At 42.3% G+C, this 72,089-nt stretch overlaps 1 protein-coding gene and 1 long non-coding RNA gene across 3 annotated transcripts; both read right to left on the reverse strand.

Annotated features, from left to right (window-relative positions):
• Positions 1-12,448: 12,448 nt before the first annotated feature.
• On the reverse strand, positions 12,449-14,454 carry LOC110606288 (zinc finger BED domain-containing protein RICESLEEPER 3-like). Its single transcript, XM_021745036.1, has 4 exons — positions 14,133-14,454; positions 13,502-14,039; positions 12,918-13,340; positions 12,449-12,647 (listed from the first exon to the last, which is right to left on the reverse strand). The coding sequence occupies exons 1-4, from the start codon at positions 14,452-14,454 to the stop codon at positions 12,449-12,451; spliced, it is 1,482 nt and encodes a 493-aa protein (XP_021600728.1).
• A 446-nt stretch (positions 14,455-14,900) lies between these two features.
• Positions 14,901-16,344, reverse strand: LOC122722482. 2 transcript variants are annotated; one of them, XR_006349403.1, is made up of 3 exons: positions 16,140-16,344; positions 15,442-16,068; positions 14,901-14,971 (listed from the first exon to the last, which is right to left on the reverse strand). It is a non-coding gene; the product is annotated as an uncharacterized LOC122722482 (long non-coding RNA). The 2 variants fall into 2 exon arrangements; XR_006349402.1 differs by lacking the exon at positions 14,901-14,971 and having other exon boundaries at positions 15,094-16,068.
• Positions 16,345-72,089: the final 55,745 nt, after the last annotated feature.

A 72,089-nucleotide genomic window follows, 5' to 3' on the forward strand; every position in this document is an offset into this window, starting at 1 on the left:
AGTTAAATGCGAGATCATCACCGATCATAAGAGTTTACAGTACATCTTAAGTCAAAGAGAGCTGAATTTGAGGCAGAGAAGATGGGTTGAATTGCTCAATGATTATGATTGTACGATCCAGTATCACCCGGGTAAGGCGAATGTTGTCGCAGACGCCCTAAGCCGGAAATCACTAGGCAGTTTATCCCATATAGCAGCAGAGCGGAGACCAGTTGTGATGGAGCTTTATAAGCTCTTTGACGAGGGATTACAGCTAGAGTTGTCTGGTACAGGTGCGTTGATAGCACAGATGAGAGTGACACCTGTGTTTCTGGAGCAGATAGCTCAGAGACAGCATGAGGACCCTGAGTTGATGAAAATTGCCAGGACTGTTCAGTCAGGCAATAGTGCAGAGTTCAGATTTGACAGTAAAGGGATCCTACGCTATGGGAGTCGACTTTGTGTACCAGATAGGGGCAATGTGAAGGAAGACATTATGAGGGAAGCTCATAATGCGAGGTATAGTGTTCACCCAGGAGCTACCAAGATGTATCAGGATCTGAAAAGGGTCTATTGGTGGCCAGCCATGAAGAAAGAAGTGGCGCAATTTGTGACAGCCTGTGAGGTTTGTCAGAGGGTGAAATTAGAGCATCAGAAACCAGCAGGAATGCTTAACCCATTACCGATTCCAGAGTGGAAATGGGAGAACATAGCCATGGATTTTGTAGTGGGTTTACCAGTAGCGTCCAACAGGATAGACTCGATATGGGTGATTGTGGACAGACTCACGAAATCTGCTCATTTTCTTCCAGTACGGAGTAACTATTCTGTGGATAAGTTGGCACAGGTCTATCTGGATGAGATAGTGAGGTTACATGGAGTTCCAGTGTCTATAGTTTCAGACAGAGGACCTCAGTTTACTTCTCGCTTTTGGCGGAGTCTGCAAAGTGCGATGGGCACGAGATTAGAGTTTAGTACTGCTTTCCACCCACAGACTGATGGACAGTCAGAAAGGACCATCCAGACCATAGAGGATATGCTTCGACTATGTGTGTTAGATTTTGGCGGTTCTTGGAAGCAGCATCTACCATTGGTGGAGTTTGCCTACAATAACAGTCATCATGCTAGCATTGGGATGGCTCCTTATGAAGCATTATATGGGAGGAAGTGCAGATCCCCTATTTGTTGGGAAGAGGTAGGAGAGAAGGCTCTTGCAGGGCCAGAGTTAGTAGACATTACCAGTAGAATGGTGCCCATGATCAGAGAGAGAATCAGAACAGCTCAGAGTAGACAGAAAAGTTATGCAGACGTTCGCAGAAAGCAGTTAGAATTTCAAGAGGGTAATTGGGTATTGCTGAAAGTGTCTCCAATGAAAGGAGTGGTTCGTTTTGGGAAGAAAGGTAAATTAGCTCCACGGTACATTGGACCCTTTGAGGTGTTACAGAGGATCGGAAATGTGTCGTATAAGCTGGATTTACCTGCTTCTATGGAGAGAATTCACCCGGTATTTCATGTTTCTATGCTACGACAGTTTGTGTCAGATCCGAATCAGGTTCTGAGTGAGCCTGAAGTGGAGATTCATACAGATCTCACCTATATAGAGCAGCCAGTGCGGATTCTTGACACGCAGATCAGACAGCTAAGGAACAAGGAGATTCCGATGGTGAAAGTTTTATGGAACCACCATAATTTAGAAGAGTGCACCTGGGAGACGCGAGAATCGATGCTCCAGCAGTATCCCTATTTGTTTTGAGGTTAGTTTCCTCCTTGTGTTTTGTTTTGTGTTTTAGGAACATCCGAGGACGAATGTTCTTAAGGAGGGGAGAATGTAATACCCGACTAGAATCCGGCACCGGAATTCCTGTTGTCTGGTGAAATCCGGGGTGTCGGAATTCTAAAAAGGGTAGGATTTATGTTTTACTAGGTGTTATGATGTGTTTAAATGTTTGAAGGTTAAGGGAAGTGAGTTTTGAGTTGCAATGACCTAAGGCAGTTGAGCCAAGTTCGGCCGCCGAAAGTAAGTTCGGCCGCCGAAAGTGTTTGGCTTCCGAAGGGAAGTTCGGCCCCCGAATGTTGCATGGTCTTGCATGTGATTGGGCAGCCGACAATGAGTTGGCTGGTGAGCTAAGTCATGGTTTTTGACAAGTGTTGGCCTCAGATTCTTGCCATGGAATGGCCACGTCTCTATGACTCACCTGTACATGTTTTGGGTGATCATACAGAAGCTTGAGGTGCTTGCAAAGGTGTTGAGAGTTGAGAGAAACAAAAGTTACGCGTTTGAGAGTTTGAGAGTGTGAGAGGAGGTGATCCATTTTAGAGTGTGTAGCTTCTTACTACAGGAGGTAAGTGATGTTCTTGAATATGTTTTCTGAAGGTTTTAGGGGGATGTATGGAAGGAAAGGCATGTTTAGGTTCTTAATGATAGGTTTGATGAGTTATGCATGTATACATGTTTATATGTTATGTTTGTTTTGTTGATTGGGGTTATTAGATAGTTTTGGACCCCTGTGATCATATACTTATGTATATGTGTGTTGAGAAGTTGGTATATGCATGTATGGAGAGCTTGAAGGGAAGGAGGAGATGTTTTGCCGTTGAAGCTGAGTTCGGGATGAACTCAGGTTCGGCAGCCGAAAGTTCATTCGGCCGCCGAACCTCTTGCATGGTAGCGTAGGCTGCCACAGCTTGCCCCCGAGTGTTTTTGCATGTTCGGCTCTGTTTGGGGGATTCGGCCGCCGAAGGTGCCGCCGAAGGTGCTTGAGTTTCGTCTCTGGAGAGGACATTCGGCCGCCGAACCTGCCGCCGAAAGTGTCCTGTCCAGCTTTCTTTTGCATGCTTTGCATGGATAGTTAAGTGAGTTTCAGGGGATTCTTGGAGAGTTTAATAGAGGTATTGATAAGTTAGTTTGGTCCCTCATTTGAGTCCATCTGTATAGGTACAGACCAGAGGAACCAGAGAGAGCAGCAGTGAGTACTGCTCCAGAGTTTCAGAGCCTGCAGAGTCAGTCAGTCCAGATAGCCAGAGGTGAGTGGAACTAAACTTATGACTTTTAATTGAATCACAAACTGCTTTTAGCATATCTCATGCATCATGTTTATGCCATAGGTTGATTGCATTAGTATTCACGAAAATGTTGCATTGCATTGTTATTTGATGATGTGAGTAAATGCTGAATGATCCAATAGTCACAGACAGGAAGACCAGGAGCCTTTGACTACGCCCTGGCACGTATAGCAAAGACCAGGAGCCTTTGACTACGCCCTGGCAGGTATATAGCAAAGTCCAGGAGCCTTTGACTACGCCCTGGCAATGGTAAGTTCACAGGTGTTATATACACATATACATATATGACAGGAAGACCAGGTGCTCGATTCTACGCCCTGGCACAGAGTTACTGGGACTATGTGGTGACAGGTTTACTCTTGGTGTGGCTTGTCTGTGATATGATGCATTTCATGAGATCATATTTTACTGAGATGTTTTACTGTTCTACTCACTGGGCTATAGAGCTCATCCCACTCCCTTAACCCCAGTTTTGCAGGTTCAGTATTCAGTGTACAGGGTATAGGAAGGGACAGTCCAGCAGAGTACAGAAAAAGTAAAGAGATCTGTAATAGCTTAGAATGGACATGTAATATTAAAGAGATGTAATAGTTGTTGCTTGACCTAGTGATGTATGTGTTGTACATGATCTGTATATGTATATATGTTTTCCTGCATGTGAAAACCAGGCTTAACAGGTATAATAAATCCATCTAGAGCAAGCTCTAGTCAGGGATACAGAGTACAGAGTACATGAGTACAGAGTACAGAGATAGTGCATGCACAGGTTAAGCCTTGGTTCAGAAAAGAGTTTTATTTTCAAATATATGATCATGTATGAGGTTTACAGGTACACAGAGAGTATAGCAGGCTTGCTACGGGTTCTGGCGGCCTTAAGCCGACCTGAATCCTAGCGCCGGTGACGGTCCTTTTTGGGGTCGTTACAGGTATACTCGATCCTCAGAAAGACGTGAGCTTAGTTTTCTCTGTAAATAAAAAGAGTATGGTTTATCCTTTCCCTTATCTCCTTTCTTCCACGGGGTTTTCTAGTATTTTGATATTGCTTCTCGAATGCTGACCCCTAATTTCATTCTCTTCATGTCTTCTTTCGAATCTGTCTGTCTGAGCGGGGGTTTTACATCCACAGGATGTCTGTTCGATACCTTCTTCGGGCTGGTCAAGGCGAGCTAAAAATTTTATTACTTTGTCTCTCATGGAGGTCTGTTTTAATCTTGCTTTTGTGATTTTTACTGAGAATCGTTCTGACTTGCCCCGATTTTGGATTTTTTGCAGCTTCTGAGATGAAGATGGATCAGATTAAGCCCCTTAAGATTCTTACGCTGCCCAGGGGGAGCCTGAATGTTGCCTCGGACGCCCTCCTAGTAGGGCGATCGGCGGGGGTTACCCAACAAGTGGCCGAAGTCATATCGTCCAGGTCGTCCGGCCGGCCTCCTCCCCCTGCTTCTGCCCGAGCTCTGAAGTCGAGCTCTCGAGGTGCCGAATCTTTAAGGCCGCCAAGCAGCGGCAGGTCGGTCTCAGCCGCTTTAGTTGTTCAAGCTCTCAGGTCCCCTCGGACTTCAAGGCCAAGCGAGGACTCTGGGTTGACAGGGGCGAAGCCTGCCCCGCCTTCTGGCGATGCTTCTGGAGAGAGGCTTGAGGCCTCCATAGCTGAGATGGGGGTCCTTGCAAGAAGGATTGAGATCGCCTCTGTGGGGAATGTTCATGGGGCCCTTTCCGAGGTCAGCCCAGGTACCGAGGAGAGGGAACTCAGTTTTGTAGATGATGGGGGTGTAGCAGAGAAGGTCGGGGACAAGCGTCCCGTCCCCACCGAAGTGCCTGTCCTGGTTCGCATTCCAAAGAAGTCTTGGGCTTCTAGAAGACCGGCTCCTGCCTTTCTTCCTCTCGGGAAGAAGGAGAAGGTTCCCGTGGTGCCCCTGATGTCTGCTCCTGACTTAAACTCATGGAATAATATGATTTCTGAGATTTATTGTGGAACACAAGATGCAGTTCACATATGCAACATAAAGCAGCTCATGGTGGGTTCGTGTCAGGATTTTGATATAGAGCACTTGTGCTATGAGAAACAGAGATTTGCTGCACTCAATCGAGCTTCTGTTGATGCTTTCAAACATGTGTTTTGTGATATTCAAAGTTTAGCTTACAAATATGCAAGTAAGGACAATGCATTAATGACTATGTTTAAATCAGGAAGCAAAGGTAATCTGCTAAAATTAGTCCAACATAGTATGTGTGTAGGTTTGCAACATTCACTTGTTCCATTGCCCTTCAGAATGCCTCACCAATTTTCTTGTGCTGCTTTGAATAAGCAAAAGGGTGACAATGCAACTGAATTTGCCAAGTGTTATATCCCATCTGCTATCGTTGAAGGTTCTTTTTTAACCAGCTTGAATCCCGTGGAATGTTTTGTTCATTCAGTAACCAGTCGAGATAGTTTTTTCAGTGACAATGCTGATATTCCTGGGACTTTAACTTGAAGACTTATATTTTTCATGTGTGATATACACACAGCGTATGATGGAACAGTGAGAGATGCTTATGGGTATCAACTTGTTCAGTTCTCCTATAATAACGAGACAGAGTTCAGCTGGAGTGTAAGGAGCGTCTAAGGGAGTATAGGGAGTCCACCGAGCTAAAAAGGGGGGAATCCAACAGACTCGTGAAGCTCATCTTCCGAACTGTAAGGATTCTCCTGAATTGAAAGCTAAGATAATAGTGTAGGTGATAGTGATATAAATGTAGATGATAATGCACCTAGACATGTAAGTCCTTTGAGGGCAGTTTTTCCTTCAGTAGAGGGGGTGATTAGACTGTAAATCTTCTTTTTCTTTGAATGAAATTTCATTTTCATTTACTTTGCTTGTTTTTTCCTTTTTGCCTTCAAGCCCATCAGAACTAAAATTCTATCAATTGACTGAACTTTTGACTTATAAGTTTATCTATTTCACTAAGGCATTCTTATCTGTAAGCTCTTTCCGAGCTGGACTAGCCGTACCCGTGAGCTCTATTTTTAACAGTGGGCTGAACTCTCGACCTACGAGTTTTTATGATTCTTGTAAGGACATCCTCATTTTTCTCTTATTACTTCATTACTATGAGCTCAGGCACACAGCCTTTGCTTAAACAATAAGTCAGATCATGTACCTTTAAAGGTGATGAGCAGGGCTGGCCTTTTTGCTTTTAGCTCTGATTTGACAGGAACTGAAGCTGGGGTCTCATCTGCTCACGCCATTGGATTTCTCCTCGGGTTGCCCCTTTACCTCCTCAGCATTTATTACATGAGTGGTGAGGGGGTAAATCCCTAGACTTTATTTGTAACTGCGCGGCTTCATTTTAGACGATTTTACCTTTCTTTCTGGTTATGAGCTCGGATATCTGGTCCCTTTTGAAGTGACCTTTTGTCAGTCGGTGCGGTCCGGGCTGTATGCTCCACTGGGATGGGGAGTTCAGCTTTTTTGTCGTTTTCCTCTTCCAGGGTCATTTCTGCTAAGTGTTTGTTTACTGTGAGTTAATCCGAGCTGTGGGCAGGGTCTCTTGCTTTTGTCGTGAGTCCGTCCATTCAGCGGATTAAGGAGCTCGGATTTTTGTTCTTTGCTTAGGCTTTTGCGCTACAGCTTTCGTACTATCTATGTGACGGGCTCAGGAGTTCGGAATTTCGTCTTCCTCACTGTGAAGTCAATACTTAATTTCTTGTTTCCTTGACGAGCCTTATACAGGCTGTGTTTCAGGGATCCTGGCCATTTTTGCTCCGGGGAGATCTCGAAGATCCCGCCGGCCGTTTTTGCTCCGAGGAGATCTTGGAGATCCTGCCGGCCATTTTTGCTCTAGGAGATCTTACGAGATCCTGGCCATTTTTGCTCCAGGAGATCTTACGGGATCCTGGCCGTTTTTGCTCCGGGGAGATCTTGGAGATCCTGCCGGCCGTTTTTACTCCAGGAGATCTTACGGGATCCTGGCCGTTTTTGCTCCGGGGAGATCTTGGAGATCCCGCCGGCCGTTTTTGCTCCAGGAGATCTTACGGGATCCTGACCTTGTACCTCTTTGAGGTCTTGCGCAAGATTCGGGCTCATTGGCCTTACTGTCGCTTCGTCATCTCAGCCGGTTTTGTGGTGTCGGGGGCCTTTTGGGAGCTCGGCCACCTACCTAACTGAGGTCTTGGGCATTTATGCCTGTTTCATTTTTCTTTTTTGTTTCTTTCATGAAAGCAATGTGAGTAGAGACAAATAATGAATAGGGACGATAATCAACGTCTATTTTATTATCATGCTTGAAGATACAATAGGTCTTTTACATTTAACGATATCTCAGAGGAAGTACCTTTTCAAGTGCTGGATATTCCAGGCATGGGACTCAGGGTTTCCCTGCATATCTTCAATTCGGTATACTCCTGGCTTGACCACTTTTGCTATTCTGAAGGGGCCCTCCTAGGTCGGTGCCAACTTGCCTACTGCCGCTCTTTTTCCCTTAGCCTCCAGGTTTCTTAGGGCCAGGTCTCCCACCTTTAGGCTTCTTTCCCTGACCCTTTGGTTGCAATAACGGGCTGCCCGTTGTTGATAAGCGGCAGTTCGGACTTGAGCTTCCTCCCTAACCTCTTCGAGAGCATCCAGGTTGCTCCTTAACTTGTCATCGTTAGTGCTCTCATTAGCAAATTGGACTCGATGAGTGGGGATTTGTAGCTTGACTGGGACTACGGCCTCTGTGCCAAAAGCAAGTGCAAAGGGTGTTTCTTTAGTGGACGTTCTGGGGGTAGTCCGGAGTGCCCACAGGATGCTGTTAAGCTCTTCCGCCCAGTTCGCCTTGGCCCCATCTAGCCGTTTCTTCAATCCTTGGAGGATAGCTCTGTTGGTGACCTCTGTTTGACCGTTGGTCTGAGGATGGGCCACTGAGGAGAACTTGTTCCATATGCCCATGTTTGCCGTAAACGCTCTGAAGGCGCTGCAGTCAAATTGCCTGCCGTTGTCTGAGATGAGCACCCTGGGTATGCCAAATCTGCAGATGATGTGCCCCCATACAAAATCTATCATCTGACGGGCTGTGATTATGGGAATTGCCTCCGCCTCTGGCCATTTTGAGAAGTACTCTACAGCCACTACTACAAACTTTTTCTGCCTCGTGGTTTTAGGAAAGGGTCCCAGGATGTCTATTCCCCATTGTGATAACGGCCACGGGATGGATATGCTGGACTGAGGAGTGGCTGGGACATTGATGGCGTTGGCAAACCTCTGGCATACATCGCATTTCCGGACGAACTCTTCTGCCTCTTTTTTAACAGTGGGCCAGTAGTACCCTTGCCTAAATACTTTATTGGCCAGTGTTCCTGCTCTTTCGTGAGCTCCGCATATTCCCCTGTGTATCTCTTCCATCACCTTTATTGCCTCCTCCGGGTTCACACACCGGAGCCATAGGCTGGACTTCCCCCTTCTGTACAAGGTCCCTCTTACTGCTTGGTAATTAGCAGCACGAGCTGCTATCTTTCTTGCTTCATCCTTGTCTTCAGGGAGCTTTCCTTTTTCCAGATATTCTAGGTACGGGGTCATCCAGGTCTGGCTTTATTCTACCTGCAACACAGTGGCTGTTTTATTAAAAGTAGGTGTGCTGACATGCTGTATGTACACTTCATCAGGGAGCTGTTCTAGTTCTTCCTTGGACAACCGACTAAGTAGGTCTGCTTCTTCATTTTCTTCTAGAGGTATTCTTTGGTATTTGATGATGGCTCCCCGACCCTTGAGCTCGGCTTCTATGGCTTTTACCTTTGCTAGGTAATTCTGCATGGTTGGGTCTCTGGCCTGATATGCCCCAGTTATCTGATTGATCACCAGTTGGGAGTCACTATTCACTTCGAGGTCGGTTGCCCCTACCTCCATTGCCACCAGCATCCCATTTATTAGGGCTTCATACTCTGCCACGTTATTGGAGGCCTTGAATTCCAGGCGTAGGGCATAACAGACCTTAAATTCTCCAGGTCCCTTAAGCATTATTTCAGCGCCACTGCCCCCGACGCCTGATGCCCCGTCTACATACAACTTCCAGTTGAATTCTTGGAAAGGCTCTCCTTCTCTCCCATTCCCCGATGCTTCGGAAGATGACTCTCCCCGCTCTTCATTGAATGAGCACTCTGCTATGAAGTCAGCAAGGGCTTGAGATTTTATAGCGGTCCGAGGTCGATACTCTAGGCAGTAAAGGCTAATCTCAATGGACCAAGCAAGCATCCGACCTGATGTTTCCGACCTGTGCAGAATCTTCTTCAGAGGTTGGTCTGTCATCACTACACCTTGATGGCTTTCCAGATAGATCCTAAACTTCCGGACTGCTAGCAACAGAGCGTACGCCATCTTTTCAATGTTCAGATATCTGACCTCGGCATTCTTAAGCACCTTGCTGACGTAAAATACTGGCTTTTGTTCTCCCTCATCTACTCTTACCAATACTGCACTGATTTCTTGCTCAGAGGCTGCCAAGTATATCAGAAGTTCTTCTCCTTCCAAGGGGCTGCTGAGCACATGGGGCGAGCTGAGGTAGCCTTTGAGCTCTTTGAAAGCTTCTCGGCAGTCTTCTGTCCATTCGAAGTTCGGCACTTTCCTCAACTTCTTGAAGAATGGCAAGCATTTCTCTGCCGACCTTGACATAAAGTGATTTAACGCCACTACTCTCCCAGTCAGTCTCTGGACATCCCTTACACAGGTCAGCTCTAGCATACTCAGTATAGCTTCTACTTTCTCCGGATTGGGCTCGATGCCTTTCCCACTCACCATGTATCCCAGGAACTTTCCTCCCCTGATGAAGAAGGCACACTTCGCTGGGTTCAGCCTCATTCTGTACTGTTCTAACACCCCAAATACCTCCCTCAGATCTACCATGTGTTGCTGAAAAGTTAGGCTTTTGACCACCATATCATCTACATAAACTTCTACGTTCCTGCCAATCTGATTTTTGAAGATTTTGTTCATCAGTCTTTGGTATGTTGCCTCGGCGTTTTTTAGCCCGAAGGGCATGGCTTTATAGCAGTAGGTCCCATCTTCTATTATGAATGAGGTCTTTTCTTCATCCGACCTGTCCATTGGGATTTGATGATAGCCAGACATAGCATCCAAAGAAGACATGTAATCGAAATCGGCCGTAGAGTCGACCATTTTATTAATATCAGGGAGGGGATAACAATCTTTAGGACAGGCCTAATTTAGGTCGGTAAAATCTATGCACATCCTATATTTGCCATTTGCTTTTTTGACTAATACAGGATTTGCTAACCACTGCGGGTACATGACTTCCCTAATGAAGCTTGCCTCTTCTAACTTCCGTACTTCCTCCCTGGTGGCCTGTTGCTTCTCCCTTCCTACCACCCTCTTCTTCTGCTTCACCGGCCTGGCTTCGGGGAGGACGTTCAGCTTATGGGTCATCACCTCGGGATCAATTCTGGGCATGTCTGAAGGCTTCCAGGCGAAGCTCGATGAGTGGCCTCGGATCAGGGCCATCACTTCAGTTTTTTGTTCTTCAGTGAGGCCGGCATTGAGACTGAAGACCTTATCTGTCTCTGTTTTTGATAAAGGAAAAGTCTCCAGCTCTCCGACCGGCTCTGTTCTGGCCTCTTTCTTCTCATCCCTGACCTCTAGCACCTCTGAGTCGAGCCTCACCGCTGCTGAGCTCGGCTCTGCCATTGTGGCTAAGTACACTGCTCTCGCCTCTTCCTAGCTTCCCCGGACTACTCCCACTCCTATCTATGTTGGGAACTTCAACGCCAGATATCTGATACTGGTGACGGCCTCGAAGTCAAACAGCGCAGGTCTCTCCAGGATTGCGTTGTAGCTCAATGGGAGTTTGACCACTAAGAACACCGCATAATGGGTACGAGCTCTTGGCGCTTCGCCTAAGGTGAGAGCCAGCTTCACCTTCCCCTCTACGGGCACTGGTACTCCTCCGATCCCCTTGACCGGTGCCTGATCCCGGACTAGCTGTTCCTCGGGGATTCCCATCTGCTGGAAAACCCGGTAGGGCAACAGGTTCACCTTGCTCCCATCATCCACTAAGATCTTCTTGACCCGGTAGTTGTGAATGACGGCTTCAATGACAAGGGCGTCATCATGGGGCATCTGAACACCCTGAGCATCCTCCGGAGAAAAAGTGATGGCCACTGGAGAGTGCTCGATGACCTGCATGACCTCGGCGCTGCTGCTTTCCCCCTCTCGACTCCTCTTCTTCCCCCTACGGCTCATCCGACCTCCTGTCCCCCCAACAATCATGTTGATGGTCCCACTGGACCTGTAACGATCCAGAAACAGGACCACTACCGGCACTAGGATCCAGATCGACTTAAGGTCGCCGGGATCCGTAGCAAGCCTAACATAGATCCTGTGCAACTGGTATAATCCCATACATAATCAAACATATACATAAAAATTTTAACTTTTCTCTTATCAAACTTGACCTGTGCATGCACTATACTTGTAATCATAAAACCCCCTTACTGGAGCCCTCATCAAATGCTCTAGTTGGGTCAACATAATATATATCAAGCTTGGGTCATCATTTCTCAATATAAAAACACTACATACAGATAGGGGTGTGCATCGGTCGGTTCGGTTTGGTACCGAATCGAACCGGCCAAAACCGAATTAACCGAATTGTTTCAAAATGTAAACCGAACCGAACTAAATAAGATAGAAAATTGAACCGAATCGAACCGAACCGGTTCGAAACTGATTTTTGAACTTTTTTTTCTAATTTCATTGAATTATATTATAATTTGGGCCTAATAAAAATTGATTTAAACCTAATATATTTAATTAATCATAAAATTCAATCAATTAATCATAAAATCCAAATTAATCAACAACTTCTAACCTAATATACTTAATCAAATATAATAGTTAAATTATAAAACAATTCAAACATCAAAACAATATCAAAACAACATCATCAGAATATAATAATAAGTAGTCCATACTTCATATAATCCACTAACAACCAAACCAACCATAAATCCATATTCAGATATCCTCCATTTAATAAACATAAAACATAATAAAATAGTTAATTCCAAAATATCCATCAACAGTTATGTCACCAACAATCAACCCTCTATTCTTCAATTTCTCCATTCTTCAAATGCCAATTAATTTCTATAAAAACATGAAAAAAAATATTAGAATTATTAAACTAAATGAACAAATATATATATATATATATATATATATATATATATATATATATATAATTACCTAATTTACCTTCAACTATCCAAATTTATTGTATTTTCAGTTGTACTACTGCTTATGTCCACATTTGCAAATGCTGAAAAATTAAAAAAAAATTAAGTAAAATTGATACTTTAAAATAAAAATAAATAAAACATAAAAAAGCAAATTAAATAAGATTAATACATACATTCTTCAAGTCTTTCAAGGTCTGCAATTTATTCTTCAATCGATTTGTGATGTTGGGATTTTCGCAACCAATCTTGTGTGCATATTAAGGCTTCCACTATTTTAGGAGTTAAAGAACTCCTAAAACAATCAAGCACTCTACCTCCAGTGCTAAATGCTGATTCTGAAGCAACTGTGGATATAGGAACCGCTAATATATCTTTCATCATGTGTGATAAGATAGGAAACCTATTAGCATTCATTTTCCACCATTTTAATAAGTCAAAATCTTCTTTCTCATCCAAAACTAAAATGTCCTCATTCAGATAAGAATCTAAGTCAGACTTGCTCTTTGCTTCACCAATCTCTATTTTATGTTGCATGAATTGATGTCCCAATCTCATTCTAGGTTTCTTTTTTGTTCCTTCTTCGATGCTCTCACTTACATTTCCAATGTGTTCATTTGCATTTTCAGATTAAAATATTCTCTTGTAGTCATCAAATAATTCATACACAAACAATTTAACCTTCTTTGCCAATTCTGTACCTTTTTCTTTTCCATACACAGTTGAAAGAGCAAAATGCATAAATTCTAACTTATATCGAGGGTCAACCACCACTGCAATGTAAATAATTTTATTCATCTTATCAGGATCCCCCCAATATTTATCAAATTTAAGCTTCATCTTCTCTCCCATACATGACAATTCCAAGTCATTACTTGATTTCCACTCTTGCAACAAACAGTCAACAGAACTAATCTCATCAAAAAATATATTGGAAGTAACATATCTAGATCCAGAAATTCTCAAAGTAAGTTCATAAAAATGTCCCAAAAATTCAACAATTTTTCCAATATATTCCCATTCTAGACTATCTGGCACGCCATTACCTTCAGATGATTGAAGATCAATTTTAAAATATGGATCTACAGTTGCATATCTGTCAAATGCATTTTCAAACTTCAGTGCAGAACTTAACATCGGATAAGTAGAATTCCACCTAGTGGACACATCTAAGCATAAAGAACTCTTACTTTGAATCCCTTCCATCTCACAACATGCCTTAAACCTTTGCAACCTCGCAGGAGATTGCCTATATACCTAACTGCATCTCTAACCTTTTTAATTGGAGTAAGACCATCCTTCATTCCATCAACAACAACTAAGTTGATTATGTGGGCAATGCATCTCATATGAAGATATTTGCAATTTAAAATGCTAAACCCCCAAGCATTGATTTTCTTTTTCAAATAGGAAATTGCAACATCATTTGAACTGGCATTATCAACAGTTACAATAAAGACTCTCTTAATTCCCCAATTAAGCAAGCAACTTTCAATTGCCATCCCTATGTCATCACCTTTATGACTTGTAATAGGACAAAAATTAATAATTTTCTTCTGCAGTGTCCAATTATCATCAATAAAATGTGCAGTGACACACATATAGTTGATTCTTTGCAATGAGGTCCATGTATCTGTAGTAATACAAACCCTTTGACTAGTCTTTTGAAAAAAAATTTTTAATTTCTTCCTTTCTTCTAAATACAAGTCATAACAATCCCTAGACACTGTCCAACGAGATGGTATTCGAAACCTAGGCTGTGTATATTCAACCCATTCTCTAAACCCTTCCCCTTCTACAAACATAAATGGAAGCTCATCAACAATAATCATCTTAGCTAGTTTCTGCCTCGAAACATTCTAATCAAAATGCCATGAACTTAATGTACCTATCCGTGTTCCCCCTCCTCCCTCTTGTGTACTACAAGTAGGTTGCAAAGACAGTTGAGATTGTCTTGTAGTCATACTATGAGGGTTCTTTATGCATGCAAACATATGATTTCTAAGTGAAGTAGTACCATTCTTTTTCGGATCACAAAAAAATTCCTTATCACAATAATTGCACTTGCCTTTTTGCGTACCAGTATTATCGACAAACTTGGTGAAGTGATCCCAAACAGATGATCTTGGCTTCATACTCTTTCTTTTTGTTTTGGAAGTAGCTTCTTCTACTTCAGTTTGGCTTGAAGTAATTGGAGGTTGATTAGACATTATCAAAAGAGGATTACTTGATACTCCTTATTGTGACTCTGTCATCTTCAAATAAAAATTGATCTGTATAAATTGAAAATATAAATAGTTACACACAAATTTAAAGTATTATAAAGCACAAAAAATAAAAAAATAATGCACCTAAAACTAGATTAAACTTGACAAGATGAAATCATAAATGAAATCATAAATAATTTATTCTAGCAGAATTTACAAGATGAAATCATAAATGAAATACACCTGAATAAATAAATAAACTTTCCTTAAACTCCCAGATTCTTAACATACAGCAGCTAAAAATATAAAAGCAATCATACCAGACATTTGAAGATTGTGAAAAAAAAAAAAAGGAATCTAAGGAATCAAGATATCTAACCAATTGAACACTCCAAAATCTGAAACTGTTACTGCTCACCCTCTATTTCTTTTTTTTTTTTTAATTTTCTAATTGGAAGAAGAAAAAGAAGACTTCTCTATGTAGTTGAAGAGTTGTGAATTTTGCAAAGCTGTTAATGAGCTATCCCTATTTATAATGTGGAAATGAGAAAAACTATAAGCTATCCCTATTTAGGTTTAATCATTTTGATTTGTCTGCATGAATAAGTGCATTAGGCTTTAGGCAAAATGCAGAAGTGCAAAAAGAAAAAGGTAAATATTTGAACAAGCAAATCATTATCATGAAACATAACTGGACAACCTGAAGGCTAAAATATATAGAAGCAATAAAACAAGAAATCTTTCTGTCTCTTCCGTGCATGTTTTACTAAGACCACTTCTGACTAAATGGCCTATTTCTAGGGAATACTAACACATAATGAGATATGGCTCATCAGATTTCTTATTATGATTGAATAACGTAAAGCTTCACTTTTTGCCCAAATAAATTGGTCGTGATTGTATGGCTCCAAATAAAATTCAAATGATTAAACCTAAGAGGTTCCAGTTTTACATTCTGCAAAAAAACACAAACATCTAGACAATTTTGACCTAGCCTATTAATGTGTTATGCACTTGCATGGGCACCAAACTTTTCCAAGTTCTGGTACAACCTGACAATTATGATAGAAAAGAAAAATATAATTACAAGAAACTCGGAAACAGAAGCTCCCAAAACTAAGAGCAGATCTCTAAAATAATTCTTGGCACCACTCGTTTAGCATAAAAAATCAAATAACATAAACAAGATGGAGTTCCACAAGCAGTAAATCCATCAAATGAACTGTAGCACTAAAACTAAAGGAAAAAAGAAATCAGCAAAACACTAACAGATCAAAGTAGCAACAAAATTTACCAGAAACACAATACCAAAACACTCGAAACAAAACCCAAAAAAGCATAATTCAAACACTTACAGCAACCAAATTTCATCCTAGAAAGAACCCAGAAATTACTCACCAAAAAATTTTCTTAAAAAAAAAAAAACCTGAGCTCTACCAACACGGTGAGACTGAGCAACTGAACCTTCTTTGAGTATTTAGAGTGTTGTGAATCACCTGTGCTAGGTTTGTCTGTATCTCCTTCTGTGAATCTGTGCTAGGTGTTGTGAATCACCTTCTGTGTTTGTATCTCCTTACACTGTCCAACGAGATGACGATTCAAGTTTTGTTCTACAGCCTGTGAGAGAGACGGCTGTGAAACACTGAAACTTACAAGCTAAACTTACAAGCTAAGTTCATGAAACTTACAGTGAAAAGAGTCTCGCGAGCGACGGCTATGAGAGAGAGAGACGCGAGCGATGGCCGTGAGAGAGAGACGCGAAGGGTGGCAGGGTGGGTGGCCGGTGGGTGGCTGTGGGACTAGCGACTGGGGTGGGTGGCTGTGGCTACGGATTGAAGACGCGAAGGATGGAGATTAGGGATTTGGTTTGAGAGAGACGAAGGTATGCGCCGCGTGAAGAATGACGAGGGATAGGAAGTGAATTGATATAACCCTATAATAAAACGTTGCGTTTAAAATTAAATTCGGTCGGTTCGGTTCGACCGAATTATTTTGACTCCAAAACCGAACCGAACCGACCAACCCGAAATTCTTAAAAATTAAAACTGAACCGAACCGATTTTATTTTAAAACCGAACCAAATTATTAAATTAAATCGGTTCGGTCGGTTTATTCGGTTCAAACCGAACAGTGCTCACCCCTACATACAGATCATGTGACAAAGGAATTAACCAAACACTCGGGCCAAGCACAACTCTATCCATTAAATTACATTATAACATTTTACATTTTATTACACATCTTTACATTGCATCATGTCCACTACTATTCTATTACAAAACATAACCATAGCCATAACCTGCTGACCTCCTGAATTATCTCTATCCCTGCAAACCTGGGGGTTAAGGGAAAGGGATGAGCTATAAAGTCCAGTGAGCAGAACAGTAAAAACAATTCATAAAAACATGCCATCATAAAATGCATCACATCACAAGTAAATCACCTTAAGATGGTATTATCACCAATAGCCCTCTACATATCCAGTAAATGCCCGGCCCTCGACGGAGCTCCTCAGGTCTTCCTCTTAACATAACATAACATGTCCAACTATGCCAGGGGCGATTAGGCCACACCTGATCTTCTCTTAGTCTGTGCCAGGGGCGATTAGGCCACACCTGGTCTTCTCTTACTCTGTGCCAGGGGCGATTAGGCCACACCTGGTCTTTTCATCTCATATCATATCATATCATATCATCTCAAGACACATGGTATCATATTGAGGGCTAGAGGATCATCCAATATCCATCCACATCATCATCATCAAATTATGCAATGCAACATATTCGTGAATTCTAATGCAAACAACCTATTACATAACATGATATTCGTGATTCATGAACATGCTTAAAACATTTGATTTCTTTAATATAAAAAGAGTTATGTTCTACTCACCTCTGGCTGACGCTTACTAACTCTGGAGCAGCTAACTCACTGCTGATCACCTCGGTTCCTCAGGTCCGATCCTACACAGGTGGACTCAAATGAGGGACCAAACATACTCTAATAGGACTCTGAAGATCTCCCTAAAAATCTCCTAAAATATCATAAAACAATCATAGAAATCATGCAAAAGAAGGCTGAACAGAGCACTTTCGGAGGCAGGTTCGGCGGCCGAAAGTCCCTCTAGAGCCGAAACTCAGCCACTTTCGGCGGCACCTTCGGCGGCCGAAAGTGGTTCCAGAGCCGAAACTCATGCATGTTCGGCGGCACCTTCGGCGGCCGAAACTCCCCTCCAGAGTCGAAAGTCCAACTTTCGGGGGCAGGGTTCGGCAGCCAAAACAAGCCACCACAGGCAGGTTCAGCGGCCGAAAGTGCCTTCGACTGCCGAACTTGAGTTCTTCCAGAAGTGGCAGAACTCAGCCCTTACATGCACAAAAGCCTTCCAAACTTTCCAAACTCAACTACAACACTCACAAGCATGCATAAACATGTACATAAACATATAGGGGTCTCAAACTACCCTAAACCCCAACAAACATCACATTAAACATGCATAACAACACATAATACCTCATAACTCACATAACCCTAACATTTTTACTTCTAGCTTAAACATGCATCTCTACCCCAAAATCCTTCATAAAACTTACTTAAAACATTGCAAAAGATGAGGATCTACACTTACCTCTTGAAGATTGAGGGTTGGTGCGACCCAAACTTGGAGATGTGGAGAAAGAGAGCTCCAAAGGCCTCCAAGCTCCAAAATCATGCTCTAAGCTTAAAACTCTTCAAAACAAGGATAAAACTCATGAAAAATTGAGGGAGTTGAAGAAAAAGCATAAAAACAACCAAAGGAGAGCATGAACTCACCTATGCCCGAAAAGAGAGAGAAAACTCACCCATTTTCCGGACAAAGGGCCTTTTATAGGTGGCCGGCCAAACCTCCTTCAGCGGCCAAAGTTGCTTCCGAAACTTCACCACGTTCGGCGGTCGAACTTGGAGTTCGGTGGCCGAAAGAAAGCCACTTTCGGAAGCCTAACGTGCCTCCTAAACAGCCCCATGTTCGGCGGCCGAACTTGAGGTTCGGCGGCCGAACCTGGGTTCTTCCCTCCTTGGTCTTTTCTTTCAAAACTCAAATCCTTTCTAATCAAAATCATAAAAACATGTAAAAACATTCTAGAAAACCTTTACTTTACCCTTCTAGTGAGCTCCGACATCCGAGATTCCACCGGACGGTAGGAATTCCGATGCCTGAGTCTAGTCGGGTATTACATTCTCCCCCCTTAAGAACATTCGTCCCCGAATGTTCCTCAACTAGCACATGCATACACATAACATAAACATAAATAAAACAGCTAAACTCTAGCCTTAAAAGAAACACGGTACTACTGGAGTACGAACTCCCGGTCTCCCAGGCGCACTTCTCATACTGAGGTGATTCCAAGGGACTTTCACCATCGGGATTTCCTTGTTTTCGTACTTTCTGACTTGTGTGTCTACGATCCGTACTAGCTGCTCAACATAGGTGAGACCCCCCTGAGATCCTCACCTCTGGTCCCTTAAGAACCTCACTCGGATCTGACACGAACTCACATATCATGGAAACATGGAAAACCGGATGGATCTCCTCCATCGAAGTAGGCAAATCTAACTCGTGGGATACATTCCCAATCCTTTGCAGAATTTCAAAGGGTCCGATGTATCTTAGAGTTAGTTTATCCTTTTTCCCATAATGAATCACCCCCTCTTAGTAGACACCTCAAGCAATACCCCAACCTTCTCCTAAGCCTTAACAAGCTTCCGCCGCGCACTCTGATAGAACTCTTCTTCCTTTTGGAACTCTACATAACTCTTCTGCTGACTCACAGCAGTTCTACTTCTTTCTCTAACCACCGGCCTTCTCTCTACTGTAATATGGGATAAACTGCCAAGTGATCTCCGGCTGAGGACATCTAACATAACATTTGCCTCACTCGGATGATATTGGATCTTGCAATTATAGTCACTATGCAGTTCTACCCATCTTCTCTGCCTTAGGTTCAACTCTTACTGACTCAAGATGTACTGTAAACTTTTATGATCTGTAAAGATCTCACATTTTACCCCATGAAGGTATTGCCTCCACATCTTGAGTGCAAAGATTACAACTGCCATCCCTAGATCATGTGTAGGATAATTCAACTCATGCTTCTTCAGCTACCCAAAAACATAAGCAATTACCCTGTCACTTGCATTAACACACAATCTAGCCCCACACGGGACACATCACAGAACACTGTGAAATCTTCATTACTGGTAGGCAGAGCTACCACCAGTGCTGACGTCAACCCTTTCTCCAGCTCTTCAAAGCTTTCCTCACACTGTTATGACCAAACGAACTTCTGATTCTTTTGGTCAGCCTGGTCATAGGAGCTGCAATTCTAGAGAAGTCCTGAACGAACCTCCTGTAGTTAACTCGCCAACCCAAAAAGCTCTTGATCTTTGTCACTATAATGGGCCTGGGCTATTCAACTACAGTTTCAACTTTCTCGGGGTCTACCTCAAATCCCTTTTTCCGACATCTCATGACCCAAGAAAGATATGCTCCTTAACCAGAACTCACATTTGGAGAATTGGGCATCTAAGCCGTTCTCCTAGGGTCTACAACATCGTCCTCAGATAATGGGCGTACTCTTCTATATTTTTGGAATTCACCAAGGCATCGTCAATGAAGACAATAATAAAGTGATCCAAATACTGACTGAAAACTCTGTTCATGAGGTCTATGAATGCTGCAGGGACATTAGTTAACCCGAACGGCATCACAAAGAACTCATAGTGCCCATATCTGGTTCTGAACGCCGTCTTCAGCACATCTTCTTCCTTGATCTTAACTGATGGTACCTGGATTTCAGATCTATCTTTGAAAGACAACCGACTCCTACTAGCTGGTTTAAAATAGATCGTCGATCCAAGGTAACAAATACTTGTTCTGGGTAGTGACTTTGTTCCACTACCTGTAGTCGATACAAAGTCATAGGGATCCATCTTTCATTCTCATAACCAACACTAGAGTACCGCAGGGTGAGGTACTCTGTCGGATGAAACCCTTGTCTACCAACTCTTACAACTGCTCTTCCTACTCCTTTAACTCTGTAGGTGCCATCCTGTAGGGAGGGGTAGAGACGGGTTTGATCCCCATCATCGCTTTAATTTCAAACTCTACCTCCCTAGCAGATGGTAAACCTGGCAGCTCGTCTGGAAAAATATCTAAGAATTCTCTGACTACTGGTACTGAGGCGGGTTCCCTGACCTGACTATTGAGCTCTCTCACAAGAGTTAAAAACCCCTGACAACCTCTCCTGAGTAACCTACGAACCTGAGGGGCTGATATCAAACCTCTAGGCATCCCAACTCTGTCCTCTCTAAGGACTACCTCTGATCCATCCTGAACTCTGAACCTGACTACCTCGTCTCTGCTATCCAAGGTAGCACTACGAGCAGATAGCCAATCCATCCCTAGAATGACATCAGAATCAGTCAAATCTAGAACTACTAGGTCGGCTGGAAGGCATCTACTCACAACATACTCTGAACTATACCGGCAGACTGACTCTGCCGCCGATGGATCACACTTGGGTCCACTCACCCAAAGGGGATACTCTAACCCAGAAGTTACCAAACCCAACCTCTCTACGGCTCTCTAAGCAACCAAAGGAAGAGAAAAGCATCAGGGTTCATTATAGCATACACATCAAACATAAGAGAGTGAGATTACCTGTCACCACCATGTCCGATGTGTTAGCCTCCTGCTGAGCCATGGAGAAGATCTGAGCTGGAACTGATGGACCTTCACCTAGGGAACCTGCTGAAGAAGGGGCCGTCCCCCTTCCTGTGCCTCTACCACTGCCCTGAGACATGGTTGGAGCTACTGGTTGAGCCATACCGTCTAAAGCTGTCCGTTGGGACTGTACCAACAAGGTCGCAGTGGGACACTCACGTGCCATGTGTCCCTCTTGTCCGCACCTATAACATGCTGTTGTCCCAATCCGGCAGACTCCCTTGTGCGGTCTACCGCACCTCGTACATCCGGAGCCATCCAAACCAGAGCTCGAACCATCACCTATTCCCAGACCAGACTTTAACCTGCTCCAGAACTTATTCTTCTTCGATCTTCTGAGGCCTCTGCCTCCCTTCTTACTCTTCGTGACAACCTCGCTCAGGGGGGAGAGATTAATATCACTTGTCCCCGGGATTTTGGAACCCGAAGACTGTGCCACAGACTGCTTAATTGTCCCTTGAATGATGGCACTAGCCTCCATCTTCCGAGCCATATCCACTATAGCATGGAAACTCTCCCTCTCTGCTGATTGGATCAAAGAGGAATACCTGGACTGAAGTCTCATGGTATACCTCCTTGCATTCTTCTGGTCTGTATCATAGGCTTGCCCCACATACGGTAACAACTCCAAAAACTTGTCGGTGAACTCATCTACACTCATCTCTTTCGTCTGCCTCAGCTGCTCAAACTCAATTATCTTCAGCTCTCTGGAACTATCTGAAAAAGCCCATCCTGCAAACTCATTGGCAAACTGCTCCCAGGATAAGCTCTCCAACCTTGGGTCCACATAGTTTTTGAACCATTCCCTTGCCTTCTTACATTTCAATGTGAACCCAGCCATCTGAATGGCTCTACTGTCACTTGCTCCCAACTCATCAGTTATCATCTTTACCGTTCTGAGATACTCAAAGGGGTCATCACCTGTTTCAAACTTGGGGGCATCCAACTTTAGGTAATCCGTCATCTTTACTTTACCCCCAACTGATGAGCTAGGTTTGGGTATTTGGACATCAAGAACTATTGGTTCTGCTGGCGGTGGAGGAGGTGCAACATTCCCTGGGTTAGGGTTTGCTGGACTTAGGTAGAAGGATGAGGGTGGAAACATAGGGTATTGTGGGTACGGTGAGTAAAAGGGAGGATAGGGCATGAAGGTGGGGTATGGGTGGTAACTGGAGTAATCCAATGTACTCCCCATCGGATACCCTGGGCCCTGTGGATAGGGTTGGTACTGGGGTGGGTGAACAAAACCCGAGGCCTGAGCGCCTCCTTGGGACACTTTCATACCCTCTACTGACATACTTATGCCCAGACTACTATCTCTTCTCTGATCATCCTCCTCTGTATCCCTCACCTCATCTGACATTCCGCCCAGAACTGATCTCCGCCTGCTTGCATCAAAAGACCTTCTAGGGTCCCTTGATGTTCCTTCTCTACTTGTCCTACAAGACCTCGCCCATTGCAGAGCAGGGGAATGGGCATCCATGCCCTCATTCTCTGGCGGAGCTCCAGTGTAATACCTGGCAGATTCAGACATCAGAATTTCTACCGTCCGGTGGAATTCGAGGATGTCAGAGGTTTCTAGAAGGGTAAGAGAAAGGTTTTCTAAAATATGTTCAAGTATTTTAAAGGTTTTGAATCAAACCGGATTGAGTTTGGAAGAGAAAGGGCAAAGGAGACATTTGCCAGGTTCGGCCCCCGAATGTTAAAGTTCGGCCGCCGAAAGTGCCCAATGTTCGGCCCCCGAAGGTTAAGTTCGGCCCCCGAAAGTTGCATGGTTTTGCATGCAGTTTCGGCAGCCGAAGCTGAGGAAGTCGGCTAGTTGTGCATGCTCCTCAGTCCGTGATTTGGCCAGGTGTTTGCCTCCAGATCAAGGCTAGAGGATAAGGCCACGTCTCCCATGACTCATCTGCAAGCTTTTATCAGCTTAGGCAGAAGGTTGGTCGTGATTTGAGTGAGTTGAATGTTTTTGAGAGAAAATAAGAGTTGTGAGGGTTTGAAGCTTTAGAGGAGGAGTTGCTGAGTTTGCTTGTTCCTCTTCTGATTTCAGGAGGTAAGGGACGTCTTGAAGTTGTTTTAATGAGTTTTTTTAAGCGGTTATGGGAGTGTATGCATGAGTTGCATGCTTAGGTTAGTTTTGATGTTTTAATGATGAAAGCATGATTATATGTTGTGTTAGTTGTTTTGTTGGAGTTTAAGTTGTTTTAAGCTCCTTTATGCTTGTTAAAGTGTTTATGCACGTTTTAGAGGGGTTAAATGCATGTGTTGAGGGCTGAGCAGGTGATGGAGGGACTGGCAGGCGTCCTTGTGCACGAAACTGAGTTCTGGATGAACTCAGGTTCGGCCGCCGAAAGTCCAAGTTAGGCCGCCGAACATGCCTGACTTTCGTCTCTTGAGGAGACATTCGGCCGCCGAAGGTGCTGCCGAAGGTGCCCTGTCCAGCTTTCCTTTGCTTGTTTTGCATGCATGGTTTGAAGTGTTTTAGAGGGGTTGTGGGAAGTTGTCTAAGAGATGTTTATCTGTTGACTAGAGTATGTTTGGTACCTCATTTAAGTCCTCCATTGTAGGATTGGACCCGAGAAAACGAGGTATTTAGCAGTAGTAGCTGCTTCAGAGTTAGAGTTGGTCCAGAGCTAGTTAGCCCAGAGTTAGCCAAGCAGAGGCTACAGGTGAGTGGAACTAATCTGTATATTTTCAATTCAGAAATGACACGCTTCTAGCATGTTTCATGCATCATAAAATGCCATGTTTTATATTAGGTTGTATTGCATTAGTTTCACGAATTTGATGCATTGCATAAGATGATATTTGTATGGATGAATGTTGGATGATCCTTAGCCCTTGATAGAGCACAGAGTACAGATACAGAGTTATGGCATGAGGTAGCCATACCAGGTCGCTCCTGGATAGTCCAGGTCGCTCCTGGTACTATGAGATAGACAGTTTGACCTGACTCAGATAAAGAAGTCCAGGTGAGGCCTAATCGCCCCTGGCACAGTTGGCCTTGTGATAGAGACAGGGAAGAGAAGTCCAGGTGAGGCCTAATCGCCCCTGGCAAGTTGGACATATTGTTATATGTATACAGTAAAGGGCTATTGGTGACAAGTTCATCCTTGAGGTGATATGTTTGTGATGTGATACATTTCATGAAAGCATGTAATTAATGAACTGTTTTGCCTGTTCCTTCTCACTGGGCTGTAGTAGCTCATCCCACTCCCTTAACCCCAGTTTTGCAGGTTCTGAGATAGCTATGGGAAGTCAAAGTCAGCAAGAGTACAGAGGAAAGTAATGCATGAATGTATGGTTGTAATAGCATAGTGGACATGATGTAATTAAAAGATTAGTTGTCATGTAATGTATCGATATGTACTGTCAGTTACTGGATAGACTTGTGCTTTCTCTAGTGTCTTTGCCATAGTATGATGTATGATTAATCCCTTTGTACATGCATCTTGTTTTACGTTTCTTGATGAGAAATGTGTGAGTTGGGCTTAACGTATGGCTTTGATGAGATACCAATGGGATGTGTTACAGATTAAAAGGGTTTCAATCCCTTGACCCACAGCAGATAGTAGTCCCTGGTATAGGCCCTGAGGGCCATTTCAGATTGACATATCTGAGTAGCAGCAGTTAAGCCTACAGAGTTTTACAGGATTGTTGAGTCGTTTTGTATCATGTATGGGATTTATCAGGTACACAGAGAGTATAGTTGGCTGACTACGGGTCCCGGCGGCCTTAAGCCGATCTGGATCCTAGTGCCAGTGATGGTTCGGACCGTTACTAAGGGGTACCGGTTTCCGGGTCGTTACATCCAGTCACTCTTGCAGATCGACGAGTTCCTCTCATCCTACTCCTGGAAAAGCAACATCACATACACTGAAACATAACATCATACGATCCATGTGGAAACACAAGAATCCCCAACACATACATAACATATCATTAATGCACATGCATAACATCATGGCATTCCATATCATCATGCAAGACAGGACTCCACATCCTATCCTAGTGGACATGATTTTTCCTATTGTGCTTGCCCTTCTATAACCTCTATGAGCCCGACACACTATAGGTCCGACCATATGAACCTAGGGCTCTGATACCAATCTATAACGACCCGGAAATTGGACCGCTACCGGCGCTAGGATCTAGATCGACTTAAGGTCACCGGGACCCATAGCAAGCCTAACATACATCTTGTGCAACTGGTATAATCCCATACATGATCAAACATATACATAAAAATTTTAACTTTTCTCTTATCAAGCTTGACCTGTGCATGCACTATAATTGTAATCATAAAACCCCCTTACTGGAGCCCTCATCAAATGCTCCAATTGGGTCAACATAACATATATCAAGCTTGGGTCATCATTTCTCAATATAAAAACACTACATACAGATCATGTGACAAAGGAATTAACCAAACACTCGGGCCAAGCACAACTCTATCCATTACATTACATTATAACATTTTACATTTTATTACACATCTTTACATTACATCATGTCCACTACTATTCTATTACAAAACATAACCATAGCCATAAACTGCTGACCTCCTAAATTATCTCTGTCCCTGCAAACCTGGGGGTTAAGGGAAAGGAGTGAGCTATAAAGCCCAGTGAGCAGAACAGTAAAAACAATTCATAAAAACATACCATCATGAAATGCATCACATCACAAGTAAATCACCTTAAGATGGTATTGTCACCAATAGCCCTCTACATATCCAGTAAATGCCCGGCCCTCGATGGAGCTCCTCAGGTCTTCCTCTTAACATAACATAACATGTCCAACTATGCCAAGGGCGATTAGGCCACACCTGGTCTTCTCTTAGTCTGTGCCAGGGGCGATTAGGCCACACCTGGTCTTCTCTTAGTCTGTGCCAGGGGCGATTAGGCCACACCTGGTCTTCTCTTACTCTGTGCTAGGGGCGATTAGGCCACACCTGGTCTTTTCATCTCATATCATATCATATCATATCATCTCAAGACACATGGTATCATATTGAGGGCTAGAGGATCATCTAATATCCATCCACATCATCATCATCAAATTATGCAATGCAACATATTCGTGAATTCTAATGCAAACAACCTATTACATAACATGGTATTCGTGATGCATGAACATGCTTAAAACATTTGATTTCTTTAATATAAAAAGAGTTATGTTCTACTCACCTCTGGCTGACGCTTACTAACTCTGGAGCAGCTAACTCACTGCTGATCATCTCTGTAACGACCCCAAAAAGGACCGTCACCGGCGCTAGGATTCAGGTCGGCTTAAGGCCGCCAGAACCCGTAGCAAGCCTGCTATACTCTCTGTGTACCTGTAAACCTCATACATGATCATATATTTGAAAATAAAACTCTTTTCTGAACCAAGGCTTAACCTGTGCATGCACTATCTCTGTACTCTGTACTCATGTACTCTGTACTCTGTATCCCTGACTAGAGCTTGCTCTAGATGGATTTATTATACCTGTTAAGCCTGGTTTTCACATGCAGGAAAACATATATACATATACAGATCATGTACAACACATACATCACTAGGTCAAGCAACAACTATTACATCTCTTTAATATTACATGTCCATTCTAAGCTATTACAGATCTCTTTACTTTTTCTGTACTCTGCTGGACTGTCCCTTCCTATACCCTGTACACTGAATACTGAACCTGCAAAACTGGGGTTAAGGGAGTGGGATGAGCTCTATAGCCCAGTGAGTAGAACAGTAAAACATCTCAGTAAAATATGATCTCATGAAATGCATCATATCACAGACAAGCCACACCAAGAGTAAACCTGTCACCACATAGTCCCAGTAACTCTGTGCCAGGGCGTAGAATCGAGCACCTGGTCTTCCTGTCATATATGTATATGTGTATATAACACCTGTGAACTTACCATTGCCAGGGCGTAGTCAAAGGCTCCTGGACTTTGCTATATACCTGCCAGGGCGTAGTCAAAGGCTCCTGGTCTTTGCTATACGTGCCAGGGCGTAGTCAAAGGCTCCTGGTCTTCCTGTCTGTGACTATTGGATCATTCAGCATTTACTCACATCATCAAATAACAATGCAATGCAACATTTTTGTGAATACTAATGCAATCAACCTATGGCATAAACATGATGCATGAGATATGCTAAAAGCAGTTTGTGATTCAATTAAAAGTCATAAGTTTAGTTCCACTCACCTCTGGCTATCTGGACTGACTGACTCTGCAGGCTCTGAAACTCTGGAGCAGTACTCACTGCTGCTCTCTCTGGTTCCTCTGGTCTGTACCTATACAGATGGACTCAAATGAGGGACCAAACTAACTTATCAATACCTCTATTAAACTCTCCAAGAATCCCCTGAAACTCACTTAACTATCCATGCAAAGCATGCAAAAGAAAGCTGGACAGGACACTTTCGGCGGCAGGTTCGGCGGCCGAATGTCCTCTCCAGAGACGAAACTCAAGCACCTTCGGCGGCACCTTCGGCGGCCGAATCCCCCAAACAGAGCCGAACATGCAAAAACACTCGGGGGCAAGCTGTGGCAGCCTACGCTACCATGCAAGAGGTTCGGCGGCCGAATGAACTTTCGGCTGCCGAACCTGAGTTCATCCCGAACTCAGCTTCAACGGCAAAACATCTCCTCCTTCCCTTCAAGCTCTCCATACATGCATATACCAACTTCTCAACACACATATACATAAGTATATGATCACAGGGGTCCAAAACTATCTAATAACCCCAATCAACAAAACAAACATAACATATAAACATGTATACATGCATAACTCATCAAACCTATCATTAAGAACCTAAACATGCCTTTCCTTCCATACATCCCCCTAAAACCTTCAGAAAACATATTCAAGAACATCACTTACCTCCTGTAGTAAGAAGCTACACACTCTAAAATGGATCACCTCCTCTCACACTCTCAAACTCTCAAACGCGTAACTTTTGTTTCTCTCAACTCTCAACACCTTTGCAAGCACCTCAAGCTTCTGTATGATCACCCAAAACATGTACAGGTGAGTCATAGAGACGTGGCCATTCCATGGCAAGAATCTGAGGCCAACACTTGTCAAAAACCATGACTCAGCTCACCAGCCAACTCATTGTCGGCTGCCCAATCACATGCAAGACCATGCAACATTCGGGGGCCGAACTTCCCTTCGGAAGCCAAACACTTTCGGCGGCCGAACTTACTTTCGGCGGCCGAACTTGGCTCAACTGCCTTAGGTCATTGCAACTCAAAACTCACTTCCCTTAACCTTCAAACATTTAAACACATCATAACACCTAGTAAAACATAAATCCTACCCTTTTTAGAATTCCGACACCCCGGATTTCACCAGACAACAGGAATTCCGGTGCCGGATTCTAGTCGGGTATTACATTCTCCCCTCCTTAAGAACATTCGTCCTCGGATGTTCCTAAAACACAAAACAAAACACAAGGAGGAAACTAACCTCAAAACAAATAGGGATACTGCTGGAGCATCGATTCTCGCGTCTCCCAGGTGCACTCTTCTAAATTATGGTGGTTCCATAAAACTTTCACCATCGGAATCTCCTTGTTCCTTAGCTGTCTGATCTGCGTGTCAAGAATCCGCACTGGCTGCTCTATATAGGTGAGATCTGTATGAATCTCCACTTCAGGCTCACTCAGAACCTGATTCGGATCTGACACAAACTGTCGTAGCATAGAAACATGAAATACCGGGTGAATTCTCTCCATAGAAGCAGGTAAATCCAGCTTATACGACACATTTCCGATCCTCTGTAACACCTCAAAGGGTCCAATGTACCGTGGAGCTAATTTACCTTTCTTCCCAAAACGAACCACTCCTTTCATTGGAGACACTTTCAGCAATACCCAATTACCCTCTTGAAATTCTAACTGCTTTCTGCGAACGTCTGCATAACTTTTCTGTCTACTCTGAGCTGTTCTGATTCTCTCTCTGATCATGGGCACCATTCTACTGGTAATGTCTACTAACTCTGGCCCTGCAAGAGCCTTCTCTCCTACCTCTTCCCAACAAATAGGGGATCTGCACTTCCTCCCATATAATGCTTCATAAGGAGCCATCCCAATGCTAGCATGATGACTGTTATTGTAGGCAAACTCCACCAATGGTAGATGCTGCTTCCAAGAACCGCCAAAATCTAACACACATAGTCGAAGCATATCCTCTATGGTCTGGATGGTCCTTTCTGACTGTCCATCAGTCTGTGGGTGGAAAGCAGTACTAAACTCTAATCTCGTGCCCATCGCACTTTGCAGACTCCGCCAAAAGCGAGAAGTAAACTGAGGTCCTCTGTCTGAAACTATAGACACTGGAACTCCATGTAACCTCACTATCTCATCCAGATAGACCTGTGCCAACTTATCCACAGAATAGTTACTCCGTACTGGAAGAAAATGAGCAGATTTCGTGAGTCTGTCCACAATCACCCATATCGAGTCTATCCTGTTGGACGCTACTGGTAAACCCACTACAAAATCCATGGCTATGTTCTCCCATTTCCACTCTGGAATCGGTAATGGGTTAAGCATTCCTGCTGGTTTCTGATGCTCTAATTTCACCCTCTGACAAACCTCACAGGCTGTCACAAATTGCGCCACTTCTTTCTTCATGGCTGGCCACCAATAGACCCTTTTCAGATCCTGATACATCTTGGTAGCTCCTGGGTGAACACTATACCTCGCATTATGAGCTTCCCTCATAATGTCTTCCTTCACATTGCCCCTATCTGGTACACAAAGTCGACTCCCATAGCGTAGGATCCCTTTACTGTCAAATCTGAACTCTGCACTATTGCCTGACTGAACAGTCCTGGCAATTTTCATCAACTCAGGGTCCTCATGCTGTCTCTGAGCTATCTGCTCCAGAAACACAGGTGTCACTCTCATCTGTGCTATCAACGCACCTGTACCAGACAACTCTAGCTGTAATCCCTCGTCAAAGAGCTTATAAAGCTCCATCACAACTGGTCTCCGCTCTGCTGCTATATGGGATAAACTGCCTAGTGATTTCCGGCTTAGGGCGTCTGCGACAACATTCGCCTTACCCGGGTGATACTGGATCGTACAATCATAATCATTGAGCAATTCAACCCATCTTCTCTGCCTCAAATTCAGCTCTCTTTGACTTAAGATGTACTGTAAACTCTTATGATCGGTGAAGATCTCGCATTTAACTCCGTAGAGGTAATGCCGCCACAATTTAAGTGCAAAGATAACTGCTGCCATCTCTAGGTCATGGGTAGGGTAATTCAACTCGTGCTTCTTCAACTGTCTAGAAGCATAAGCTATTACTCTATCACCCTGCATCAATACACAACCCAATCCCACTCGAGATGCATCACAGAATACTGTGAAGTCCTCATTACTCACAGGCAGAGCTAACACTGGTGCTGTTGTCAATCTCCTCTTGAGCTCCTCAAAGCTCTCTTCACATTGGTCTGACCATATAAACTTCTGGTTCTTCTGAGTCAATTTGGTCATAGGAGCTGCTATCTTTGAGAAGTTCTGAACGAACCTCCTGTAGTAACCTGCCAGTCCCAGAAAGCTTTTAATCTCAGTCACTGTCGTGGGTCTGGGCCAGTTAGCTACAGCCTCTATCTTCTTGGGGTCTACCTCAATACCCTCTGCTGATACCACATGTCCCAAGAAGGCAATGCTCCGTAACCAAAACTCACACTTTGAGAACTTGGCATATAAACCATGCTCTCTCAGTGTCTGCAAAACTATCCTCAGATGCTGGGCATGCTCCTCTGCATCTCTGGAATACACTAAGATATCATCGATAAACACAATGACAAAGTGATCCAGAAACTCACTGAATACCCTGTTCATGAGATCCATAAATGCTGCAGGGGCGTTAGTCAACCCGAACGGCATCACTAAGAACTCATAATGCCCATATCTGGTCCGAAAAGCTGTTTTAGGCACATCTGCCTCTCTGACTCTCAACTGATGATACCCAGATCTCAGATCTATTTTCGAGAAACAACCTGCTCCAGCTAGCTGGTCAAATAGATCATCAATCCGTGGTAAGGGATACCTATTCTTGATAGTGACCTTGTTCAACTGTCTGTAGTCGATACAAAGTCTGAGGGATCCATCCTTCTTTCTGACAAAGAGCACTGGAGCACCCCAAGGTGAGGTACTAGGGCGGATGAAACCCTTATCTACCAAGTCCTGCAACTGTGCTTTCAACTCTGTTAACTCAGCTGGCGCCATCCTGTAGGGAGGTATAGAGATAGGTCTGGTACCTGGCAATAATTCAATTTCAAACCCTATCTCCCTATCAGGTGGTAGTCCTGGCAAATCGTCTGGGAACACATCGAGAAATTCTCGGACTACTGGTACTGTGGCTGGTTCCCTCACCTGACTGTCTAGCTCTCTCACATGAGCTAGAAACCCCTGACAACCCCTCCTAAGCAAACGACGAGCCTGAAGGGCTGAAATCATACCTCTGGGTGTACCTCTCCTGTCTCCTCGGAAGACACACTCTGACCCATCCTGGTCTCTGAGACTCACTAGCTTCTCTCGACAGTCCAATGTAGCACTATATGTAGATAACCAATCCATCCCTAGAATGACATCAAAATCTGTCAAGTCTAGAACCACAAGGTCAGCTGGAAGGCATCTACCCTCTATGAATACTGGACTGAAACGACAGACTGACACTGCCACTGATGGGTCACATCTAGGTCCACTGACCCAGAGAGGATACTCTAACTCAGAACTGATCAAACCCAATCGCTCTATGGCTCTCGAAGCAATAAAGGAATGAGAAGCACCGGGGTCCATCAAAGCATACACATCAGAACACCCAATGATGAGATTACCTGACACCACTGTGTTCGACGTGTTAGCCTCCTCTTGTGTCACTGTGAAAATCCGTGCTGGGGCTACCGGATTTCCACCTCGGGAACCTGCTGCTGAAGTAGAGGCTACCCCTCTCCCTCTACCTCTGCCACTAGTCTGAGGTATGACTGGAGCTACTGGCCGTACAACTGGCTGTACCACACTGCCTGAACTCATCTGCTGGGATGGTATAAAAGTCATCTGCGGACAATCCCGAGCAATATGCCCTTCTTGTCCACATCGAAAACAAGCTGTAGATCCCAACCGACAAACTCCGCCATGTGGTTTTCCGCATCGTCTGCAGACTGAAGCTGTGCCAGAGCTTGAGCCACTACCTATTCCCAGACCTGACTTGACTTTATTCCAGAACCCTTTCCTTGTTCCTCTCGCTCTATCCCATCTCTTACTGCCTGTAGAACCTGAACTGGGGGCCTTAGAACCCGAAGCTTGTGCCTGTGACTGTTTCTGAATATTGGCACTAGCTTCCATTTTTCTGGCTGCGTCTACTATCGTATGGAAACTCTCCTTTTCCGCTGGAAGAATCAAGGAAGCATACCTGGGATGCAGTCTCATAGTATATCTCCTTGCTTTCTTCTGATCAGTATCATAGGCTTGACCCACGTACTGAAGCAGATCCAGGAACTTATCTGTGAATTCATCAACACTCATTTCATCTGTCTGTCGCAACTGTTCAAATTCAATTACTTTCATCTCCCTCGAACTATCAGGAAAAGCCCACCCTGCAAACTCATTGGCGAACTCTCCCCATGACATGCTGTCCATTCTAGGCTCCACATAATTCTTAAACCATTCTCTGGCTTTCTTGCATTTTATTGTGAAACCTGCCATCTCAATGGCTCTCCTATCATCTGCTCCCAATTCACTGGTGATCATCCTAACTGCTCTGAGGTAATCAAATGGATCATCTCCTGTGTTGTATTTAGGAGCATCCAATTTCAAATACTCCGTCATGTGGACTTTACCTCCAGATGAGCTAGGTTCATGTCTGTCAACAGCAGGGGCTACTGGTTCTGGTGGTGGTACTGGGTCATTTGGCTCTAGGTGTGCTGCACTTGGACGGGTAGGGGAAGATGGATACATAGGATATGGTGGATAATAGTGAGGATATGGCATATATGGTATGTATGTAGGATATGGGTCAAAACGAGAGTATTCCGACATACCCTCCATCGGATACTCTGGCTCCTGAAACAAGGATGGATAGCCAAAATCTGAGGCCTGAACACCTCCCTGCGACTCTCCCATACCTTCCTCAAAACTGCCTATACCCATGCTATCATCTCTAGACTGATCAATTTCCATAGCTTCTCTCTCTTCCTCTGATCTACCTCCCCTAGCTGTACCTCTTCTGCTCTCGTCTACAGACCTTCTAGGGTCTATCGACGTACCTTCCCTGCTAGATCTCTGAGACCTTGCCCTTGGCAATGCAGGAGGACGAGCAGCTGGTCTCTCATTCTCTGGTGGGACTCCAGTCAATCGAGCTGACCGACGAGTTCCTCGCATCTTTCCTCTGGAAACACAACATATAACATACCACTTAGCACATAAACATCACATATCACTCATACACATGCAACACTCATGGTATATCATAGCAGATAGGACTCAAGATCCTATCCTAGTGGACATGATTTCCTATTGTGCTTGACCACTTCTAACCTGTCTGAGCCCAACACTGTCTCTATAGGTCCGATCATGTGAACCTAGGGCTCTGATACCAATCTGTAACGACCCCAAAAAGGACCGTCACCGGCGCTAGGATTCAGGTCGGCTTAAGGCCGCCAGAACCCGTAGCAAGCCTGCTATACTCTCTGTGTACCTGTAAACCTCATACATGATCATATATTTGAAAATAAAACTCTTTTCTGAACCAAGGCTTAACCTGTGCATGCACTATCTCTGTACTCTGTACTCATGTACTCTGTACTCTGTATCCCTGACTAGAGCTTGCTCTAGATGGATTTATTATACCTGTTAAGCCTGGTTTTCACATGCAGGAAAACATATATACATATACAGATCATGTACAACACATACATCACTAGGTCAAGCAACAACTATTACATCTCTTTAATATTACATGTCCATTCTAAGCTATTACAGATCTCTTTACTTTTTCTGTACTCTGCTGGACTGTCCCTTCCTATACCCTGTACACTGAATACTGAACCTGCAAAACTGGGGTTAAGGGAGTGGGATGAGCTCTATAGCCCAGTGAGTAGAACAGTAAAACATCTCAGTAAAATATGATCTCATGAAATGCATCATATCACAGACAAGCCACACCAAGAGTAAACCTGTCACCACATAGTCCCAGTAACTCTGTGCCAGGGCGTAGAATCGAGCACCTGGTCTTCCTGTCATATATGTATATGTGTATATAACACCTGTGAACTTACCATTGCCAGGGCGTAGTCAAAGGCTCCTGGACTTTGCTATATACCTGCCAGGGCGTAGTCAAAGGCTCCTGGTCTTTGCTATACGTGCCAGGGCGTAGTCAAAGGCTCCTGGTCTTCCTGTCTGGGACTATTGGATCATTCAGCATTTACTCACATCATCAAATAACAATGCAATGCAACATTTTCGTGAATACTAATGCAATCAACCTATGGCATAAACATGATGCATGAGATATGCTAAAAGCAGTTTGTGATTCAATTAAAAGTCATAAGTTTAGTTCCACTCACCTCTGGCTATCTGGACTGACTGACTCTGCAGGCTCTGAAACTCTGGAGCAGTACTCACTGCTGCTCTCTCTGGTTCCTCTGGTCTGTACCTATACAGATGGACTCAAATGAGGGACCAAACTAACTTATCAATACCTCTATTAAACTCTCCAAGAATCCCCTGAAACTCACTTAACTATCCATGCAAAGCATGCAAAAGAAAGCTGGACAGGACACTTTCGGCGGCAGGTTCGGCGGCCGAATGTCCTCTCCAGAGACGAAACTCAAGCACCTTCGGCGGCACCTTCGGCGGCCGAATCCCCCAAACAGAGCCGAACATGCAAAAACACTCGGGGGCAAGCTGTGGCAGCCTACGCTACCATGCAAGAGGTTCGGCGGCCGAATGAACTTTCGGCTGCCGAACCTGAGTTCATCCCGAACTCAGCTTCAACGGCAAAACATCTCCTCCTTCCCTTCAAGCTCTCCATACATGCATATACCAACTTCTCAACACACATATACATAAGTATATGATCACAGGGGTCCAAAACTATCTAATAACCCCAATCAACAAAACAAACATAACATATAAACATGTATACATGCATAACTCATCAAACCTATCATTAAGAACCTAAACATGCCTTTCCTTCCATACATCCCCCTAAAACCTTCAGAAAACATATTCAAGAACATCACTTACCTCCTGTAGTAAGAAGCTACACACTCTAAAATGGATCACCTCCTCTCACACTCTCAAACTCTCAAACGCGTAACTTTTGTTTCTCTCAACTCTCAACACCTTTGCAAGCACCTCAAGCTTCTGTATGATCACCCAAAACATGTACAGGTGAGTCATAGAGACGTGGCCATTCCATGGCAAGAATCTGAGGCCAACACTTGTCAAAAACCATGACTCAGCTCACCAGCCAACTCATTGTCGGCTGCCCAATCACATGCAAGACCATGCAACATTCGGGGGCCGAACTTCCCTTCGGAAGCCAAACACTTTCGGCGGCCGAACTTACTTTCGGCGGCCGAACTTGGCTCAACTGCCTTAGGTCATTGCAACTCAAAACTCACTTCCCTTAACCTTCAAACATTTAAACACATCATAACACCTAGTAAAACATAAATCCTACCCTTTTTAGAATTCCGACACCCCGGATTTCACCAGACAACAGGAATTCTGGTGCCGGATTCTAGTCGGGTATTACAATCTCGGTTCCTCAGGTCCGATCCTACACAGGTGGACTCAAATGAGGGACTAAACATACTCTAATAGGACTCTAAACATCTCCCTAAAAACCCCCTAAAATATCATAAAACAATCATAGAAATCATGCAAAAGAAGGCTGAACAGAGCACTTTCGGAGGCAGGTTCGGCGGCCGAAAGTCCCTCTAGAGCCGAAACTCAGCCACTTTCGGCGGCACCTTCGGCGGTCGAAAGTGGTTCCAAAGCCAAAACTCATGCATATTCGGCGGCACCTTCGGCGGCCGAAACTCCCCTTCAGAGCTGAAAGTCCAACTTTCGGGGGCAGGGTTCGGCAGCCAAAACAAGCCACCACAGGCAGGTTCGGCGGCCGAAAGTGCCTTCGGCTGTCAAACCTGAGTTCTTCCAGAAGTGGCAGAACTCAGCCCTTACATGCACAAAAGCCTTCCAAACTTTCCAAACTCAACTACAACACTCACAAGCATGCATAAACATGTACATAAACATATAGGGGTCTCAAACTAGCCTAAACCCCAACAAACATCACATTAAACATGCATAACAACACACAATACCTCATAACTCACATAACCCTAACATTTTTACTTCTAGCTTAAACATGCATCTCTACCCCAAAATCCTTCATAAAACTTACTTAAAACATTGCAAAAGATGAGGATCTACACTTACCTCTTGAAGATCGAGGGTTGGTGCGACCCAAACCTGGAGATGTGGAGAAAGAGAGCTCCAAAGGCCTTCAAGCTCCAAAATCTTGCTCTAAGCTTAAAACTCTTCAAAACAAGGATAAAACTCATGAAAACTTGAGGGAGTTGAAGAAAAAGCATGAAAACAACCAAAGGAGAGCATGAACTCACCTATGCCAGAAAAGAGAGAGAAAACTCGCCCATTTTTCGGACAAAGGGCCTTTTATAGGTGGCCGGCCAAACCTCCTTCGGCGGCCAAAGTTGCTTCCGAAACTTCACCACGTTCGGCGGCCGAACTTGGGGTTCGGCGGCCGAAAGAAAGCCACTTTCGGAAGCCTAACGTGCCTCCTAAATTGCCCCATGTTCGGCGACAAAACTTGAGGTTCGGCGGCCGAACCTGGGTTCTTCCCTCCTTGGTTTTTTCTTTCAAAACTCAAATCCTTTCTAATCAAAATCATAAAAACATGTAAAAACATTCTAAAAAACCTTTACTTTACCCTTCTAGAGAGCTCCGACATCCAAGATTCCACCGGACGGTAGGAATGCCGATGCCTGAGTCTAGCCGGGTATTACAGGACCCATTATTCACTGGTCCAGCTCCCGCTCTCCTTGGCACTTGGGCTACCGGATTGGGCTGAGGCCTCTGTCCCTTCGGCTTCTTCACGAAGTTCTTGAGGTGCCCTCTTTTTATCAGCCTCTCGATCTCTGTGATCAACTGGAAGCAGTTATTGGTGTCGTGGCCGTGCGTACGATCGTACTGACAATATTTGTCAGGATCTCGCTGGTTTGCTTCCGTTTTCATAGGCCTGGGCCATTGGAGGAACTCCTTGTCCTGGACGGCCATGAGCACTTCGGCTCTAGAGGCATTGAGTGGGGTCGGCTTCTCTGGAACCCACAGAGGGAGTGGCCTCTGTTCTGAGACCCGAGGAGGGAGAGGTCTTTGGTCCCTTCGCTCCCAGGGTTGTCTATAGGGCTCAGGCCTCTTGCCATGCTTTTTCTCGTGCCTCTCCGGCCTCCCTTCCTCCGGTGCTTTCCGCTTATCTGTCGGTCCCCTGGTGAACCTGCTTGTCACCAAGGCATCATCCTGCCTTATGTATTTTTCAGCCCGCTTCATCAACTCGGCCAGTGAGGTCGGAGGCTTCCTGCTCAATGAGCCAAAGAACTCGGTAGAGGTCGTCCCCTTCTGTATGGCCTCCACCGCCCTTCCCTCATCGAGCTCAGGAATCTGCAGGGCCTCCGTATTAAAGCGAGCGACGTACTCCCTGAGCGATTCGTCTCTCCTCTGCCTGATCGTCTCCAGGTAGCTCGTCTTTCCATCTGCAGGCACCCCGGCGATAAACCGGCTGATGAAGCGAGTGGCCAGATCTCCAAAGCTGCTGATACTCCCGGCCTCAAGGTTATTAAACCACGCCCGTGCTGGCCCCGAGAGCGTTGTTGGGAATACCTTGCACATCAAGGCATCTGACAAAGTCTGTAGCTCTATGAAGGACTTGTAGTTCAAGACGTGCTCCCGGGGGTTCCCAGCTCCATTATATGCGGCCATGGGTGGCATCGTAAATTTCTTTGGGACGGTCTCCTGCTGCACCCACTTTGAGAAGGGTGAAGAGGTAGGTAGAAGAGTTTGGCTGGGGTCCTTCGCCCCTAACTCAGCCAAAAGCTGCTCTCTCATCTTTTGCAGCTTTTGGTCTACACTCTCCGCTTCCTGCCTAGGTTTCTTCTCCTGGCGACACTCCTCCTCCTATGTCTTGCGCCCCATCCTTCCAGTTGTTCCGGCGGAATAACTATCGACTTCATCATTCTCGATCAACTCCCTCGCCCTCCTTCCGTGAACCCTTGCTTCTGGCTCTACTTCTCCGCCAGCTCTCCTGCTTCTCTCTCCTGTTTCTCGACTGGTTGTTTGAGGGGGATTGAGGGTAGGTTGGCGAGGTTCATTGGTTCTAGGTTCTTCTATCACTGGCGACACATTCACCGGGGTGTTAAGGCCCCTTTGTTGCATCATCTGCCCCAACCAGTGAGCGGTATTTTGTAGTTGGAGGGTCATGGTTTGAAGGTCCTGGTTAGATAGAGCGACTCCCGGCACGTTCCCTGCCAAGCTTGGCGAGGGGTTGAAAGGGATTGGTGTTTGGTTGTTTGGTGTTGTGGGACTGGAAAAGGAGAACTGCTGCCCCTCTTGGGCAGAGCTCAGGTCATTTGGAGTGACGTTGTTTTCGTTGTGGTTAGCCATTGTGAATCTCAGTGGGTTTTGTAAGAGTGGAACTTTCGGTGATGAGAAGATCTCCTTTGTTCCCACAAACGACGCCAATTGATGATCTAAGATCCAGAAAAATAGAGTTTTACAAGGGTTCTGTATGCTTGAGAAAAAAAACTTAGACCTAGAGGGGAGTATCTCCCCTTTTATCTGTTTCCTCCGTCTGCTAATGTCGTATAACAAACTGGCTATCACTGGGCCACCTGTCCCTGCCACGTTGATACGGACGTACGAGGAAATTAGATCTCTGCCCCATGCGTAACGGCCCCTGATTCTCCCCGGGCACGCATGCGGAGGGACAAATGGGCTGAATTCCTTCCTGGTTCCGAGTTGGGCCGGAAGATAAGGTTAAGATTAGGCCTAGAGGGGATCTGTTCATTAGGCCAAAAGAGCTCGGCCGGCCTGATTGAAGAATCTGACTGGAGCCCGGTCTTTAAGCTGAGCGGGCTGGACCTGGCTCTTGGAGGAGACTTAGAAACCTTCAGATTATGGGCTGTCCTAATGGGCCTGGCCTTAGATCGAGGTGAAGAAATCTAGCGGTCATCAGTTCTCATTTATTAGTTATTGACCTATTAAATGAAATTTCAAATCTCATTTGCTAATTTTATTCCACCTTGCACAAAGATTTCATGATCAATACTAGTAAAGAACAAATGGAACATTCTCTAATTTAATATAGGGTTATGAATCCTGTCTCAATCATATAAATATCTTTATATAATTTCTAATATATCCAATTCATCCCCATTTGTTACTTATGAATCAAATAATGTGTAAAATTAATCAAATACAAAAGTCCCTATATAAAATTAGTTATTGCTTTGAAGTTAAAGGACCACTTACACAACCATCATTGAGTAATCCATAGACACGGGTTATTTTCCATATGAATTTCTCAGACGAGTCAGTTTAGTGTACTTACTCATAAAATAAGTACTTACGTGTTAGTTCTAAATATCTGAGATCAGTTGCTTCCTTTAAAAGGAAAAAACATAATATGTACTACTCTCAATAACTTTAATCATTATCCAATCATAATAAAAATATTGATAAAAAACATTTAGAGACATTACTTAAATACAATTTGAATCTCACAATTCTAACTACATTATAATTTTATTTGCATAGTAATATAGTTTTATAAACTTCATCTTTACTCAAAATTTTATTAAATTAAATTCAATTAAATTAATACTAAAGATAAATAACTGCCTTGATAAAATTATATTTAAAATATATAAATAATAATATCTAATTACAACCAACAAATTGACTGTCTGCATTCCAAAGGAAAAACTGATGTGAATTCCAATAAACTATAAAGTGAAATATATATGATATGATATATTAACATTATGATATGGTTTGATAATTTATAAGTTTTTATACTTTTTCTATATTTTTTAAAATAAAATATAACATTCATTATATATATATGTGAAGCATAAATATTTCATACTACAAAAATTTTGCACAATAAATTTTTATATAATTAATTTTATCTTTTATTTTTAATGGAAGATGAGGTGAGACTCTAGTATAAACAGGGGTGAGCATTCAGTTGGTTCGGTCGGAAGAACAAGAGTTTTTGGGAGACTGAGGAAATTCAAATTTTGAAACAGTGAAGTGGAGAAGTGACGTTTTAAGAAAAACTGTCATTGGGGCGCACGGTCATAATGAGTTCTCGATATTTACCCCCTCATCATTCATGTAATAATTGATGAGAAGGTAAAGGGGCAATTGATGACAGCTGGGTTTCACCACCCCATTACGAGGTCGGGCTCATGATGACATCACTAATCCGAGGGTCGTTAAGCCTCTTAAATGGGCCGGCCCAAACCATTCGGCCTTAAGACCAGACCTTTCCTGAGCCTCATTCTCTTCAAATCCAGCCCGGTCATGAGGAGGAGGAATAACCAACCCATTTGCCTAGCAGGTCTATCCACATGTGCGCCAGGAGGGAATTAAATGGCCGTTCAACATGGAACAGACATCTGACATTTTAGCACGTACGTATTCGTATGGCAGAGACTGGTGGCCCAATAATGGCGAGGCCTTTAGACATCACTAGCAGACAAAAGAAAAGAATAAAAGGAGGAGAACACCCTCTCCTCAGGACAAGCTTACAAAACCATTGTAAAACCCTATTTTCTAGATCTCAAATCATCAATTGGCGTCGTCTGTGGGAACGAAGGAGATCTTTTCATCGCCGAGTTCCATTCTCAAAAAACACCCACTGAGATCCACAATGGCCAATCATAACAAAAACAATATTCCTAATACCCCCAATGACCTGAGCTCTACCCAGGAGGGGCAACAGTTCTCTTTCTCTAGCCCCACAACCCCCAACAACCAACCACCAACCCCTTTTAATCCCTCGCCGAGCTTGGCGGGTAATGTGTCCATAGCTACCTTATCTAACTAGGACCTACAAGCCATGGCCATCCATTTACAAAACACTGTCCACTGGCTGGGGCAGATAATGCAACAGAGGGGCCTCAGTACCCCAGTGAACGTGTTGCCTATGGTAGAAGAGTCCCGAACCAACAAACCCCAGCCTACCTTAAACCATCTTCAAACAAACAGCAAAGAAACCGGAGAAAGAGGCAGAAGAGCCGGTGAAGAAGAAGAACCGAAAGCTAGAGTTCATGGAAGAAGGGTGAGGGAGTTGATAGAAAATGACGAGGCAGACAATTACTCTGCTAGAACAACCAGGAGAACGGAGGATGATGAATGGAAAGAGGAATGTCGCTGGGGAAGAGACCTAGGCAAGAAGAAGAGAATGTAGATCAAAAGCTGCAGAAGATGAGAGAACAGCTCCTGGTCGAGTTGGGAGCAAAAGATCATAGTCAGACCCTCTTGCCTGCATCCTCGCCCTTCTCAAGATGGCATGTCCTTAACTACAAGACCTTCATGGAGCTATAGACCCTATCGAATGCCTTGATGTGCAAGGTATTCCCTACGACACTCACGAGGCCAGCACGAGCGTGGTTCAACAGCCTGGAAGCCAGAAGTATCAGGAGCTTTGGAGATTTAGCCAACGTCTTCATTAGTCGGTTCATAGCCGGAGTGCTAGCTGACAGGAAAACCAGCTATTTGGAGACAGTCAGGTAGAGAAGAAATGAATCGTTAAGGGAGTATGTAGCCCGTTTCAATACGGAGGCCCTGCAGATTCCCGTGCTGGATGAAAGCAGAGCAGTGGAAGCCGTGCAGAAAGGGACGACCTCCCCAGAGTTTTTTGGCTCGTTAATTAGAAAGGCCCCCACCTTGCTGGCAGAACTGATGAAGAGGGCGGAAAAGTACATAAGGCAGGATGATGCCTTAATGACAAGCAGATTCGCCAAGGAAGTGGCAGACAGGGGGAAAGCTCCAGAGGAAAGGAGGACGGAAAGGCACGAAAAAAGGCAAAATAAAAGGCCTGAGGCGTACAGACAATCTTGGGACCGAAGGGACCAAAGACCACTTCCCCCTCGAATTCCAGACCAAAGATCATTTCCTCCACGAGTTCCAGAGACTCTGACCCCTCTCAACGCCTCCCGAGTCGAAGTACTCATGGCAGTCTAAAACAAAGAATTCCTCCAATGGTCGAAACCAATGAGGGCTGAAGCAAGCCAGCGAGATCCTGACAAATACTGCCAGTACCATTGTACATGTAATAAATACTGAGGAAGTAAATGGGCAATCTGAGGAAAATCTAATGACACGAAGCAGATAAAACCTCAGCTCCAGTCTCTGTCAAGACAGAACTAAAGGTAGAAAGACGAGTCCTGCTCATCATCGAGACAGGTACATGATCTGATTTACTATTACTCAGCAAAGGTTGTGCGCCCGAGCTCACATTAATAAAGTAACAAGACAGAACTCACGAGGGCAGCTAGCCCAGCTCGGAAAGAGCTTACGGATGAGAATGCCTGGTGAGATTAGAAAAGTTTATAAGTTAGAGACTAAGTCCCTGGTTAAAATTTTCAGCCTTGATTAGCTGAGAGAAAAGGAATGAAAAATGATGTAGTCAATTCCTTACAAAGTTTATTAAGCACAACGTAAGTCTTTCTTGTCAAAACTTTAAAAGTTAGACAAGTTAGACTGTTTAACAGAAAAAGTAGTCCAAGTAAAAGAAATTAAAATTTCATTAGAGAAAAAAGATATTACAACCTATTTATCTGATGAGGTCAAAGGAAAAATAGTCCTTAAGGGACTTACATTTCTAAGAATGTCATCGCCTACACTATCTTTATTTACATTTGCATCTGAAGGAGATCTACCACCCTCCAATTCAGATCTCCCAACGCCAACAACAGGCGCATTCTCCAGCCCTGGGCCGGGGTCACCCCCTTCAGGCTCGGGGTCGTCTCCTTCAGTTTCGAGGTCCTCCATATCTGCCCCGTCCAGCTCGAATTCTTCCTCAGAAGACCCAGCTGTAGTGCGAGAGGTTCCTCTAGGCAAGGGGAAATCATCTTCCCCATATAGCACATTCTCACCATCAGAATCCACTTCGGCAACTCGAAGTTCTGCCAGAGGAGTATTAGGAGCATGTCTGGCTTCTCTTAAACCCCGATTGTAGCCAGTCCAGAACATGCGAAAGGCTTTCTGCCAAATAGCAGTCTTCATCTCTGTAGAGGCTTTATACTCCGCAAGTCGTGACTCACAGGCATCAACTATAACTGCCTTCAGCTCAGGGGAATCCTTATAGTCTTGGAGGTGAGCTTCACAGGCCTGCTCAATCTTTCTTTTTAGCTCATCCGACTCCTGATACTCCACCAGACGCTTCTCGCACTCCAGCTGGATCTTGCCCTCAGCATGTCTGGCTACCTCGAGCAGGGCCGAACATTTACGTTCTAAAGTCCTAACCTCATGGCTAAGCTGTTGATTACGAAGTTTGGACTCCTCCGCCGATGAAGCCAGATTTCTGATACGTTCAGAACTCGTGCTTAGCTCCTGCTTAAGGACCTCCACCCGAGCTAAGGCCATCTCTTTTTGGATATCCACCTTACCCAGGTGAACTTGAAGTCTTTCTGAATCAACCTTCAGGGCCTCATACTGGCGCTGGACCTCATCTTTCTGGCTTATAGCCTCATCCCTCTCACGAAGGACCCCCACCATGGAGGACAACTGCTTCAAAACCCCCTCGCAGCGGACCTCAGCAGCAGCTGCCCTCTCGTCTGATTCCTTTAAAATTTCCCGGGTGTGAGACAACTCTGCTTCCAGGGATTTAGCATGTTCATGCGCCTCGGCTGTTCTCACATCAGCCCTTTTGAGAGCCTCCAAGGCTGTATGTAACTCGAGTTGGAGAGACTCGGAGTGCTCTCGAGCAGCTGTGAGATTGCCTATAGCATCACCAGTAGCAGATAAGTTCTCTTCCAGGCGCCCCTCTTCAATTCGGCGATTCACAGATTCCCGAAGAGAATGGTCGCGAGCATCTACCTCCATGAAGAGGCCCGTCACCTAGTACAAAAGAACAACCATCAAAAGAAAGAAATAAAGAGAACCAAAAGAGAAACAGAAAGACAATTTACCATCAGAAGCATCTCCCTAATTATATCCCCGAGCTCCTCTCGAGATCGAGATCGGAACGATGCTTGTTCCCTAGTAGAACTGGCTAGAAGACCAGTGAGAGCAAGCAGGCGTTGATCTGAGGCCTCCGTAATTCCACCAAACATACGTTCTCTAAGGATTTCGGCGACTACACTAGCCGGAGACTGATGGGTGATGTCCTTCGCGTTCAGAATGTCGTTGTCAGGAGCAGACAACAGAGGTACAACGGGAACATCTTTTTCTTTCCCAATAGGAGGGAAGGCTGGAGATGATCCTTTGGAAGCCCTGTGCTTCTTCCAAGCAGGAGCTGGGGCAAATGTTTCAGGAGAAGAGGGACGCTTATCCCCGGTCTTTGCTATGACGCCCCCAGACCCAGATCCAATCCCCACTGGGGCAGGGGCATCTCTGGTAGGAGCCTCCGGGACACTGTCCTCAACAAGAATGACCTCCATTCCCATCCCAGGAGCCTCCTCTTCAATAATGGGGGACTCAAGTCTTCCCCTTGGCGCCTCCTCAAAAGGAAGAGCAGGATCCGACTTTGTCTGTTCAATGTCCCCTGCCTGCTTCACAACAACTAGAGAAGTTTCCTGCGCATCCTCCGTAGAACCCTGATCAGACTTAGACTCCTGAACAGGTTTCAGAGTAGAGGCCGACCTGCCATGGCCAGACGGCCGAGAGGATCTGGCACCACGAGAGCTCAGCTTAGGAGCTCTAGAGGAAGCTCTGGCAAGAGGTCGGCTAATCTTCCTAGAAGACACAATCTGAGCCACCTCTTCAGTGACCTCAGACACGCGACGCCCAGCCCGAAGGGCATCTAGAGCGGCGTTCATGCTTTCCCGAGACAGAACTAAGTTTTTTGGGGGCTTGACCTGGTCCATCTTAACGTCGGAAGCTGCCAAAAAACACAAAACTAGAAAAAATTAGTGTACTTTCTAATATCACTTACAAGGAAAAAGCAGAATTGTTAAACAAGGCACTATACCCGTGTCTCGGATATCCCTAAGGTTAGACACGAACATACACTTCTCGACGTCATACTTCTTGTCAACAGAAGTCAGTCGAAGATACCCTACCTGCTCGGTAAGGCTTAGTTGGGGCAGGTCGTTACAACCTAGGGGGACATTCTCCCAGCCTAATCTCACTCCTCACGATAAGTCGGTCTCTTTTCTCAGCTCTGCCACAAGGAAACGCTCTACCCATCCCTTTATTGAGTCCTTGTAGCCCGTGAAAAGAGATAATCCACTACGGGGAGAAAAATAGTAAAAATTCTGAACCGATCTAACGAGGCGGAAGAAAGTGGCGAATAGACACGCCGTGGGTGTAAAACCCCAACTCAAGCAGATAGATTCAAAACAACACATGAACAAAATGGAATTTGGGGACAACATTCGAGGGGTTATCCCAAAGTATTGGAAAACCTCGATGAAGAAAGGGGTAAAAGGGAAAGTCAGACCGAAGTCCCTCTGCTTAAGGAAGAAGACTATGCAACGACCCCTTTGGGGATCTATCAAACCAGGAGGGGAAGGGTTTGCAAGAACTATCCTTTCATTTCGGAGAGGAGCTCGAATAAGGTAAAGCGGAGTGTCTAAATACCCCCAAGAAATATACTTAGTTATGGAAGAAGGAGTAATGTGCGACTCGAGGTTAGCAACATCGGGAAGCTTAGAACCCTCCATGGAGGAATAAGAGAGCGTACCTGAAATGCAATGAGGTTGAAAAAGCAGAAGAAATCAAAGGAAAACAGAGAGCAGAAGAGAACAAGTTTCCTCAGAAGGCAGAGAGAATTCGCAATGAAAGGCAATAATGAGACGAAGAGTTACTCTGGACGGTTTTGTCTTGGAGCGGCGCGGTCATTATTACTCTCGAAGTTTACCCCCTCATCAGTTGGGCAATAACTGCCAAGAAGGTAAAGGGGCAATTGAGGACCGCTAGACTTCCCCACCCCTGTCAAGGGTCAGGCCCACACGCTATCTGCATAAAACAAACCCAACTCGTCCAGACCTTAAGACCGGGCTCCACCTGGATCTCTCACCCAGGACGGCTCGACAAGTAAGATCTACCTCATCACCACTCATACGATAAATACTGAAGAGGCAAAAGGGCACGTCGTGGAAAGATCCAAGGACGCAAGCAGATGGAAGCATGATAAAGACCAGACCTGCTCATCACCTAAAAAGGTACATGATCTGACTTATCATTATTAAGCAAAGGCTATGAGCCCGAAGTGGTAATAACGAAGTGAGGAGGACGTCGTGGAATCATACAAACCTGTGGGTCAAGACCTCAACTCACTGGTTAAAAACGGAGCTCACGGGTACGGTTAGTCCAGCTCGGAAAGAGTAAACCAAAAGCTCAGTTGGTTAGATGAACTCTAGTTCCGATTGGCTAGGAGGCGAGGAGGAAAAAATGATACAGCGGATCCCTCAGGAAAAATTACGAAGCACGCAGTCTAAATACTTCACTCATGATAAGGAAAGAACAGCTTGAGTATGAACGAAAAATAAAAATTTCATTAAAAGAAAAATACATTACAGCATGTTACAAATACCTACATTACAGGATAAAAAGCTATCCCTAAAGGATTTACATGCCCGGATACATCATCATCTACGTTTACATCACTATCACCTACCCCACCATCTTAGCTTTCGATTCAGAAGAACTCTCATAGTTCGAAAGACGAGCTTCGCAGGCCGGCTGAGCTCTGTCTCGTTATTATAGGGGAACTGAACAAGTTGATCCCCATAAGCATCTCTCACTGTTCCGTCATAGGCAGGCTTCCTGCCGCCCAAGTGTGATGCACGATACACTCGAGCAAGCCGAGGAAAACCGGCGAGGCATTCTGAAGAGCAATGGAACAAGTGAATGTTGCAAACCTACACACATACTATGTTGGACTAATTTTAGCAGATTACCCCTGCTTCCTGATTTAAACGAAGACCTTGATGAATTGTCCTTACTTATATACTTGTAAGCTAAACTTTCAATATCACGAAGCACATGTTGGAAAGCATCGCCAGAAGGCGGGGCAAGCTTCGCTCCCATCGATCTGCAGTCCCCGATTGATCTCGAAGTCCGAGAGGACCCAAGAGCTCGAACAGTTCGAGCAGCCAAGACCGACTTGCCACTGCTATACGGCCTTGAAAATTCGGAACCTCGAGAGCTCGGCATTGAAGCTCGGGCAGGAATAGGGGAAGGAGGCCATCCGGATGACCTGGAAGATATGATTTCGGCAACTTGTCGAGTGACCTCCCCAGCCAATCGCCCCACTAGGAGGATGCCCGAAGCAACGTTCAAGCTCCCCATGGGCAGCGTAAGAATCTTAGGGGGCTTAATCCGCTTCATCTTCATCCCAAAGGCTGCAAAAATCACAAAAGCAAGGTTAAAACAGACCCATGAGAAACAGAGCAGATTCGAAAGAAAACATAAGGAGAGTGAAACCAGGGGCCAGCGTTCGAGAAACAATCCCGAAATGTAGAAAAACCCCGTTGAAAGAAGGAGATAAGGGAAGGGTAAACCATACCTCTTTCGCATGACAAAGAAAACTAAACTTGCATCTTTCGGGAGATCGATTGAACCAGAGGAAGGAGGATCGAAAAAAGAGATCCCGTTGTCCCGATAAGGAGCCCAAGGATGAGAAGGAGGTGTCATTAATATACAGCCAGATGCTGAGATTTCAATGTAAGACAGGGCGACATTATACTCTAGGTTAGCGGCATCAGAATCCTTAAAGGCTATTCACAAGAGAGGAAAGAAAGCGTATCAGGAAGATAAAGGCAGGAAAGTGAAGATAGCAATGTGCACAAAGAGCAGAGGAAAGCTAGAAATAGAAAAAAGACGGAGAAGATTTAAAGCTACAAGTGACAATAAGATGAAAGGGCATTATGGAGCAAGCTGAATTCAAACAGGCGCGGTCATAATGATTCTTGGTGTTTACCCCCTCGACAGTTGGGGCAATAACTGTCGAGAAGGTAAAGGGACAATTGATGACCGCTGGGTTTCTCCATCCCGGTCAAGGGCCAAGCCCGCGGTAAGGGCTCACCATCCGAAAGCCCACACATCCCCTGCACTGACAGGTCAGGCCCATTCGATCCTCGATACTAGGCCCCCTCTGAATTTCTCAACCATGTCGGCCCAGCCTTCATTGCTCCTCGGGCCGACCCCCTTTGGGCCCAGTTTTGTTCCTATCTTCCGGCCCATCCCGGAACCAGGAGGAAGATTCATCCACCTGCCTTATGGGCCCATCTACACACGCACAGGGAGAATCAAAGGCCGTTACGCATGGAGCAGAGATCTGATTCCCTCGTACGTCCGTATCAACGTAGCAGGGATAGGTGGACCAATGATATACGTTCTATTAGCACGTCACTAGCAGACAAAAGGAAACATATAAGAGGAGAAATACTCTCCTCTATGTCTAAGCTTTTTCGATTTTACAGAACCCATTGTAAATTCTATTTTCTGGATCTCAGATCATCAATTCGGTTCAGAAGTTGATGACTAAATTAGTATGTTTAAGTATAATATATATAATAAAATATGTTTTTGTAATAACATAATATGTATTATTCTCAACAGTTCTAATCATTGTCCAATCATAATAAAAATATTGATAAAAAATATTTAGAGACATTACTTAAATACAATTTGAATATCACAATTATAACCACATTATAATTTTATTTGCATAGTAATATAGTTTTATAAATTTAATCTTTACTCGAAATTTAATTAAATTAAATTCAATTAAATTAATATTAAAAATAAATAATTGCCTTGATAAAATTATATTTAAAATATATAAATAATAATATCTAATTACAACCAACAAAAACTCTCTGCATTCCAAAGGAAAAACTGATGTGAATTCTAATAAACTATAAAATGAAATATATATAATATGATATATTAACATTATGATATGGTTTGATAATTTATAAGTTTTTATACTTTTTCTATATTTTTTAAAATAAAATATAACATTCATTATATATATATGTGAAGCATAAATATTTCATACTACAAAAATTTTGCACAATAAATTTTTATATAATTAATTTTATATGAGGTGAGAGTCTAATATAAATAGAGTGAGCATTCGGTCGGTTTGATTTAAAATCAAACCGAACCGAATAAATCAAAAATCAAAATTTTAGTATTTTTAAAATCGAATCGAACTGATTTTGGTCAGAAATCAAATCGAACCGAATTGGTCTGATTCGGTTCGATTCAGTTCGGTTTGGTTGATTTTATTTTTAATAAATTTTTAATTTTTTACACTTTATTTTTAATATTTTAAAATTTAATTAAAATATTTTAATTTTAATATAATTTAATTTCTCTATATTATGGAAAATAACATATTATTATCACTAATCGGTTCAGTTCTTTTTTTATTTTTTTCTGATCAAAATCGAATCGAACTGAAATAATTAAAATTTTTAAAATTAAAAATCGAACCGAATTGAATTAAATAAAAAATCGAACTTAATTTTAAAATTAATTTGATTCGATCGATTTTTTCGATTTGAACTGAATACTGCTCACCACTCAATATAAATTCACCAAAAAATTACATATACTTTAATATCTATATTTAGATAAATAAGGTTTTTTTTTTATTTTTCTATTTCTGTTTTTATATTTATTTTTTTTAATTGAGAATTGAGATTATGGAGTAAAATTGAATTTTCAAATTTACTCAAGCGATATTTTTTCTTTATATTTTAACAATATAAATCTCTTATATTTTATGTTATTTTATATTTTTTTATGAGATAATTCGGATGAGAAGTTGATGACTAAATTAGTATGTTTAAGTATAATATATAATAAAATATGTTTTTGTAATAAAATATATTATGAATAACCAATATATAAATATATTTATTCTAAAAATTATATGATAAGTAATATCATTAAATAAATCATATAATTTTTATAATTATTTATATTATATAATAATAATAATTAATAAAAATTTAACTACCCCGTTCGTGTATCCAGTGGCAATATAAATATTTAAAAAAAATAAAAATTATTTTAACGAGCGACAATCTCTGCCAGAATCCAAAGGCTAATCTTACATTCGGATAATTCCAGAAGAGGAGAGTAAGGATCCTCTAGACTCGGACTCTCATAATCCCAGTAGAGGAGAGTAAGGATCTCTGGCCTGAGTTTCAAACTCTAAAAAAAAATAAATATAAAATAATTTCTATGAGTTCAAAATATAAATTAAAATTTTATTACTAAAAATTGAAATTTGATTATTTTAATTATTTTTGGCATAAAAAAGGATAAATTTATTTGAAATGGGATAAATTTCAATTTTTGACAAATTTAAATCCATCTCATAATTAAGAGACAAAATAAAATTTAATCCATTAAAAGAATCTTCTTAAATTAATCAAGCATCAGAAGACTTTTGGTTCTAATAAAATTACCGCACTTCATTCACTTATCCTTGTTTAAAATAAAAAGTTTTATAAAAATTTAATTTAAATTTTTTATGTTAATTTTATTGTTTTGAATGGAAAATTTTATTTATTTGTTAATTTGTAAAATTTTTATTTAAAAAAAAAAAGAAATTACATATAATTTTATAAAAAATTTATTTTATTTTTTTTACAAAATAAATTGTATTTTAATTTATTTTTTGTCTTTCTTACAAGTTAGTACTGCTTAATTTTGGCAGCTGAACTTGCTCCATTCAAGTTAAATCACTGAATTAATGATGAAATAAGTAAGCGGAAATGGGAAAGGAATGCGTCCATGATAGGATACGAGGTAATTTCGGCTACTAATTTTACAGGAAACATTTCTGAATAAATATTTTTCATAATTTTTTATGTTAATATACTAGAAAGATTAGTACTCAAACAGAAAATTTTTCAAGATTTTGATATTAATTTTTTTAAAGACTATTGAACTTTTTATAAATAAAATTTTACTTATTTTTTAAAAATTTTTCTACAAATTATTTTTTGAAACAAATCGGGTCTATCATATGTATTCCATTTTGTTTGTGCCATAAATTTATAACACTCAGCAGTTGAAACAAAGACATTTCCATTCATATAAAGTTGAAGGAGAAACAAAACAAGAAACACTTTATTCTACTAAATAGAAAAGCCAAACATGATATTGTGATAATTAACTAGTCAAAATACTTCCTTGAAAACTTTTCTCAACTTAATTATCCAAAAAACTCATTCTCCATTACTTTCACCAACTCTTTCCTTGGATTTAATTCTTCGAGTAAGAGTATGGTATTCAGAACTAGCCAACTCGCTTAGCTTCCCAACTGTACTCTCATACTCATTCAGTACCTCAAACCTACAACAAATGCAAAAAGCACAAGTAAAATTAGAAAATTGAAATTGTTCTTCAAAGTAGAATAACTAAATTAACTGCATATACCTGTAAGCCAAGCATTGGTATGGTTCATACTTGCCATAAATTTCTTTGAGATCATTTTCAATGGTCTCGCTGCTACAGTTTTCCCTATCATATTTCTCTCTTATGAATCTGATTGATTCAGTATCTGTTGGAATTTGATGGTAAAATCCAATGCACATCATTATATTCGCACAAGTGACAGGACCAAGCCCATTAATCTTCTTAAGTTGTCTGCTTATATCATCATATGGAAACCATGAAACATCACCATCAATGCTTCCAATAGTTAGAAGAGGACTCTCATACTCTTTAAGATTTAGTTTTCCACTCTCAATAGATATAGCTAAATCAATAATAACTTTTGCTCTGAGGCCGAGATTGCAATGCATGTTCAAATAATCAACGTCCACCATAGCTAATTCTTTGGAGCTTGGAAAATTAGCCATTCCCTCTATTGATGGGTTCAGTTCGAGCTTTGCACGTTTATTAAGAGGCTGGGTTTTACCTTTGAGTATAACTTCTGCATGTGGGATAAATTTTTTGCCTTGTCTTTTAGCTATGTAGGTTTCGTTTTTCAATACATAAGCTAGTGTATGTTGAAGGTTGCAAAGAGATTCAGCCATGCTCAATGTCTTCTTCCACCTATATTTTTATTACACAAAATTATAAACTGAGTTTCAAGTTCCCTTTCAAATAAAGGGCAAAAGAAAAAGAAAGAAAGAAAACTTACGAGCAATTACATAGGAGAATACACTTAACAGCATCTTCAAAAAGAGTAGGTGACCGAAAGAGCCGAAACCCTTTCTCCTTAGCTGCTGGATGTTTTTTATAGAAATCTTCCAATATCTCTGATAGTCTTAGCATTCGATTAACTTGACACTGCCAAACAAGTCGTAAGATAAAAATAAGTAGTGAAATACAAAAACTTTTGACTCTAGAATCAAAAGTAAGTTACCTCTACATAAACCAAACAACTCTCCTCTCCCTGTAAAGTTGGGATTTTATTTTAATTTGGACCTTTAATAGCTTAGCCTAGACTATTTGAAGAGTAATCGCATGGAACCCTTTTTTTTTAAGTAAATGAGTAGTTGTTTTTGGCAGCATCAGAGGAAGTTGAATACTCCAGATAACTAACAAAACGGTATCAATATGTTTACGAGTGCTAAGAAAATGAAAAATGCCTGGTGGGGTTTCAGCAGTTGTTGCATAGTTGCATTATCAGCAAATTCATAAATTTTGCAGCACATTTAATATTGTCCAGCTCTGCTTTCCAAGCAACACCTTCAATGTCAAGCTAACAAACACATGCATACAAAGTTTCACTACGTACTATTAACCCCAACATGTAACATTTTAAACCAATTCCAATCTCTTCTGTTCAAGGAGATTTTCCTGGCATTTTTTTCTCTCATGTACCTAGATCTTGTAATTCTCAATGGAACAAGTGTACTTTGCTAAACATCATTTATACAGTGTTCTCTTGTTGATATATTCTTGCAATAAAAGATAGCTTCTTTAGAATTCATGTCAAACATAACTACTACTAATAGAATTATATATATAACATGTAATTTGTTACCTTAATGAATGCCGTGTCCTTTTCAGAAAGGTGCTTCACGCCAGAGATTTGGACTCTAAGACAAATATCACCGGGAGTATGTGCGATGAAAGCAATCACAGAGGTGGAGCCATCTGCCAATCGAAGAGGACGTTGTAAGGTCTTAGTTTCAGGACACCAACGATTGGGAGCCATCATAAAGAAACCATGGTTACACACGGCCTTCTCAAAATCAAAATCCCAAAAATAGTATTCTATATTAATATGTAAAAAGTGATTAAGGAGGGGGTTCTCTTTGTTTACCACTTGCATTCTGCTTGGAAAAAAAGAAAGGAATTGAGTGCTCGAGTCTTCGTGAGTCGATATATATAGAGAGGATGAAATTGGAGGGAAAAAATTTGTTATTATTTCTTTTTTTATTTTCGGAGGGAAAAAATTAGAGTAATGGTTGCATTATCTCCATTATTCTAAGTAAAAAAAAAAATCAAATTAATTTATTGCCATATAAAATTACTTACCATCAATTATCAAATCAATGGCTGAGATTAATCAAATACCGAGCGTAATATATGAAAATTAATTTGACAGGATCGCATATGAACAAACTTTTATTTGAAATTTATAGTAAATAAATTTATAATTTTATTAAAATAGTTATAAATAATTTAAATGTTATGTTTCACCACTCATAAAATTTAAATGATTACTTTAACTGACTCAATAAAATTAAAGCGATTATTTTAAATGTAGTATTATTAAAAAATTAAGAAAATAAATCCAGTTAAACTTAAATTTTCACTTAAACGTCAAATAAATTTAATTTAAATTTTTTAATCAATTGAGCTCAAAGGTTAAATAAATTCTAACCTAATATAATAGAATTTTTTAATAATAAAATATTTTTCATAATAAAATTTATTGAAAGAGGGAAAAAATTTGTTCTATTATTTTTGTTTAGAAAAAAGAATTAGAATAATTTCCTATTTAGAGAATTTGGAATTTATAGATACGTTGTCTCCTTTATTCCAGATTAAAAAATCAAATGAGTTTATTGCCATATAAACTTACTTGTCAATTCTGAGATTAAAATATTGAGCATAATATATGCAAACTGATTTGACGCCATATTTTCCCCTCCCCTTTTTATGGAATGTAATGTTGACAGGATCTTATATCATCCATTTTTTATTGATTTATTCTTTTTTATTTTTAATTATATATATAGAGTGATCAGTATTCGGTTCAAATTGAAAAAATCGACCGAATTGAATTAGTTTAAAAATTCGGTTCAATTTTTTATTTATTTTAGTTCGGTTCGGTTTTAAATTTGAAAAATTTTAGTTATTTCGATTTGATTCGGTTCGATTTAGTTTTGATAAAAAAATTAAAAAAATCAAACCGAACCGATTAGTGATAATAATATATTATTAATAATATAAAGATATTAGATTATATTAAGGTTAAAATATTAAAAATAAAATGTGAAAAATAAAAAAAATTATTAAAAAGCAAAATCGATCAAATCAAACCGAATCAGACTGATTTGGTTTAATTTAATTTCTGACCCAAATTGATTCAGTTTAATTTTTAAAAATACTTAAATTTTAATTTTCGATTTATTTAATTCAGTTCAATTTTGAATCGAATCAACCGAATGCTCGCACATAATTATACCCACCTTAATTTTTAGATTTTATAGGATCTTCCGGCATCAATATATTAAATGGAGATATTTTAATATATAATAAGAGCATAAAATTATTAAATAACTTGAATTAATTTATTTAAAATTAAATAAAAAAATTAATTAAAAATTATTTAAATTAAAATTATAATAATATTTTAAAATTTATTTTTTATAATAATTTAATTATTTTAATAATTTATAATAATTTAATTTTATCATTTTAATATTTATAACAATTCAATTTGAGTTGATCTTACAAATTTACAATTGAGTAACTGTAAATTTAATAGAATAACTATTTTATTAATAAAATAAAAGTTTAATAACTAAATTATTACTCTTAAAAAATAAAGATTGAATTGTGAATTTTTATAAATTTTAAAAATAATACTATAAGTTACTTTTTTATTCAGACTAACAAATTAAAACAACACTCGTGACGGACCTACTTAAGCCATGGCCCCTTAACTTTTTGAAAATTTAATAGGGTATGTAATTTTTATTAATGGAAGAAAATTATCATTTAATTCTTAAATTTTTAAAAATATTTATTAATTTATTCTATTTAAAAATTATTCAATTAAAATATTTTTATATTTTATAAAATAAATTTTTTAATTTTTATAAATTCATTAACATGTTTTAAATATTTATATCATTTAGTTTACATAGTTTGAATTATATGTATTATTTAGTATTTATATATTTAAATATTTATACTATTTATTTATTTTATACATATGATTTTTTTTTATTTCTCTATTTAAAATTAAATTTTATCTTAAAACTTTATACATGTAAATAAGTATTTTTTATAAATTAAGTAAAATTAAAATTATTACTGAAAAAATAAAATTTAACCCTAACTTAAATTTTTTTTTTTTTTTTTTGCATCCATCCATCGCTGTCTAAAATAATATATTTCCATAATCAATAAAAACACTCAGCTATTGAAACAAGAGAAAAAAAGGAAAAAAAAGCCAAAACGGTACGCTTATCTTTTAACATTTCCTAATATAAACATTAACAATTGATTTTAAAAGAATAAATATTTTGAATATCTTGTTTAATTAAAACGATCTTTCTTCTTTATCCCTAATATTTTTTCTTTCTCTTTACATGCTGTATATTTTTAATTTGTTGTTCCATATGGACTAACAGATATTTGAGACTAGGGCCCTCACAGACAGGTAGCTTATCTGGACAGACCCTAACTTGCATAAGGCATAGAGCTCTAATTGAATTTAGACTCGATTTTTCTAGCTTGGACTTGGTTAAGGCTTGAGCATCTAAAGTCCGGCTATTATCAAATGCTCATTTACCTACTCATTAATTATTTCATGATTTATAAGTGAATAAATTTCGAGATTTCAATTATTACCATGCGACTCTAGGAGAATTCTGTAATTCTGTTAAAACGTCTATTCTTTGTCTTTTCCCATTTCAAACTTGTGCTCTTACTTTTACTCATTGCTCTGTCTCTTGTACTGCTTTTGTTATCATGCTCTTTCTCTTCGATAATAAATTATAATTGTTATAATTAAAAGAACAACACATTATCTAATAACTTTATATTATCAAAACTATTGTTTTTATATTTTTTATAATTAATTAATATTTAATTATATAATTATTAATAATTAGAAAAATCACTTATTATTGAATAATTTAATATTAATATTTTTATATTATTTTTCGTAATTATTTAATAATTAAATATATTATTTCAATAATATTTATCTCAAATTTTTTATTTTTTTCTAAAAAGTCAATTTTTTATATTTTAAATTAATTTAAATGATAAATTTATTAATAATTAAAAATAAAGATATATGTTATATATATATATATGTTATATAAATTACATGTAATTTATTCTTTTTTTATCACTTTTATTTCGTTAACATACTTTATTTTTAAAAATATATATAATTTTATATTAATTTTCAATAATGAAGCATAAAAATAAAAGAATTTTAAATTATATTTTATTTAATGAAGAAAAAAAATTATTTCTAAAAAATGCAATTTAACTTCATTTAAAATAAAAGAATTAAATAGATAAATATATATATATATATATATTATTTTTACATTATCTTTTATTAATTAAAATAAAATGCAATATGTTATTATGAAATTTAATATATAATATAAATATATATAAAGATTATAATATCAAATGTAAATTAATTAATAAAAATTAATTTTAAAATTTTTATTAATATAAATAATGAAGTCCATACAAATTTAAAAAAAAAGTATAGCTATATTATTGACCAAATTAAATAATTTGTTTTTATAAAATATAAGATTTATCTCTTTTCATTCATTTTTTTATTATTTTTTAATTAATTATATTTTATTAAACTTGATGATCTGAGATCCAATGGAATAGGGTTTTACAAGGGTTTTGTATTACAAGACAATGGTTGATACAACTTTCTCAGATCCCTCTTCAAAACTTTCTCTGCCTGGGGACTGTGCTCCCCTTTTATCTTTTCTGCTTGGCTCATGGTGACGTGTAAAGGCCTCTCCGTGATTGGGACACGCGTCTCTGGCATGCAGATTTGGGTGTACGAGGGTATCAGCCGCCTGCTCCATGCGTAACGGCCTCTGATTCTCCCCATGCGTACATCCGTATGGATCTGCCAGGCTGTCTGAGTTGGGTCTGACACTGGGCTGGGCTGAGAGTTGGACCAGATGCTGAGCCCAAGAGGAGAGGGCTTGCTTGGCGCGGGTTGGGCCGGCCTGAATGAAGGAGATGGGTGAGCCCGGCCTTTGAAGGCATACGGGTCAGGCTTGTCTCACGTGTGTATGTGGGCCTCTGCTTGATGGGCTTTTGGCTATGGTCGAGGCCCTGGTTCGGGGTTAAGAAATCCAGCGGTTATCAATTGCCCCTTCACCTTCTCGGCAGTTATTGCTCCGACTGTCGAGGGGGTGAATATCAAAAACCATTAATACCGCGTCTGTTCGTGTTCAGATGCCTCCATAAAATCCTTTCATCTTTCTGGCGTTGCGCAGTCTTTGCGTCTCATCTGCCTTTTCCATTTCTGGCTTTTCTCTATTCTTTCTGTTCTTCGTGGTTTCTGCTTTTCTGTCATCATTATCTGGACTTGTCCTTTCTTTCCTTTCCGAGGAACGTCTGGCCTGGCTAGCTTAGAGTCTAGTATAACTCTATTTTGTGCTTAGGCCTCAGACTTCGAGTATATATCAACGCCAGTTTTTCTTCGTTTTCAAACTCTTTGTTGGTATAAGGGTTGCCCTCGTTGCAATTTTCTGTCTGCTCCCTTCTTTCGGCGAGATCATCCTGTTTCATCTGTTGAGGATCCATCTGACGCTTTCTTTAAGTGGCTGGAGGTAATCCTGAGTCTTCGTGTTATTTTGTTTTTCTCTGATAAGGATTTGTTCTGACTTGTACCTGTTTTTGAACTTTTTGCAGTGCCTGAGATAAAAAATGGGTCAGTTCACAAATTTTAAAGATTTAAGGTTACCTTCAGGGGGTCTGAACGAGGCTTTGGAGGTTCTGCTGCTAGGACAGTCGCTGGGTGAGGCTGTTCGGCAAGTTGCTGAAACGGTTTCACCCAGGTCGTCTGGCCGGCCTCCTCCTCTGCTTTTTGTTCGGGCTCCTGAGAGGGTGCTGGCTCCATATATGTTTCAAGACGTTGAGGGTTCTAACTTGTTCCATTGCTCTTCAGAATGTTTCGCTGATTTCCCTGAATGTGCATGGTTGTATCAAGCCTCACATTCGGGTGTAGGTTTGCAACATCCACTTGTTCCATTGCCCTTCAGAATGTCTATCTATGATGGAACAGTGAAAAATGTTCAATACCTATATCCTGCGTGGCCTTGGTGGGAAGTACCAGTATTATGCGGAACCAAGGTCCACCGCGCCTTCTGCATCGCATTTGGGCAACCGAATGCCGACCTATGGATGAAATGTTTTCCGTGAATCAACGTCAGGAGTTTCCCTATAGTGTCGAGACAGATCCTGGCTTTTCTGCCGAACTCACATATCGAGCTGGAGTATCCTCCGGACTGAAGACTTGAGTGCTGAGGTCGGTTAAGATGATGTAATCGTAGATGACGAAGTACCCGGACACGTAAATCCATTAAGAATAGTCTTCCATTCTGTAATGTAGGTTCGGATATGTAAATTCTTAAAGGATAGTCTTCCATTCTGTAATGTACTTTTCTTTTAATGAAATTCCTATGTTTCGTTCATACTTGAGCTTGTTTCTTTCTTTGTTTTGGATGAAGTACTGGTACTGTCTTCTTTGTAGTTCTAACTAACTGAACTTTATTTCTTCCGAGCTAAAATAATACTTAGGAACTCCCGCTTTTAGTCGACAAACCGACCTCCGGACCGACCCAACTTATTGGGAGGTCGACGTGCTCCCCGAGATATGCTGTCCGACCTACGAGCTCGACCTTAAGATATAACTGACTGGGAGGTCGGTTAGCTCCTCCGAGCTGTATTATCCGGTCTACGAGCCCTATTTTTCCGAGCCAAAATACTTAGTCGTAAGCTTCTGCTTTCGATTTTTCTTTTTGCGAGCTAGAATACCGAGCTGTGAGCTCTGCTTTTAAGTTGAACTCTGAGCCTTTAGCTCTGTATGACTCCGAGGTGTCCTTAATGCCCCGGTTTCTCAGTATTTATAACAATCGCGTCAGAACTTATAATTTTCTAAATAATAAGCAAGTCTGACCTGGATTGTGCTCCTGTTCGCTTGTACTGTTGGGTCTCTTCACAACTTGCCCCTTTTATCCCCTTTATTGATAAAGAGGTAAATCTTTGTGGGCTAAGTTACTTTGACTGACGAGTTGGGCTTCTTATGCGGCGCGTGGGCCCTTGAGCGCTGGGCCATTATGATGGGCTTGGCCCCTGTTGTGTGCAGAGAAGCCCAGCGGTCATCCTTTTGCCCCTCTTTTTGCCCCCTTTACCTTCCCACCGGTTAGCCAACCGTCGGGAGGGTAAATTTCGAGGGTAATCAATGATCGCGCCGCTCCAAGACAAAACTATACAGATTAAAGTGCTGTTTCATTATTTGGCTGTCATTTCGAATTCCTTCTGTCTGCTGAGGAAAACAACTCCTTTCTGCTCTCTGTCTTTCTGCCATTCCTTCTTATTTCATTCTCAGGTACGCTTCCTTGTTCTTTTATGGCGATTTCGGAACTCCCTGATGTTGTTAACCTTGAGTCCCACATTACGCCTGCCAACATAACTAAATACCTTTCTCGGAGGTTTCTGGATACTCCTCTGTATCTGATTCGAGCACCTTACCCAAATGAGAGGATAGTCCTGCCTTATCCTCCTCCTCCGGGTTTGGTGGATCCTCAAGAGTACCGTAGCATAGTATTTTTCTTGAAGCAGAAAGAGTTTGGCCTACCCTTGCCTTTTACTCCTTTCTTTGTTGAGGTTTTTGATTATTTTGGGGTAACTCCTCGAATGTTATCCCCAAACTCCATTTTGTTCATGTCTTGTTTCGAGTCTGTTTGCCTGGGTTGGGGTTTTGCACCTACGGCCTGTCTGTTCGTGACCTTTTTCCGCCTTGTAAAGGCGGTCCAGAACTTCTACTATTTTTCCCCTCGTAGGGGATTATCTCTTCTTACGGGCTACAAGGATTCCATAAAGGGGTGGGTAGAGAATTTCCTCGTAGCCGAGCTAAAATTAGGGACTGACCGGTCGTGGGAGGTAGACCTACGTTGGGGAGAGATTTATCCGGGCTCCAACGACCTGCCCAACTTGAGTATTGTTGAACAAGTAGGGTTGCTTCGACTGACTTCCGTTGATAGGAAGTATGATGTCGAGAAGTGTTCGTACGTGTCCAACCGTAGGGACGTCCGGTCTATGGGTATAGCACTTTGTCCAGTTATGTGGTTTCTACTTTGCTTGTAATATTGGGATGTATGCTAACTTTCATGATTTCGCATTTTTGCAGCTTCGGAAGTAAAAATGGACGAGATCAAGTTTCCCAAGAACTTTGTCCTATCTCGGGACAATATTCATGCAATCTATGACGCCTTTTCAGCTGGTCGTTCGGTATCGGAAGCTGCTATGGAAGTGGTTCAAGCTACTTCCTCCAAGAAGGTTAGCCGATCTCCAGCCAGAGTGCCCTCTCAAGTTGCAAAGCCGAGCTCTCGCAGCTCCAAGTCATCCAGGCCATCTGCCCGTGGCGGACCGAGCTCAACTTTGGAGTCTGCTGAAGGGTCTAGGTCTGCTCCAGCCTCCTCAGAGGCCGTGAGAGAGGCTTCCTTGGTTATTACGGAGCAGACTTCTGCTGTCGAGCAGGTGGAGCAGGGTACTGCCCACTCTCCTGAGAAGGTATCTGGGGGTAAAGACAAGGAGGCCTCCGGGACGGGGTTGGAGATTGTCCTTATAGAGGACCGAACTCCAGAGGATCTTACCCAAGATGCCCCTGCCCCTGTGAGGACTGAACCTGGGGGTTCTGAGGGCGTTTCAGCAAAGACCGGGGAAAAGCGCCCAGCTTCTCATAGAACGTCTGTCCCATCTCCAGCTAGGAAGAAATCCAGGGCTACTACAGGGTCTGCCCCGGCTCTTCCTTCTATTTGGAAAGGAAAAAATGCTGCTGCCGAGCTTCCGTTACCTTCCTCTGGCAACGCTTTGAAAGCGTCGGACATTACCTCTGAGTCTCCAGCCAGTGCTGTTGCTGACCTTCTCAGAGTGCAGATGTTCGGCGGGGTTACACAAGCTTCGGATCCCCGTCTTCTCGCCCTGACTGGTCTCTTAGCCAGTTCTACTGAGGAACAGGTGTCTTTCCGATCTCGGTCTCGCGAAGAGCTCGGGAACACAATCAAGGAGATGTTACTGATGGTAAGTCATTTTTTCCTGTCTTTTCAGTTTGTTCTGTTTTGTTTGCTTGACTGTTGTTCTCCTGTGCTAGATGACGGGTCTTGTCACGGAGGTGGATATCCGTGATCGTTCCTTCCGGGAGTCTGTAGTCCGCCGGATTGAGGAGGCGCGTCAGGAGGAGAACATATCTGCAACTAATGATGCAAGAGGGAATCTGGCTGCTGCTCGAGAACAAATCCAGACCCTCCAGGCGGAGTTGAACTCTGCATTGGAGGCCCTTAAAAAGGCTGAGGAGGAAATAGCTGGTACAGCGAAGCATACCTTGTCTTTAGAAAATGAGCTGTCTCGGACTTGCAAAGTTCTCCAAGAGTCGGATGAGAGGGCAACTGCCTTGGAGGCTCGCTGCAAAGGAGTTTCGGAGCAATTGTCCTCTATGGCGAATGCCCTTCAGGAGAGGAATGAGGCTTTGGGCCAAAAAGCGGAGGTCCAGCGCCTGTATGATGCCTTAAAGGCAGATTTTGATGGACTTCAAGCTCATATGAAGGAGGAGAAAACTCAGAAAGAGGCAGCCCTAGCTCGGGTGCAGGTCCTCGAGCAGGAGTTGAGTGCAAGTTCTGACCGTATCAGAGATCTGGCTTCTTCGGCTGAAGAATTCAAACTTCGTCATGATCAACTTAACCAGGAAGTCAGGGCTTTGGAATGCAAAGCTCAGCTGGTACGTGAGCAATGCATAGCGGAGTATCAGGAGTCTGATGAGCTGAAGGAGAAGATCATTCAGGCCGGTGAGTTGGCTGTTCAGAGCTACAAGGACTCTTCTGAGTTTAAGGAGTTTGTAGCTGAGGCCTGTGAAGCGCATCTTGATAAATATTTAGCTTCTGCTGAAATGAAGAGGGCTATTGTTAATAAAGCCCTTCATTTTTACTCATCCGGCTATAATCGTGGTTTAAGAGAAGCTAGGCAGGCTCCTGATATCCCGTTGTCAGAGCTTCGCAAGCGGGAGGTAGATTCAGATGGCGAGCCGGTAATGTATGGAGAGGATGATTTCCCTATGCCCCGGGGAGATTGCCGTGTTGGTGGCCGGTCAACTGTGTCTTCCTCGGATGAAGCCGAGCTGGAAGAAGAGGACGTGGAAGTCCTTGGGTCGGAGGATGATGACCCTGTTGCTGAGGAGGAGAACCCCAACCTTGGGTCAGAGATTGCTCCTGCTGCTAATGTTGAGAGCTCTGATCCAAGGGATACTGAGCTTCCTGCAGATGTCACTGCAAATAGGGATAATGTGGGCGAGGGAGTTTTAACTGATGTAAGTCCTTTAAGGACTATCTATCCTCCTACTTCGCCTGAGAGGTGAATTGTAATGTTTTGTTAATTTTTCATATGCCTTGTAATGTATTTTTATAAGTGCTGTATTGACCTTTAGCTTTTAGCTAACAGTGTGATCAAGTTCATTGGTAAACTGACTTGGGCTTTGGATGTAGCTTTTTTCTTCTTTATTTATGCCTTAGACGAGTTTAGTCTCGATATGAAGAGAATATTGGTTTTTTCGTTGGCCTTCATGCCTTTGGGTTTTAAGGATATATGTTTATCCGAGCTGGAAGCCCGTCCTTCTGCCTCGGCTAAACCTTTAATCATTAGCATGCATTTTGAGTTCGGCACCCTTTTGCCGTCGTGTCCCCTGCCTCTTTATGAGGTCGGAACATGTTTTTTACTGGTAACTCTTGGTTCCTTATTTCTACTTAGCCTCTATTTTGAGGTCGTCGTTTACTTGCTGAGGTGCCCCGAGCTTTTCCTCGAGGTCGGAACCTGAATTTTTTTTTTTTTTTTTTTTTTTTTTTTTTGGGAGGCTCTTAAGTCCTTCACCGACCATTTTTGTTTGCAGGAGATCTTACGAGATCCTGTCTGTTTTTTGCTCCGGGGTGATCTTGGGGCCCCACCGGCGGCCTCTCGCTTTTTTCCGGGAGTTCTAGGGGATCCCGGTCTTTTTTATCCGGGAGATCTTGGGGATCCCGGTCTTTGTTTGGTTACCCGGGAGATCTTGGGGATCCCGGTCTTCTTTATTTTATCCGGGAGATCTTGGGGATCCCGGTCTTTGTTATTTTATCCGGGAGATCTTGGGGATCCCGGTCTTTGTTTGGTTACCCGGGAGATCTTGGGGATCCCGGTCTTCTTTATTTTATCCGGGAGATCTTGGGGATCCCGGTCTTTGTTATTTTATCCGGGAGATCTTGGGGATCCCGGTCTTTGTTTGGTTACCCGGGAGATCTTGGGGATCCCGGTCTTCTTTATTTTATCCGGGAGATCTTGGGGATCCCGGTCTTTGTTATTTTATCCGGGAGATCTTGGGGATCCCGGTCTTTGTTTGGTTACCCGGGAGATCTTGGGGATCCCGGTCTTCTTTATTTTATCCGGGAGATCTTGATCCGGGAGATCTTGGGGATCCCGGTCTTTGTTATTTTATCCGGGAGATCTTGGGGATCCCGGTCTTTGTTTGGTTACCCGGGAGATCTTGGGGATCCCGGTCTTCTTTATTTTATCCGGGAGATCTTGGGGATCCCGGTCTTTGTTATTTTATCCGGGAGATCTTGGGGATCCCGGTCTTTGTTTGGTTACCCGGGAGATCTTGGGGATCCCGGTCGTTTTTTATTTGCCCGGGAGATCTTGGGGATCCCGGTCTTCTTTTGGAATATTATTCACAAGAACAGTCACACGTTGTAAACAAATGTACTATTTAAAGAATACAACGTTTTTTCTTTACAAAATATTTCAGGGAAAATACCTCTTTAGGTGCTGGATATTCCAAGCGTGAGGTTCAGGATTTCCTTGCATATCTTCTATTCGGTATACCCCTGGCTTGACCACTTTCGTCACTCTGAAAGGTCCCTCCCAGGTCGGTGCTAATTTCCCTGCAGCTGCTCTTTTCCCCGTAGCTTCTAGGTTTCTTAAGGTCAGGTCGCCTACCTTCAAGCTTCTTTCTCTGACCTTTTGATTATAATATCTCGCTGCTCGTTGTTGATAAGCAGCAGTCCGGACTTGAGCTTCTTCTCTAACTTCTTCCAGAGCATCCAGGTTGCTTCTCAATTTGTCCCCATTAGTGTCTTTACTGACGAATTGGACCCGATGAGTGGGCACCTGCAATTCGACTGGGACTACGGCCTCTGTGCCGTAGGCAAGTGCAAACGGAGTTTCCTTGGTGGGTGCTCTGGGAGTGGTTCGAAGTGCCCATAGGATGCTATTGAGTTCTTCTGCCCAATTCTCCTTTGCTCCATCTAGCCGTTTCTTTAATCCTTGGAGGATAGCTCTGTTGGTAACTTCTGTCTGACCATTGGTCTGGGGATGAGCTACGGAGGAAAACTTATGCCATATTCCTATGTTCGTCGTGAAGGCTTTGAAAGTGCTGCAGTCAAATTGTCTACCGTTGTCTGAGATAAGCACTCTGGGTATGCCAAATCTGCAGATGATATGCCCCCACACGAAATCTATCATTTTGCGAGCAGTGATGGTGGCGATTGCTTCTGCCTCTGGCCATTTGGAGAAGTATTCCACAGCCACCACTACAAATTTTCTCTGCCCCGTAGTCTTGGGGAAGGGTCCCAGGATGTCGATTCCCCATTGTGAGAAAGGCCATGGGCTGGATATGCTTGCCTGAGGAGTGGCAGGGGTCCTAATGGCGTTAGCAAATCTTTGGCACACGTCACATCTCCGGACAAACTCTTCTGCTTCTTTTTTGACCGTGGGCCAGTAGTATCCCTGCCTGAATATCTTGCTGGCTAATGTCCCTGCTCCCTCGTGGGCTCCACACAGACCTTTGTGAATCTCTTCCATTACCTTTGTGGCTTCTTCCGGACTCACACATCGGAGCCACGGGCTGGATTTCCCTTTTCTATACAGGGTTCCCCTTATTACCTGATAGTTGGCGGCTCGAGCTACTGTTTTTCTGGCTTCGTCTTTATCCTCGGGGAGCTCGCCCTTCTCCAGGTACCTTAGATATGGGGTCATCCAGTTCGAGCTCAGTTCTACCTGCAGTACCGTGCTAGCCTTTTCGAAGGCAGGGGTATGAACGTGCTGTATGTACACGTCATCGGGGAGCTGCTCTAGCTCTACTTTGGACAACCGACTCAGCAGGTCGGCCTCCTCGTTTTCTTCTCGAGGTATTCTTTGAAACTTGATGTTGATTCCTCGACTTGTGAACTCGGCTTCTAAAGCTTTTACTTTATCAAGGTAGCTTTGCATGATGGGGTCCCTGGCCTGATACACTCCCATCACTTGATTGATCACTAGCTGAGAATCGCTATTTACCTCGAGATCGGTTACCCCTATCTCTGAAGCTACTAACATCCCATTCACCAGGGCTTCGTACTCAGCCACGTTATTAGAAGCTTTGAATTCTAGTCGCAAGGCATAACACACTTTGAAGTCCTCCGGCCCCTTAAGCATTATCCCAGCGCCGCTGCCCTCAGCGCCTGATGCTCCATCCACATATAACTTCCAGCTAAACTCTTGAGAAAGTTCTCTCTCTTCCCCTTTCTTCGGCATGCTTGAGGCTGATTCTCCTTTCTCCTTGTTAAATGTGCACTCCGCTATAAAGTCAGCCAGCGCTTGAGATTTTATCGTTGTCCGAGGTCGATACTCCAGACAATAAGGGCTGATTTCCACGGACCATGCCAACATCCGTCCTGAAGTTTCCGGTCTGTGTAGTATCTTCTTTAAGGGTTGATCTGTCATTACAACTCCTTGATGACCCTCCAGGTAAACTTTAAATTTCCGGACTGCTAGCAACAGGGCGTAGGCTATCTTTTCGACATTCGAGTATCTGACTTCAGCATCTCTGAGCACCTTGCTGACATAAAAAACAGGTTTCTGTTCCCCCTCTTCCACTCTTACCAAAACCGCGCTGATCGCTTGCTCTGAGGCCGCCAAGTATATCAGGAGTTCTTCTCCTTTTAAGGGACTACTGAGCACGTGGGGCGAGCTAAGATATTTCTTCAACTCTGTGAAGGCTCTTTGGCAGTCTTCTGTCCATTCAAAGTTCGGCACCTTTCTTAACTTCTTGAAGAATGGCAAGCACTTCTCTGCCGACCTCGACATGAATCGGTTGAGCGCCACTACTCTCCCGGTTAATCTTTGTACGTCCCTTACACAGGTCGGCTCCGACATACTTAGTATAGCTTCCACCTTCTCCGGATTAGGCTCAATGCCCTTTTCACTCACCATATACCCCAGGAACTTTCCTCCCCTGATAAAGAAGGCGCATTTCGCTGGGTTCAACTTCATTCTATATTGATCCAGTACCCCAAATACCTCCCTTAAATCGGCAACGTGTTGCTGGAAAGTTGAACTCTTGACCACCATGTCATCCACATACACCTCCACGTTTCTGCCAATCTGGTTTTTAAAGATCTTATTCATCAATCTTTGATAAGTTGCCCCGGCGTTTCTCAACCCGAAGGGCATAGCTCTGTAGCAGTAAGTCCCATCTTCGGTTATAAATGAGGTTTTTTCCTCATCCGAGCTTTCCATCGGGATTTGATGATAACCAGACATAGCATCCAAAGAAGACATGTAATCAAAGCCGGCCGTTGAGTCGACCATTTTATTAATATCGGGAAGGGGATAACAATCTTTAGGACAGGCCTTATTTAGGTCGGTAAAATCTATGCACATCCTGTATTTGCCATTGGCTTTTTTGACCAACACAGGATTTGCCAGCCATTGCGGATACATTACCTCCCTAACAAAACCTGCTTCCTCTAGTTTTTGTACTTCCTCCCGGGTAGCCTGTTGTTTTCCCTTCCCACTACTCTCTTCTTTTGCTTCACTGGTTTAGCTTCAGGGAGGACATTCAGCCGGTGCGTCATTACCTTAGGGTCAATTCCTGGCATGTCTGAGGGCTTCCATGCGAAGGTCGGTGCGTGACTCCGGATTAAAGCCATTACTTCATTTTTCTGTCCTTGGGTGAGGTTGGCGTTGAGGCTGAAGATTTTGCTCGGTTCTGCTTCTGACAAGGAGAAAGTCTCCAGTTCTCCAACTGGCTCTGTCCGAGCTTCCTTGTTCTCATCCCTGACCTCCAGGACTTCCGAGTCAAGTTCTTCTTCAGTTGAGCTCGGCTCTGCCACTGTGGCCAAGTATACAGCCCTTGCTTCTTCTTGGCAGCCCTTAACTATTCCCACTCCTTTCTCTGTTGGGAATTTGAGTGCCAGATACCGGATGCTAGTGACAGCCTCGAAATCGAACAACGCCGGCCTCCCCAGAATCACGTTGTAGCACAATGGGAGTTTAACCACCACAAATATCTCGTAGTGAGTGCGAGTTCTAGGTGCTTCTCCCAAGGTGACAGCCAGTTTCACCTTGCCCTCAACGAGCACCGGCGCTCCTCCAATCCCTTTGATTGGGGATCGGTCTCGGACCAGCTGTTCTTCGGGAATTCCCATCTGCTGGAAAACCCGATATGGCAACAGGTTAACTTTACTCCCATCATCTATCAGGACTTTCTTCACCCGAAAGTTATTGATGACAGCCTCAATGACTAACGCATCATCATGGGGCATCTGAATACCCTGTGCATCCTCTGGAGAGAAAGTGATGGTCGTGGGAGAATGCTCCATGATCTGCATGACTTCGCCGCTGCTGGTCTCCCCTTCTCGGTTTCTTTTCTTTCCTCGACGGTTCATCCGCCCTCCTGTTCCTCCAACAATCATATTGATGGTCCCGCTGGATCCATCATTCACTGGCCCGGCTCCTGTTCTCCTCGGCATCTGGGTTGCCGGTCCGGCCTGAGGCCTCTGCCCTTCCGGTTTTTTCACAAAGTTTTTGAGATGCCCCCTTTTTATCAGCCTCTCAATTTCCGCAATCAACTGAAAACAGTTATTTGTATCATGACCATGCGTCCGGTGATACTGGCAATACTTGTCAGGGTTTCTTTGATCCGCCTCCGACCTCATGGGCTTTGGCCACTGGAGGAATTCCTTATCCTGAACTGCCATGAGCACTTCGGCTCTGGAAGCGTTGAGAGGGGTCGGCTTTTCAGGGACCCAAGGCGGGAGCGTTCTTGGCTCAGGAACCCGCGGATGGGGAGGAGGCCTTTGGTCCCTTCTCTCCCAGGCCTGCTTATACGGCTCATGCCTCTTCCCATGCTTCTTCTCATGTCTCTCCGGCCTTTTCTCCTCCGGGGCTTTGTCTTTTGCTGCCGTCCCTTTGGCAAATCTGCTCGTCACTAAGGCATCATCCTGCCTTATGTATTTCTCCGCTCTCTTCATTAACTCGGCCAGTGAGGTCGGAGGTTTCCTGCTCAAAGAGCCGAAGAACTCGGCAGAGATTGTCCCCTTCTGCATGGCCTCTACTGCCCTCCCTTCGTCTAGCTCGGGAATCTGTAGGGCCTCCGTGTTGAAACGGGCAACGTATTCTCTAAGTGATTCCCCTGCCTTCTGCCTCACGGTTTCCAGGTAGCTCGTCTTTCTATCTGCTGGTACCCCAGCTATAAACCGGCTAATGAAGCGAGTAGCGAGGTCTCCAAAACTTTTGATGCTTCCGGCCTCCAGACTATTGAACCATGCTCGTGCTGGTCCCGAGAGTGTTGTAGGGAATACCTTACACATTAAGGCATCTGATAAAGTCTGCAACTCCATGAACGTCTTATAGTTCATGACGTGCTCCCTCGGGTTGCCAGCTCCGTCATAGGCTGCTGTTGATGGCATCATGAACTTCTTGGGGACAGTCTCTTGCTGTACCATCTTGGAGAAAGGAGAAGAAGTAGGTAAGGAGGTTAGGCTTTGATCTTTCTTACCTAGCTCGGCTAAGAGCTGTTCTTTCAACTTTTCTAACTTTTTGTTCATCTTCTCGTCTTCCGAACTGCATTCCTCTTCCTCCTCCGCTTCCGTTCCGGTCTCGGCGGTTGTTTCAGCAACACAGTTATCCACCTCCTCGTTGTCTATCATTTCTTTGACTCTCCTCGCATGGGTTCGGGCCTGTGGTTCTTCGTCTTCCCCGGTATCATGACTGTTAGTTCGAAGATGGTCGGAGATGGGTCGGGGCTCATTGGTTCTGGGTTCCTCCACTACTGGGAGTGCATTCACTGGGGTGCTAAGACCCCTCTGTTGCATTATCTGCCCCAACCAGTGAGCAGTGGTTTGTAACTGGAGAGCCATGGTTTGAATGTCCTGGTTGGACAGGGTCATAGGGGGAGCATTCCCTGCCAAGCTTGGCGAGGGATTAGGGGGAACAAGTGTTTGGTTATTCATCGTTGTTGGGCCAGAAAAAGAGAACTGCTGCCCTTCTTGAGCAGAGCTCATGTCATTAGGAAGGTTAAGATTACTTTCTTGGTGGTTTGCCATCGTGGATCTCAGTGGGTTTTGAAAGTGGAAACTCCGGTGATGAAAAGATCTCCTTCGTTTCCCACAGACGGCGCCAATTGATGATCTGAGATCCAATGGAATAGGGTTTTACAAGGGTTTTGTATTACAAGACAATGGTTGATACAACTTTCTCAGATCCCTCTTCAAAACTTTCTCTGCCTGGGGACTGTGCTCCCCTTTTATCTTTTCTGCTTGGCTCATGGTGACGTGTAAAGGCCTCTCCGTGATTGGGACACGCGTCTCTGGCATGCAGATTTGGGTGTACGAGGGTATCAGCCGCCTGCTCCATGCGTAACGGCCTCTGATTCTCCCCATGCGTACATCCGTATGGATCTGCCAGGCTGTCTGAGTTGGGTCTGACACTGGGCTGGGCTGAGAGTCGGACCAGATGCTGAGCCCAAGAGGAGAGGGCTTGCTTGGCGCGGGTTGGGCCGGCCTGAATGAAGGAGATGGGTGAGCCCGGCCTTTGAAGGCATACGGGTCAGGCTTGTCTCACGTGTGTATGTGGGCCTCTGCTTGATGGGCTTTTGGCTATGGTCGAGGCCCTGGTTCGGGGTTAAGAAATCCAGCGGTTATCAAAACTGAAAACTAAAATTTTAGTATTTACAAAAATCGAATTGAATCGATTTTGATTAAAAATTGATTCAAATTGAACCAGTCTGATTCAGTTTAATTCGATTTGATTTGATCGATTTGAATTTTTAATAAATTTTTTATTTTTTACATTTTAATTTTAATATTTTAAAATTTAATTAAAATATTTTAACTTCAATATGATATAATTTCTCTATTGAAAAATAATATACTATTATCACTAGTCGATTTGGTTCGATTTTATAAATTTTTTTTTGCTAAAAATTGAATCGAAATAACTGAAATTTTTGAAATTAAAAATTCAATTGAATCAAAATGAATAAAAAATCAAACTGAATTTTTAAATTAATTTAATTTGATTAATTTTTTCAGTTTAAACTGAATACTGCTCGCCTGCGTGAAAAAAGTAGTTGAAATAATTAATGGTAGGAATTCAATAGTATAAAAGAAAGAGGAAAAACTTGATAAGTAATTGCATTAACTAAAATAATTTACATATAAGTCTAATTTTAATATTTTTAAATTTAAATTTATAATTATAATTAAATTAAAAAACATAATAAAATTATATTCATTAAAAAATTTAAAATTTAAAGTTAAAATAAGAAATTTATTTAATTAAAATAAAAATAATAAAAATTTTATCAATTAATCTAATGAAACTTAAATTTAAATAAAAAAACTCAAATATAATTTAAATGTTAAAAGACATTCTCAATTAATTTGAAATTAAATAGAATATTAAAATAGTTATCATATAACATATTATTAGATTTACATTTAAATATTAAATAATTATCAAAAATAACAATTGCTTTTAAATTTTAAAATGATAATTGTTTTATTATTTAAATAATTTCTTAAAATGATTTTAGATATTTATCATTTAAAACTAATGTATGTTTAAATTTTTTTGTCTATAAATTTAATTAATTTTATTTGATAATTATGTAGGATAATTATTAAAATAAATAATTTTGGAAATATTTAAATTAATTTTTTAGATAAGATTATTAAAATAATAAGTTTAAATATTATTAAAAATATTAAAATAATTATCATATAACGTATTATTAGATTTACATTTAAATATTAAATTTTATAAAAAAGAATATATTTACAATTGCTTTTAAATTTTAAAATGATAATTATTTTATTATTAAATAATTTCTTAAAACGGTTTTAGATATTTATCATTTAAAATTAATGAATGCTTAAA

This window comes from Manihot esculenta, chromosome 18, assembly GCF_001659605.2.
Source record: "Manihot esculenta cultivar AM560-2 chromosome 18, M.esculenta_v8, whole genome shotgun sequence".
Lineage (NCBI taxonomy): Eukaryota > Viridiplantae > Streptophyta > Magnoliopsida > Malpighiales > Euphorbiaceae > Manihot > Manihot esculenta.

Excerpts from the sequence above, each read along its gene's own strand:
- LOC110606288 (XM_021745036.1), bottom strand. The coding sequence starts at position 14,454 with ATGTCTAATCAACCTCCAATTACTTCAAGCCAAACTGAAGTAGAAGAA. Across the intron at positions 14,040-14,132 it reads AGGAGGGGGAACACGGATAG|AAGGGGAAGGGTTTAGAGAA; the intron begins GTACATTAAGTT and ends TTATGTTTGTAG. Across the intron at positions 12,648-12,917 it reads TTGGCAAAGAAGGTTAAATT|GTTTCCTATCTTATCACACA; the intron begins GTTTGTGTATGA and ends GAATGCTAATAG.